The sequence below is a fragment of the Eleginops maclovinus genome, chromosome 12 (genome assembly GCF_036324505.1).
Source record: "Eleginops maclovinus isolate JMC-PN-2008 ecotype Puerto Natales chromosome 12, JC_Emac_rtc_rv5, whole genome shotgun sequence".
NCBI lineage: Eukaryota > Metazoa > Chordata > Actinopteri > Perciformes > Eleginopidae > Eleginops > Eleginops maclovinus.
Genome location: NC_086360.1, coordinates 4,854,893 through 4,908,297, shown reverse-complemented (window position 1 = coordinate 4,908,297; position 53,405 = coordinate 4,854,893). Strand labels below are relative to the sequence as shown.

General features: G+C 40.4%; 3 protein-coding genes and 1 long non-coding RNA gene across 7 annotated transcripts; 1 reads left to right on the top strand and 3 right to left on the bottom strand.

Annotated features, from left to right (window-relative positions):
- Positions 1-5,249: 5,249 nt before the first annotated feature.
- sncaip (synuclein, alpha interacting protein) lies at positions 5,250-33,538 on the bottom strand. Its single transcript, XM_063897536.1, has 12 exons — positions 33,314-33,538; positions 28,209-28,296; positions 22,253-22,325; positions 20,080-20,627; positions 19,314-19,482; positions 18,722-19,008; positions 18,265-18,444; positions 17,229-17,342; positions 14,827-14,952; positions 13,146-13,315; positions 12,065-12,154; positions 5,250-9,194 (listed from the first exon to the last, which is right to left on the bottom strand). Exons 2-12 carry the CDS (start codon positions 28,263-28,265, stop codon positions 8,225-8,227), a joined length of 2,784 nt encoding a protein of 927 aa, XP_063753606.1. The 5' UTR covers positions 28,266-28,296; positions 33,314-33,538; the 3' UTR covers positions 5,250-8,224.
- LOC134874087 (uncharacterized) lies at positions 23,100-27,819 on the bottom strand. The gene is made up of 2 exons (XM_063898088.1): positions 25,690-27,819; positions 23,100-25,331 (listed from the first exon to the last, which is right to left on the bottom strand). Exons 1-2 carry the CDS (start codon positions 26,084-26,086, stop codon positions 23,251-23,253), a joined length of 2,478 nt encoding a protein of 825 aa, XP_063754158.1. The 5' UTR covers positions 26,087-27,819; the 3' UTR covers positions 23,100-23,250.
- Positions 33,539-35,550: 2,012 nt separating the features above from the next.
- LOC134873732 (uncharacterized) lies at positions 35,551-37,381 on the top strand. Its single transcript, XR_010166979.1, has 4 exons — positions 35,551-35,633; positions 36,539-36,631; positions 36,891-36,954; positions 37,066-37,381. It is a non-coding gene; the product is annotated as an uncharacterized LOC134873732 (long non-coding RNA).
- Positions 37,382-37,624: 243 nt separating this feature from the next.
- On the bottom strand, positions 37,625-45,925 carry LOC134873730 (uncharacterized). Of its 4 annotated transcripts, XM_063897537.1 has the most exons (9): positions 43,315-45,925; positions 42,609-42,660; positions 40,424-40,601; positions 40,018-40,110; positions 39,706-39,810; positions 39,445-39,537; positions 39,044-39,092; positions 38,675-38,774; positions 37,625-38,209 (listed from the first exon to the last, which is right to left on the bottom strand). In XM_063897537.1, the coding sequence occupies exons 2-8, from the start codon at positions 42,647-42,649 to the stop codon at positions 38,686-38,688; spliced, it is 648 nt and encodes a 215-aa protein (XP_063753607.1). In that variant the 5' UTR covers positions 42,650-42,660; positions 43,315-45,925; the 3' UTR covers positions 37,625-38,209; positions 38,675-38,685. The 4 variants fall into 4 exon arrangements, with proteins under 4 accessions (XP_063753607.1, XP_063753609.1, XP_063753608.1 ...); XM_063897539.1 differs by lacking the exon at positions 39,706-39,810; XM_063897540.1 differs by lacking the exons at positions 37,625-38,209; positions 38,675-38,774 and having other exon boundaries at positions 39,059-39,099.
- Positions 45,926-53,405: the final 7,480 nt, after the last annotated feature.

Here is a 53,405-nt window from a genome sequence, read left to right as displayed (position 1 = left end):
TTTGAATATGTGTGTTTTTCATGTTGTACGGTGGCCGACAGTTGCAAACGCGCTACAAAGGCCCAAAAAACTTCCTTTAGGAGAAACATTTCGTTCAGCATTTAGAGTTTAATAAAAGTGCTGCATTAACAAAACACTCCAAATACAAAACACTGAAATTGCTAGGTTTACATTTCGGCCAATTTTATAATCCCTGAATGTCCACAAGTGCTCTGGTCCCGGCTGTGTGTGCTCTTTGTGTCCCCTGGCTTTTCTAAATGCTTCTCTTGTGATCTAAAGTTCTCTTGCATGTGTTTTGGCACATTTGGCGTTCTTTATATTTGCATCGTTTTTTAAACTGCAGCGTGTTAAGGAACTGTATTTGAAAGTGGGCCAGAAAAAAACGACGCAGAAAAGGAGTCCCTGCCTTAAAGTAGATTTTCCGGGACATTTCAACCATCGTAGTATAAATAAATGTGCTAAATTTAGAAAAGTCCCGTCAGCCAAAACGAGCCAAATGCACTGTAATTCATAATATTTCATTCTTTAACTATATGAAAACGCTAATAAAACCTAGATTGTGTCCATATGGAGGAGACGTTTCAATGTTTTACATCACTAACAACAAAACACATCCCTCACTAATGAAGGAAACTATAGATTTTCAAATGTGACTATATACGATGTTAACATTTGCTTACTTCAGGTCTGTATGAGGAGAGACAATCAGGAGTTTATTAAAGAAAACCTGCTGTTCACAAACAACAACTTTCGAAGAGATTGGGGAGAATAAAAATCAATCATCTCTTTGAGTTTAACGCTGGCGTGTTTCTGACATTTTCCAGAACATCATCAACAACGGTCCTTGTCTCCGGGGTCACAAACGGCCTCTGCGCTCACAAAGAAATTGAGCCCACTGTCAATTACAGAGGCAAATTAAAATAAGACACCAGTTTACTGCAGGTTATTCATGATATGTGCTCCCAGTGAGTCGGTCCTCCGGGGACAAACAGTCTGAAGGCCAAACAAACACTTTAACAAGGTACCGCTGCTGTTTTCATGCTCGGAATCAACAAAATCGACTGCGTGACAGAAGAGCTAAATGCCAAACGGCTGCTGAAGAGCACAAGTGTTGCTGCTGGAGGACTGTTGGTTTCTGCTGCTGGAGGTTAACAACTGCAATGCTGCCCCCGGCTGCCCCTGCAGGGGAACTGCAGACCAGCACACAGCAGCAACATCTCAGTTTAGTTTATCAGGAAACCTTTAATGCAAACACTGATGTCGCAGCAGAGGGGTGACGATAAGTCATTTTTTTATTTGTATATTTATTTACAATATGTCTTATATCAATGAAATTGGTAATCAGCTCTTCTTAACTATTAATTTGACTTTTGAAAAGTAGTGCTGTTAACTAAAGTAAAAAAAAAAAATGCAAGGGTAAAAGAAAATGCAAGCCATTAAAACATTGAAGCAGCTGACTTGTGCAGTACACTGAAATGGAACATTACGTTTAAAATATAGGTTAAAATGATGAGATATCTTTGTATATTGTGCATATGCTATCATTTAAAAAGAACACTTGTGAATGAGGTGTAAAATAAAACTGGGTTAAATGATTCAAACTTTCACAATCTTTATTCTAAGTGGTCCTTAATCACATTATGTCCTTTACTTAAAATAATGTGTCATCATTTCACAGAAAGAAATATATTGACGTTTTGAAGTAGAGGTGTTCTCACTACTTTTCTTATTAAATATCAAAGTTATGATATCCTGTTTGGTCCTGACCCAAAACCTATTGCCATTCAGAACACGCTTGGTATTTTGGTAGATTACTGTGCAGTAAAGCTTCATTACAATCGACGTGGGGTTTGTTTCACTTACAGCAAGCTGGAGGTTAGAATATAAAATGACTGAAATGTGGATGATGGAAAAGTGATCAGAAAGCTCTAAAAATCAAATAAAATGGACTGTCTTTTATAATCACATGCAACATATAGCAGTGAAACTGATATCTGTCCAGCTGCCAATATTTATGATACCGATTATAAGGAGGGTATTTCCTTTCAGACAGAGAAAATTCATGTTAGCATAGCCTGTTGTGTTCAGGTCCGGGTTGAAAGGTCCTGTGGCACCAAGCGTGTTTTTAATTTGTATGTAATTTGTATGATTATGCAAAAAAATGTTTCTTGCTCATCAGCATCAATGTGCTCCATGTGTTGCAGCGCAAAGCCCAGAGGAAAGAGAACATTTGAGGAATAACATATCAAAGCCTTCTTATTTTTCAAACCCCTCTGTATTCTCTTCTGTGAGTTTCAGCAACATCCTTCTCTGTGTGTTCACCATTTGTTGTGGATATTTGAAGAAAGATAGTTCAAGACTCAACATGGCCAACGGATGGCACAGTGAGGCATAAAATACTCCTCTGGTCTCGGGTCGTACTCAGACTTAAAGTTTTGGCACTGCCAGTTGGGTTCAGTTGGGTTATACGTGGGTTCAGAACTCTAGCTTAGGTTCTTGCTCCAGGATAACAGAGGGCCTTCTGAATGACGAGTACAGGCTGATCTGTTACTTCACCACCCAGATTTATATCACAAAATAAAATCTATTCAAACATCTCGTTACTTGACTGGACGCTCATGGTCAGTAACACACACTATGCCAACATGTTCCCATGTTGACGAACATGAGAGAACACGGACAGCGACTGACGAATGCATGGAAGAGGGGAAGTTCTTGGTCCTCTTTCCTCATCGAAAGTCAAGTTTGGCTCTTTGTTTGAAAACAAACTGTCCGTTGTTTTGTTGTCGAGGCCAGGATGCAAATGGTGTTTGATCTGCATGTTAACGATGAGCCTGGAACCTCTCGTCCGTCTGAAGGCCTCCAAAGAAGACGAATGGTGTTTATCAGCCGCTCTGGAATCACACAGGATTCCATGTAATTAACTTTTTTCTTAAAGGTTGTATTTATTAGTATCCATCATCGCTCTTGTTTCATCAATTAATGCTGTTGACGGGCTGAAGAATTGTCACCCATGCCCCCCACCCCTTACCCTCACCCCCCCTTCCATCCTTCACAGGCAGAAGAACCTCCTCTCCTCTCTCTAGCTATAAAAGCCTGTCAGCCCAGCATGCCGCGGGGCCTACAGCCCCAGCCCAGCGGTGTCAATTAAATTTGATTGACTGAGTAAAAGAAGCACACAAATAAGCCAAAACAACAGACACAAAAATCTATACATGACTCCCCCCCCCTCCACTCCTCCGCACTGCCTGTCAAATCAAGCACTTGTCTCGTCCATTTTCATGGCGTGTGCCACGGACGTCCGCTGCCACACAACCACTTCTGTGTATGTGTGTGAGCATCAGCGGCCAAATGCACCGCTTGGCCCGCCCACCCCCTTAAACACCCCCCCCTTCCATCCACACACAGAGAACCAATTAGCGGCTCTAGAGCCTCGACCATGCTGCAGAGCAGAGGCCCCTGGGTATCGACTCAAACTGTTGTCCAATAAATGAGGTCTAATTTATCAGTTTAACTTCACCCCCCCTACCCCCATGAAATAAAGGGAGGAAAAAGAAGGGGAGCGGGTGTGAAAAAAAGAAAACAAATTGGTCTTGTTTTTCGTTACATGGAGCGGCACTTCCTGATAAATCTGGGTTCTTCACATTTCACATCCTCGTTTCTCTCCGTGTTCTTCTGCTAATTGTGAGCCGGGGAGCTCATGTTTCATATTCGCAGCGATGATTGAGGGACGCTATTAGAAGCAAACCCCATTAGTCTCCGTGGGGAAGCAGCCGACCCTGCGTGGGAACCATCAAAGGCCAATTTGCTATCCAAACACCATAAATCCTGCCCCGTTAAGTGACTGTTTTTGATGCCGCTGAAGCACACAGAAATAAATGCACGCTCGGTTATGTATCGTCCTTTAAATTACCAGAGAGCACAATTCGAACATGACATCAATCTTGTTCAGCTGTGGTCAAAAGTGGGGTCCAGGGACCAGCAGAGGGCATCTGACTGTTAGAGGAGGTCTGAGTGAAAGTTAAGAAAGCTTCACCCAAAGAACTCACAAAGCATGCCTTTGAACTTTGTCATCAATGTCTGGTTTATGTGTTGATTAGTCATTTAGGATTGATCTGTACCTGAAGATAATATGAACCCACATCAGATGTTTTTCTGAAAAAATATTTAAATAAATATTATGCAGGTCACAAGTAAGTCTCAAGTGTTTGCACATTATTCCCGAGTCAAGTCACTAATCAAATCCCAAATTAAGTTCCAAGTCAACTTCCTAATCAGGTTCCAAGTCAGGTCCCAGGAAAAATACCAAGTGAAGTCCCAAGTCAAATTACAATGCTAGTTCAGGTGCTAACAATATGAGTTTGGAGTTATAGCGCATCTATCACTAAATGTAATGGCATTTTCAACCCGCATGTTTTAATACTGCAATTTGTTTTGTTGTCTCTCACTGCAAACCAACAAATTATTCTTCGGTATATTTTTTCCAACCAGTGTTTAGTAACCTTGCTAAGTTCCTCAACGTTCTGTCCTGCAACTTGATTGGATACTGTCAGATAACGTATGGTTTAGTTTATAGTCCTGGTATTTTTAAGTCAATTGGCTATGGTCCAAGTGTATTTTAAATGTATTTTAATTTCACATTTGTGTCAATCTAGTCTGTCTCGAGCACAATTCATGTGACTTAAGTCCATACCTCGACTCTATGACACTAACAAAAAAAGGTTCAGTCGTTGCAGCAACACTGACATCCGTCTTTAACCCTGTTGGTTGAATACAAGTCTTTAACACCAACTCCTCAAGCTGAACCAAGTTTAGGCTGCTGAATGTTTAGTGTCATTAACACTTCTCAAATGAGGACTACTTAGCTGTTAGATTAAATCAACAACAAGTTACTATTTGGTTACACCACAGATAAAAGGAAAACAATCATATGTGACCATTCTCTATAGGATTGGTTTTTTGCTTGCACTTAACTTAGAAATGGTTTGACGCAGCAAGAGACCTTCTGTATCAAGTCGATCTAATGTTTTTTTACTCATTAGCTACCGAAGTGAGGGAACTGAGTTCATGACTGACTTGTGGTATGGCAGCAGACAGGAGTTTCAGGTCTTTGCTGGTTGGTTCTCAAAGAAATGAACTACAGACCAATGGCTTCCTGGAAAAAAGGAAAGTGATATTAAGCAAACACTCGTACAATGATTGAGAGGCAAAAAGTAGAATGAAGTCATGCAAAGGAAGAGCTCCGCTGAAAAGATGCAAAAACACCTGTGGTGCTTTAATGTCAAATAACAAATGTCCGTCATTCTGTACAAAAAGAAACCTCTGTGGATGGTCAAGAAAAGTCCATGTGATTACAAATCTTAATTCCAATGTTCTTGAAACATTGTCCCAGCTCCTTTTTTGACTTCTTAGGAGCATACATAAGTTCACAGAGGACCGTATCCTCGGACATTCACTGATATTGTGTCTCATTTTGTTCCGTAAGAATGCAGCACCACAAGTTTATATTACAAAGAAAACAGAGAGGAAGAGTTAAGTTTTTCTCCTCCGTTTGACTGATGCAGAGATGCTTTCCTCCTCCTGAAGGAACGCTTGAAATAAAGACACTTTGAATAAAGATAAACTGCATTTTAAAAACAAGCACACAGACACGATCAACCCACAGACAACACTTGTTATTTTGGCAACAAACTTGATTTCGAGGCAATGGAGTCTGGAAAAATTCCACACATACTTTTGGCAAATTAAGTTATTTTAGCTAGCTATGTTGAGATAAAAATAACATGTTGAAAGGATCCATTTAAAAACAAATTAAATATTGAGTCATATTATTAAATATGGAAATATATTATGTATTATTTGCTAGCCCTAAGACTAATACAACACATTTTTTGTTGGATAAAAGTCAGCTATTCATTGGAATTGAATCACTGGATGCATCCTTTGGAAGGCAACAAATAATCGTTATTTCCAGGAAACTTCAAAGGACCTCACATGTAACCAACTAACAAAACCTAAGTTTAAACCGAAAAAGAAATCCCACGTTTTGATTTTCACTTAGTCAATAAAATGAACAGATGTAGTACTAATCCTTTTATGTTGGACTGTACTTTTAACAAGTCAGAACAGGTCAATCCTCCGAGAATCAACCGCCTCAAAAATATCCACCATCGTAACCACAACAGCCAAAGAAGGTGTGTAAACTTAGAAATAAAAAACACACCAGAGTCTCTCGGATCTGAACAATGACAAGTAGTCTGCTGTGTTGGAACCAGAACCAGTATTTGCATCAACCTAAACGTGGAAAATAAACATAACAGATGTGATCCAGGTTATACCAAAGCTACATAGAGAGCTAAGCCTGAATTCTGTATGTGTATCGTTTATAAATTGTAATAAACTTGTGACTTAATGAGACAACGCAACGTCATCACGCCAAACATTAGCCGCCTTTAGCTTAGCGGTGGTTACGTGAAGTAATGCGACTGTGATGTAGCCTAACATTAGCTTCTTAGTTCTGTCTATACATGGAGATTATCCTGCTGAACAGAACAGTTCTGTCCTACCCTGGTAAACTTTCAGGTGGCTCTTGAAGCTAGGTAGTAAAGAAAGGTTTAAGAGTCTCAATCTCATAGCAGAAAATAGGATCAAAAACGGTTTTTATACCAACACATTTTGTTCAGCAGGATAATCTGAACATATTAACATCACCACTTTAAAATAGCTGAAGCGTCAATGCAATAGCCAAGTAAAAATCTTACTCTGCGACACACTTGTCATGTCATCACCGTTAAGCAAAAGACGGCTAACGTTCATTGACGGTAATGAGTCTCGGTTAGCCACTTGTTAGCAAGCGCATTTTTCAAGTCATGTAAAAGCGTAATGAATGATGTATTTTATGTCGTAGGACAAAACGTGAACATTTTCTCAAGCTTGTGACGTATTCAACCAAAAATTATTTCATAATGCATTGACTTCGATATAAGGAAGCCTGGAAGTCCTAAAACGCTAACTTAGCACATGTTTTTGTTACTCACAAGGAATCTCCTAATTCAACTACCACGCATTACCACACTGAATGAGCCCCAGTTGATTGATTTTAAGCTTCTGGAAAGATTGTCAGGAGTTTAAAATCTCTGGAGTTTAAACCGCATCGACTCCAGTCTCTTAAGTTCATAAGGTCCGCCGTTTGTTCGCTGCTGCATCCTTAAACCTCCCCGTCTCAAACATGACACAACTAAAGTCCACTTCATGCCAAAAATACTGCATAGATAATATAGAAACAAAATGTTGAATATGATGCAAAGAACAATTAAATACTACTTTATATACAGTGGTTTTAAAACTATTTGTGCTGGTGCACGGTAACCACGTGCGCGATTATAACCACATTCTTTCAAATCATACATGTGCATAAACATAAATACTAATACTTCATCTTTAGTGTAGTTCAGAGTACAGTCACAGGATGCCAGAGAAACTTTGCTCGGTTAGAGAACTATTGTCACCTTTTAGTTGGAGCAGACCAATGTAATGTGTAACCTTGATAAAAACCAAAAATGTATGCAAGTATTTTTTTTGCTGATGTGAGATGTCTACAGGACGCTGATTAATACTCAAACATTGTGCAGTCCTTCAATAAAAGCAATTGCTTCAGTATCGTTAAACCACATTATAACACAGGTTGTTGTTATTCACTTAGTAGTGATTCCCGTCCCTGAATCACACCATTAAACACAAGTGAACAAGAAAACCAACAGCTTTGTTTGTCTTAAAGTCCTTCAACTCTACAAAAGTCAAAACATCCGAAGCAAAGAACACGAGAAACATATGGTGAGCAAACTTCAAAAATCCCTTTAAACTGTTCGTAAGAATGTGAAGTTAAATAATCCTAACTGGAGTGACAAACAAAGATGAAAGCTTGTGGGTGGTCCTTGAAAATAAAGTTGCCTTTTATGGAAGTGTTTAGTATATAGTCTGTTTGACTATTTGACTTAACACGTGTAGTATGCAGGGGGGTTTACTAGGAAGCGAGTTCAACAAAGCCAGGGTTTCTTTGACTCAGCTGGCTCGATAAATCTGAAGCTGAAGAAAAATAAAGAAAAATGATACCCTTTTTTTCAGTTACTCACTATACATTTCTCATGTAGGCTTCTTTTTCTGTTTGCTCTGTGCTGTGTTTTTTTTCCTACGTGCTCTCTGTCCTTCAGGAGACCTTAGTTGGTTAAATATTACTGGTTTTGCTCTTCCCCCGGGCGCCCCCTCCTCCTGCTGGGCTGCCTTTACTCTCTGACTTCCTGCCGGGTGAGTTCTGACAGGTGGAGCCCAACTGAACGCCACTGTTGTTGTTGTGGTTTGTGTTTCCGCTCAGTGTCTCCATGATGGAGCGGAAAGCCCCGAACGACCGCTTGCTTTCAGAGCTTCCTGTTGTAGTCCTCTCCTTCCCATGATGCCCTTTGGTCTGCTCTGCATCCTGATTGGTGCTCTTGTGCACCTGCTCGTCGAAGGTGACCCTCAGTTTGAGGTTTTGAGACGTCTTCCTGCGAGATGAGGGCGACTTCAGGGCGCTCTTGGGGCTGGTGGCAACTTTCTGGCCATTAGCACCGTCGTGAAGGTCAGCGGAAGCGTCTGGAGTTTTACCCTCTGCCGCCTCGGGGTCGCTGGAGGTGGGGGAGGGGTTGAAACCGACGCTATCCGCCGACTTTGACCCGCTGAGAGAAAACGCTTGCTTCCTCTCAGCTGTGGAAGAGAAGGACGAGGAGGAGATGGAGGAAGGGAGGTGCTTCCTATTCGTCAGGTTAAGTTGGGTTGGCGCTGGCTCCTCCTCTGTGATTGGCAGGTGAGATGGCCTATCAGGTCGCAGTGTGTTGGAGGCAGAAGCATCTTGACTTTTACCTTCCTCTGGTGGGTAACCGTCTGAATCAGATTCACTCAGAGAGCGCTGCATGATCTGCTTGAGTCTCGCTAGTTTGAGCTCTCTCCTCTCCACCAGCCCTGGCCTGCGGGCCCCAGGGGCCACGGGGCCCCCCGCCGGAGGCAGCCTCTCCCTGGGACCCAGCGTTTCCTTCCCCAGAAGCTGACGCAGCACGGGGTCTGGGCCTACCCCTCCTTGACGAACCAGCCAGCCGTCACCTGGAGTCCCCTCTGCTGTCAGCATCATCTCCGGCCACACCTCCACTGAGGGCTGATGGGAGCTGGAGTCGAGAGAGGGAGTCAAATACATCAGATATACAATTATTTCGTAAGTTTAAGTTAATACCTTTGATCCTTATTATTATAATTCAAATTAATACTAACAACAAAACCCCCAATTCTACTTGTATTATTATTACTAACTAATAATAATACTGAATTTCTACCATAACACTTTTGCCACTACTGCAGCTCTTTTTAGGAGGGGTCGTATTATTTATATAGCATATTTCATTAACAAACGCAGTTCAAGGTGCTTTAAGCATTAACACACAAGAAAAAACAAAATAAATAAACCTAAATGAAAAATAGACACATTCATAATTCCTCAAATGACATTGCTACACCCGCTGCTAATACTACGCCTGGTTGTGGCTGAGGATGTAGACCGGAGGCAAAGCCAAGGGTGTGTGAGTGAGCATTACATTAGACACATGGTATGAATCTGTATGAATGGGTAAATATTGGGATGTGAGAAGAATAGAAAGGCAATATAAAAATGCAAATCCACATTTTCATTCATTAACTGTGCAATATATATACCTGGCTGCTTTATCTCAGATCTGTTACAGGATGTGCATTTTGTAAATTGTGTAATTTCTTCTTTTTTATCTTTAATATTTGTAATGCATGCTTCTTGGGTATTATTAAGCTATTTTCTTGCTGTAACAAATACACATTTCCCCTCTGTGGGACAAATAAATCCTGATCCTGAATGTATGAAGTTCGCTACTATTACCAGTCAAAACTAAGTCTGTAAATTAAACACATTAAGGTAATTAAAATTCATCTAAATCTACCATAATAGTAACCAGCAATACATAGTAGTCCGGAAATGCCACCATACTCTTGGCCTGCTTGTTTTCCACCTGCATCAAGCCCTATTGCAGGTGGTGTATTTAAGCTCTTCACCTTAAAAAAAAAACTGTTAATGTTGCGATTATTTGTTTTTAATCCCAAACTCTGAGTAGAAGTTCTTGCGTCGTGACTCCCCAGTCTCTGCTGTGCTTACTAGTCCTTCTATTGACACCAGTACGGTGTAGTAGAGGATGTTGGATCCATTTCCGACACTTTCAGGATACAAAAATTCAGTCTAAACAGGAAGTTGCCATGTTGGTACGCTCTGTGGGCTGCCATTTTTTAACCAAATATTGTCAGAAATTGATTCAACATCCTCAATAACCTCTGAAACCACACGGAAATTGTCCAAATCGTCCAACTTTTTTGCTATCGTCCACATATCATTAGGGTTGGGAACCGAAACTCAGTTCCAAATGAGAACCTATAACAAAATGCTGGGTACCGGGTACCCATAAAAAAAATATCATTTTGGGTCTGCTTAACGGTTCTTAAACGCGGTAACCCGTTAGTATTACAAAGAAAGGCTACATATATGCACGGACCTAGGCTATCTGACAGGACCTGTATACTTAACGTGACTACGTCATGCATCAACGCAACGTTTGTTTAGATACCAGCATGCAGCATGGCCCAGTCACAACAACACTATCAAAGATGGAACGCGGTAAACGCGCTCAAAGTGTGGCTTCACTACGCTAAAAAAGACAACGACCAGGCAGTGCAATGCCTGTGGGAAGTTAATTAGCTGTTCGTCAGGTTGCACTTCGAATTTGAGCAAACATTTAAGACAGCACGACATCGATATCAAAGAATGTACCGTCTTTGATGTCTTGCGGTCTCCGAGCCCGAGTATGCTATCAACAGCTAGCACTAGTAGCACCCCACTATGTCCAGTAGAGACAGGTAGAGCTGACCGCGACACACCGTTCTCTTTAGCATTAAAAGGAAAGCTGACCAAAGAAAAAAGGAGGAGTGTCACAGAGCGGTAACGGCGTTTGTAGTAAAAGGGCTTCATCCCTTCTCTGTGGTCGAATCTCCGTTGTTTAGGTATGCAAGGTTAAAAACTAATGTTTGTGGGATTGTAGGGTACTTGTACAATAACAGATACTGTTGTTGAATTGTTTTTTGCAGGGAAATGACCAAGGCCCTAAATCCGAAGTACACGCCTCCCTCCAGAGAGAGCTTAATCAATGAGTTGATTCCTGCCTGGTATATATCCTTTGCTATCAGAGGTGGCCTTTCCGTATTTGTGCGTGCAGGCTTCCTCAACCCCTAGCGAGAGGGTTTTTCTCCACTGCTGGAGACACTATTTGCCCAGAAAGATCACGCATACTACCAGAAAAGGCTGATATGCTGATTTTTCTTAACAAGAACTGTTGAGTTGCATACATCTTTAACATACCCTCTGTTTTATTGACTTTGTTTATTTGGTTGCAGGCAGCTAGGTGCTGTGCACTGAATGCACTTTAGTTCTAGCATTTGGCCCCTATTGCTGCTCGGACGGACTTTTATTTTTCTCGAATGTGACTTGTATGATTTATGTCAGTAGGTTTCCTATAAACACACAACATGCAGCTCAAAACATTATTATCCATAAATGGTTCAACCGCTTCTGCTTTCCATTGTGTTGTCCACATTTGCATTATATGCATTTAGTATATACTGTTTAGTTTGTGAAATTTTCAGTTCACGCTTAAAAGAATAAAGATATTTTTGTTATCTAAACACTTTTTTTACCATTTTGGAATCGAAACGGGGAATCAGTAAGAACCGGAATCGATAAGCAGAATCGGAATTGGAATTGATACATTTCAAACGATACCCAACCCTACATATCATCCAAGTGTTTGTATACATAATAATTAATGCAACCTATGCACATTTTGCTAATTGCCTAACATTTGCAAGTTAGCATCCAGCAGTCTGTATGTGCTGGGGACACCTATTATACATATCTAAATAATGTTGGTGTGTGTGTGTGTGTGTGTGTGTGCATGTAGGTGTGTGTTACCTGGGTGATCTTGAAGGTGTCCCCTCTGCGTTGTTGGGGTCCATCAGTCTCTGCAGTTGTTTCTGTAGAGCCATCCTGTCTGTTGCCTGTCTGCATGACAAACACAAACAAACAAGCGTCGCTCGCACGCACACACACACACACACACACACACACACACACACACACACACACACACACACACACACACACACACACACACACACACACACACACACACACACACACACACACACACACACACACACACACACACACACACACACACACACACACACACACACACACACACACACACACACACACACACACACACACACACACACACACACACACACACACACACACACACACACAACGATTAACGCTGAGAAAATGATATGATACCACATACTCCTTTAATCAACTTTAAAGCAGAAATAAAATGTTTGCACCTGTTTTTATAATGTTCATGTTTAAAGGTAACGCATGCTTTAAGTGACAGGTGCAGTAGCTGCTCCTGTTGAACCACCCAGGCACGCCTCAACCAACGTTGCCCATTTTTGGATTAACCAGGAAGTAAACAGTGATGTCTCTTCCAAGATGGGGACAGCCGGATTGGCCCACTTAGAGCTTTACTACAGTTTTTCAGAAACACATTGTTGAAGCGTTCTTTTTGTCTCGGTTTGGAATGAGCTTGATGCCTGCTCAGCTAGTTTTTATGAAATCAAACCAGAACATCAAACAACCTAACTTTCTTTGTGGATTTAAAAGTTATTTGGTTTGAAAATGGGTCTTGAAATGGCTGAGAATAGACACAGAAGTAAGCCATGTTGTTTGAAGAAGTTTATCTTCTTGGTGTTTCTGACAATGTGCTGCAAACTAAATAAAAGTGTAAGGAGTCATGTCATTGGTTACAAACAAAGTCTGCATTAATCCATTCAAATGCATTCAAATTGATCCAAACCAGCTTTATAAAGTATAAAAACCTACCCTTTAGGTAAATACAGGTTAACCAAATGGCAGATATGAGGAGAATGTTGAAACAACTATAGAGTTGAATAGTGTAAAAATAACCCAAACTTAAGAAGCGATCTCTTACTCATTGAGCTGTTTGGTGAGCTTAACGACCTGCGAGGCCAATGACATGCATGTTTCCACGACGACCAGGTACCGAGCACAGGTGGTGTGTCCCTGCCGCTCGGCACTCTGGGAGGCCCGCTCTCCCTGCTGGTTCTGGAACGTGACGTTGGAGCCATACTCCACCAGAGTCTAAACACACACACACACACACAGATACAAAAATGTACTTGGCAATACTACAGACGTTATGTCAGGATTTAAATAAGAAACATTAATTACATTTTCAGTTCTTTTATTATTCTGCAGTTGTATAGTATACAACTCCCACAGGACTGATGTACTTGCCTCTGCTGACAAAAAGCAGCTATTTTATCAAACAGATCATTAACTATCAGTGTTTTGATTGTCGGCCCGGCTAGCCAACAGGAAGCAGACACGACTGATAACATCCGCCTACAGCAGGGCGAGTAAAAACACTGAGCTGTGCATTTGTAAAACACGTTAAATAATACACATGTTAGGTCATTAGTCGGAGCGGAGCCAGGAAAAATCAAGATTTAAACATAAAGTGTTAAAATGTAACACTACATTGTAAAACAGTCCAGCACTCAAAATTGTACTCAATGAGGTACACCAGTATTGGTATCAAAATATACTTAAAGTAAAAGTACTCATCTTCCAGTAAATTCAATACCAGATTAAAAAACATTACAATATTGTATCATAATTACTATTAATGCAAATGCTCACTTGGTAAAGGTGGGAAGTCTTGATATACTGTTGTGTGGCTTAACCGTATAATAATACAGAATGATTTATTAGTTGATTTAGATTCCGTATTATAAATCCATACCTGCAAAGTAGCTGGTAGCTACATTTGTTAAATAAAGATAGTTAAGGAAAAAGTTAAAAAATGACTCCTAAATGTAGTAAAGTAAAAGTATAAAGTAGCATAATGTGAAATTACTCAAGTAAAGTACCTCAAAATTGTAACAGTACTTGAGTAAATGTACTTTCCATCAGTGACTTTACAGCACAGTAACCTATCTTTTGTCTTTTCTTGAGGGGAACATTTCCCCCAATGTGTGATGTCATACGTACAGCACAACATGATCAATAATACAAAAATAAGCATTTAGAAAATAAACTAAACTAAACCAAAGTAAAGTTAAGTGAGTCTCACTTTTTAAATTTTTTTTAAAATATATTTTTGGGGGCTTTTTGCCTTTAATCGGATAGGACAGTGGAGAGTGTCAGGAAAGTGCGAGAGAGAGTCGGGGTGGGATCTGGAAAGGACCACGGGTCGGGAATCGAGCCCGGGTTGCCAGCTTGCGGTGCAGGTGTCCCAGCCAGTCGCGCCACGTGGCATACTGTACTTAATGTACATGACTATAATAAATAAAAGTGTACTTCACTTTAGTATTTCCATACTAACCCTTAAATCAGAGTAAATTTACCAGCTCTGAGAACACTTTAATGATCAATAATTATAAAACATATCAGAGATATTATTCTGAAATGGACCAATCAAACAATCACTACTTTTACTGTCGCTACTTTAAGTACATTTAGATGAGAGTACTTTCTACTTTTACTGGAGGAACATTTTGAAGGCAGGACTTTTACTTGTATTGAGTATTCCTCGTCTCTGGAACTTCTACTTTTACTTGAGTACTAGATACTGGGGTCTGCAGCAGTACCTGTATACAGGTGAGGTGTCCGTATTGCGCTGCCACGTGGACCGCACTGTTCCCGTTCTGGTCCACTTCGTCCAGAGAGATGGCCTGCTCCTGCATGAACTGAAGCAGCCACAACAAGACTTTCTCCTGGAGATACAGAAGCAGAGAAAGAAATGGAGACGTATTACTCTGAGGTCAACAAACCACACTCATATCCACCAAATCAAATGTTTCTAAATGCCAACATTAACACAATATTGCACTTTTCCGTTTGACATCACTGGATTAATATGTGTGATCACTCACAGTCATGTTTCTACTCTTCCCTTTACTTTAAACTATGGCTGTCAACTTGAATGCTTAAAATTATCAGAAAATAAACAACATAAATTACTACACGGCTTAATTAAAACCCGATTCTGATTGGTCAATTCGGACATTTCAGGGGTTATTGATTCTAGATAACACACGACTGCCAAGCAAAATAATGATCGAGCGTTAGATCTAAGAGAAAAAACCAGAAAAAGACAGACAGGGAGTAAACACTAAAGGGAACAAGGTATGGGCTCTGCATTGTTTAAGGACTTGTTGAAAATAAACTCAACAGACTTGGGCATTTACAGAACACCTGATCAGTGCTGCCGTTCATTTTAAGTTACGTTGCTGTTGCCACAGTCCCTCAGAAAAATTGTAAGTGGAAGCAACACGCTAATTTTGAAGTCATTAAAATAATTTCGGGGAATAATAGGAATCGAGTCACCTTGTTATTAGGGGCTTCGTGTAGGGCGTTGGGACTTTCCCGAAATGATGTGTTTATTTACCCCCTATCTTGTGTCACCATTTTCAACTGAAGCCTTTATATCGTGATCAACCAACAGTAATTAGACTAATAAAGTACATCTGGGGCTATTTAGAACCCCTACAAACATGGTCAATGTAAACACACCACAGGAACAGCGTAGACTCAAGCTGCTACTGTTGCATTTGGAAAGTCCAGTCACACAGTGTCTTCATGTCTCAAAGCTGCTGAGTCATATATTGCACCTCAAACAACAAACACATCCAGAGTTTCGGTTTCTTTACTTCCTCTACAGAAAAAAGGAGAGTAAAAGATACTAATTCAGAAATCTCAGTTTCAGTGTGAGCCTGCTGCCTGCCACTCGTCCACCGGCAGACCCACCGGACATCCATCCCCTATTTATCCTCCGTAACAACAAAGCTGTCTCTGCCGTCTGACCAGACATTTGACACCATTTTTATGTTTTTGGAGTAATTATGCATAGGCGGAATTTGCGGGGGGGGCATAAGTGGCTGAGATATGTTACGGCTTTACGTCTAAAGATCTGTAGTTGAAAGCCCAGTTGAATACTGATCATACAATAAAGCCATCCAACATAATATGATACAGTGCAGTACAAGTAGTTCTTCTGAGAGCTTGGCTCTGTGTCTGTGTGTGGCATGGGCATATTTTGTGTGAGCGAGTGTGCGAGCGAGAGAGAGCCGGGGAACGTTGGTGTTAGCATCTGGTGCTAGCTAGTATGCACTAACGAATATAAGGAGCTGTTTCTAGAACAAAGTGGAGGAGAGTCCTCTCCTGTCAGACTGAGAGGCTTCGATAACTACAGCTCAGGTGAGGTAAAGGACTCTGAGGTTTTGCATAGTTAACTTTAGTCTAAGTTATCTCAGTGGGTCTCACAGTGTTTGGTTACGATTTGTGTAAACAAGTATTTCCAAGGCACAACTTTATATGATCATTATAGTCAGAAAATAAATGAAAAACAGGTAAGAAATAATTCAAATTCATAATATAGCACAGTAAAACAAAAATACATTTTAAAAGGGGAGTATCTGGACCCCTTACTGGAGTTAATTGTGCCCCTCAAAGTTTACCAGATTGGCGTATTTAACTTCAAAGTGGTGCGCTACGGTACTTACGGTAAAAAGCACTATACCCCTGTGTACCAGACTTTATGGTTGCCATAAGTAAAAGTCAGAAACTGCTTCGATGCGCTGTGTTGTTTGGCTTTACTGCAAGCTTTGCACTATCGTCTTCCGTTACTGTATCCATAGCACCCCACGTATTAGTTGAAACTGTGTACTGACGTGAGTAAAAAAGGTTTGCCCCCCCAAGTGCAAATGTCAAACTCCGCCTATGCAATTATGCCGTTTTTGAGTAACCAAAATATTGTTTTCTGGCATCAGTTTAACATTTTATGGGGAATATCTGCATTTTGGTTTGAGGGCGCACGCCCACAGTAAAAGGGTGCAACGTTACCCGGTTTAGACTAAACCCTGATATTGAATTGAATTCATGCTAAATATGAATGCTAAACAAATAGCAGTTATAACAACAGCGCTGCTTTGAAAGCAGCCACAGACTCACAGTGTGTGTGTGTATTCATGTGGATGTGTATTTCTGTTACCTGTCCGTATCGAGCAGCGTAGTGGATCAGACTGGGATGTTCTCTGGTGCAGCTCAGCTCTGCGATGGCCTCGGTCTCACTCACCATCCACCTCACACACTCCAGATGACCGTTCTGACACACACAAACACACACGTAATGGTAACATTTTTCAGTGAGGGCCAGGTGGTTTTAAATCCATTTTCACATTAATCTGAATAAACAAGCCACTTGTTGATAAGAGCTGTTCAGGGCTCAGCTGCCAGCTTGTCTCCAGATAGCACACTTCCTTTCTGGCAGCCAATCAAAAAGCCTGTTTCCACAGGAGGGCAAACAAAACAGGACATGCTCAGGAGGAATGGTGTTCTTTCCAGAGACAGTGTCAACTTTCTAAGTCGATGTTAAAGTTGTTTTGTTTTTTTAATCAAAATCCTTTACCATTACCAGAAAGTGGGGACAATTAGTCAGATGTTTGTCTATATTTTGTATTTATGGTGGGCATGTGGAATAGGGTTTAACAAAAATTAAAATGAGGCAATTTTTTTTTTTAAACTTGTATTTTTTTAATCAAATCAGACAATAATGCTTGACACAACTTTAATGTGTAAGATGGCTGTCCATCAGTCGTTTCATTTGGCTTCTATTATAATAGAGAGAAAGTTTTAAATGTTTTATTCTACTATTACAATATTAATACAGACAATTTTTGACAAAATCACTAGCTTCGGTGAGGTATCTCCCTGTTGGAGCATAATAAAGTATGTCTTCTTCTTCTTGTTATCCACAGACCTTATTTCAGGCTCCCAACCCAAAAGAAACGTTGACTTCAGGACAAGGGAACAGGAGGTATTACAATGTTATTTCCGGCTTTACCCATTATTGTTATTGAGCTAATCCATCTGAATAGCTGATAAAACCTTCAGACAGCTTTGTTTCTTCTGAAAGAACGACACCATAACAAATTATATAACTACAGAGCACTGCATCTTAGACCTAATGCGTGTATTTGTGAGTAAACACACACTTTTAAATCTGATTTCCCCGCACACACACTGACCTTGACTCCCAGACCAGCAGGGGTGAGCTGCTGGTTGTTGCGCTCGTTGAGGCTGTCCTCCCCCATCAGAGAGGTGAGATGCTGCAGACAGTCAGCGTGACCCTGGCAGGCGGAGACGTGCAGCAGGTTGTTCCCGTCCTCGTCGCGGATCAGCTCCAGGTTGTCCGCCGCCAGGTGAGGCTGCAGGAGGAGGAGGAGGAGGAGGAGGAGAAAGGGGGATAAGAATGTGACTTTCAAATGTTAGATGTGTTGTTGAGGCGAAAATCGGAACATTAAAACAGAAAATTAAAACCGCCTTCAAAATAAAAGCATAAAACAACTACTAAAATGAACCTAAATTACACAAGAATAAAAAGATACAATACACAAAAACATCAACAAAATAAATGTTTAACTTATAAATAATATAAATCTATATAAAGCTCCAACATTTATTTTAGTAGGAGCACCCACTCACCAGCAGGGACATCTGCCCCTCTCTGACGATGTTGATGATGTTCTGGTTCTTCTTGGTCTCCTCGTCCAACTCCCCCCCTGCTCCTCCACTTCCTCCGAACCCCCTCGGCCCGCCGCTGCCACCCCCTCCTCCCCCTCCCGATCCAGGAGTCCAAGGCAAAGAAGCGTCCTGCCGGCCCACGCTGCACCCTGGCATGGGGAACATCATCCCTGGGCCCCCACCTGGAGGATCAACAGCCGGTCTCTGGCTCTGGGAGTCTGGGTAGACTCGCGCAGACAACAGTTTATCTGGAAAAGATTGTTCAAATGTCAAATGATTTTATTGAAACAGGAAAAGCTTCATTGAGTAGCAAGTTTCCTTTAAATCAAATACTTATTTCTGAAAAAAAACATCAGCTTCATTGGTTGCTGAATATGGTTAGAAGTCCTCAAATAAAGATACCGACTCAATAACATGGCCTTGAAACATGATAATAAATGAGGTGGTCAGTGTCACCGGGGATTACTTTCCACATCACTATGGTGTTTTTGTTCATTCAATGCAGGGTGAATCAGGAAGCAGACAAAAGGTTGATGGTATGTTTAGGTCGTACCTGCGTCGGAGAAGGAAGACAGTGAGGCGGAGCAGCTGAGGAGTCCAGAGGAGAGCAGCTCCGACTGGTAGCCTCCTCCAGCGGGGGGGCGGTGGAGGTGGTGGAGGTCTGGATCCATCGACTTGGACTTCCTGAGGTCGGACCACTTCACCGGGGACAGGACACAATACTGCAGCAAACACGTGAAGATGAACATCACAGCTGATTACATCAGATATTCATAAAGCCCGCATTACCTTCTGAAGCAGAGTCCTTTAAAAGAAAGCTGGTTTATTAGATAAAAAAGGTTCAAGCAGTACGATTTACATTTGGTGTTACTCACCAAATCACTTTTTTTTTTAACTGTATATCTAAGGTGCAATTTTCTTTTAAAAATGAAATCGTTTTCCTGCCTTTCAGAGTTGCTGGTAGCATATTTTAGCTTGATTTGGTTAATCTTGTTAAAATCTTGATCACAGCGACTAACTACCTGTTATTCATCTCATCATACACCAAGCAAAAAAGAAGAGAAAGACTCTTCTATTTCTGTCTTTTTTACGTGTCGTTCTGCTCCAGAAAGAACTCGGATCGAACACTGGATGTCTTCTTTAACAAACCCTGATGTTTTTCTTTACTATGTTCCTGCGCGGGGTTTTGTGAACTCCAGGTTTCCTCAAATTGAAGAACCCAACATGCCATAATTTGAGACTCAAGTGCAGGTGAGCATAGGATAGTATTTGTACGAAATGGGAAGCATGAAAAGTATGAAAGTTTAATGTAGAAGTACCGGAGTCTGTGAGCTGCTGCTGCCCAGGCTCAGAGGCTCGTTGTGGGGTAAAATGGAGCTCTTCAGCCCCCCTCCCCTGGTCCTCTCCAGGGTGCCTCCGCCCAGGTTGCTGCCTGTCACCGAGCGCTTATCGTGGGGGACGCGAGGTAGCGTGGACATCTGCTGACTGGACTTGATGTACGGCACGTCCAGGATCTCGTCCATGTCCAAGTCGTAGTGCTCCAGCTCCCCGAACAGAGCCTGGGGGTTGTTCCCTCCCACCACACCACCGCTGCCGGCTTTCGCCTTCCCCCCCGGACCATCAGAGGAGGTGGAGGCGTGGGTCGGTTTGTCAGAGTTGGCGTCATCCTTACTGGCCTCCCCCGCCTCGCCCGGACCCTGGCCCTGGTCTTTCTCCTCTGAGTCGCAGTCAGTGGTCTCTGGTTGGTGTTTGAGAGGAGAGACCCTCTTCACCGGCCGGAACTTACTGTGGACCTCAGCGAGCCCCGTGGGTTTGATTCCCCCGCTGCTGTGGGAGGAAACGCTGCGACTCCAGTTGATGGCTGGAGCTACAGGAGGAGGAAACATGATAAGAGATCAGTGGAATATACTTCCAACATAGGCTTACTGTCATGCATTTACCATCAGGAATTTCGACTACTGTAACGGTGTCTTTACAGGTCTCGCTCAAAAATCGAATAGACAGCCGGAGCTGATTCAGAACGCTGCGGCTTGAGTCCTCACTAACACTAAGAGAGTGGATCACATCACTCCAGTTCTGAAGTCTTTACACTGAGAGAGTGGATCACATCACTCCAGTTCTGAAGTCTTTACACTGAGAGAGTGGATCACATCACTCCAGTTCTGAGGTCTTTACACTGAGAGAGTGGATCACATCACTCCAGTTCTGAAGTCTTTACACTGAGAGAGTGGATCACATCACTCCAGTTCTGAGGTCTTTACACTGAGAGAGTGGATCACATCACTCCAGTTCTGAAGTCTTTACACTGAGAGAGTGGATCACATCACTCCAGTTCTGAGGTCTTTACACTGAGAGAGTGGATCACATCAGTCCAGTTCTGAAGTCTTTACACTGAGAGAGTTGATCACATCACTCCAGTTCTGAGGTCTTTACACTGAGAGAGTGGATCACATCACTCCAGTTCTGAGGTCTTTACACTGAGAGAGTGGATCACATCACTCCAGTTCTGAGGTCTTTACACTGGCTTCCTGTCTGTCAAAGTTTATAAAACATTGAATGGTTTAGGCCCAAAATACATTTGTGATCTGCTGCTACATTATGAACCATCGAGAACTCTCAGGTCTTCTGGGACGGGTCTGCTTTCTGTCCCCAGAGTCAGAACTAAACATGTAGAAGCGTTCAGTTACTATGCTCCAAATATCTGGAACAAACTCCCAGAACCCTGCAGGTCGGCTACAAATCGTACTACTTTTAAATCCAGGCTGAAAACATTTCTTGTTGCCGCTGCTTTTTTTTTTACTGTAAATTTTATTCATGTATTTTATATATTAGCTTGTTTTATGTTTATTTTATTCTCTTTGCTTTTTAATTACGTAATCGCGTTGCACTATTTTCTAAGGCTCTTAATGTTTTGCATTCTTGTGAAGCATTTTGAATTGCCTTGTGTTGAAAGGTGCTGTATAAATAAACATGCCTTACTGGGGCCTTATAGCAACGTAAATCAAAATGACTGATTCATAACATTATTTATTTGATGATTCAAGATCCCGCCACATGTCTTTTTTGTATTAATGACCGCGACACTGCACATTCTCCCTTGGATAATAGATCCCCTGAAGGTAGTTATGAAGGCTCCTGAAGGCTGTACTTCGTATATTTTTTCCTGTGGCCCTCATCAAAAAAATATTTAAACACCACTGGACTAATGCAGAAGTGGACGTGGTTGAATCTAAACTGGGTTGAAAAGCGATGGACGACGTCAGGACCACGTTAGGTCTGCAGCAGAAGTTGCCATGGTGACCTAGCCGGGTTAAAAGAGGGCCTCCTTCACAACACGGAAAACTCTAATCCTGCTCTGTACTGCAACCCCTCAGGTATTACATTTAAAGAAAATTCACCAACAGTAGATGCAATTCCACAACAGAGTTTCAGTTAAAAGACGGTCAAACTAAACTAAGCTGGGCCTTTACAATAGTAATACTGTGTACAGACCTGGTCTCTCCTCGGCCGGGCCATCACTCCTTCTGGATAACTCTGGGATGCTCTTCAGGGACGTCACGGAATACTGAAGGAGCAGAAATAAAAAACTATTTCAGAGAAAAACAACAACCGGCTGACTGTTTGAATGGGTAAATGAACAGGTTTATATTATCACTGCCCCCCCAAACTAAGACACGAGTGGATGTAATTACAGTGTTCCGTCAACCTAATGTGTTGTTTTAAATATAATTTCTGCATACAGTATGTTGCACGGCCAGCTATGGCTCAAGAAGCTGACACATAAGGAAATGTATGAAATAATATGAAGTGATTTAAATGATAAGTGCGACACATACGTACGCAACGCTCTGAGTTACTTTGCTCCGGTTACTCATGTTGTGGCAGTTATTTAAGTAAGCTTGCTTGCTGTAAATGTAATAATAGTGTAATTGCTCTGAAGATGGGAAGCAGAGCTGCCAACATTGTGTTTTAGAAAATAGTAGCAAGCCGAGCGGAGCGAGGCAAATTTTTTTTCAAAGCCGGGGGTCCGAGGTCCGCCGAAGCCCCCTGAATGCCCCCTTATTTCATTTTTACTTTACTTATTTCTATTTATCTTTTGTATTCAACTGTTATTATTTTACTGTAAATTGTATGTATATATAGTTCCCTATTCCTTTTCCTATCACCCTGCTGCTATAACATGTGCAATTCCCTTACAGGATTAATAAAAGTTATCTTATCTTATCAGAAGCCAGAGACTTTACATGCTCTGAGATGCAATCTAGGTCATATTAGGACATGTTTTTCGTGTATAATTTCTCCTTTTCCCTGTACTGTTGCACAGAATTAAACACCAACATACACAAAAAAATATTTTTATTAACCGAACAGAATTCATCATGAAACAATACTGAACAATAACACATGAAAAACCTTTACACAGCCTTTTTTTAGAACAGAGTTCAACTCAAGGGAACCTTTGGCTGTGACATGACCATCTCATCAACCTCTCACTTTAGATGGTCATAGGTTGCTGACTTGGCCTTGGCAAGAGTTGTCTTGGAGTACGCCTGCTTGTAGCAGACAGACCCCTTTGCCACCATGAATTGTTTGTGGGTAATGAGGTTACTCAGGGTCTCCATTCCCATACTAGGTCTGAACTCCGTTCTGTTTTTTGTGACAAGACTGAAGATGCGTTCGCAGTCTGCATTGGAATGGAAGATGCAGAGGATAGCCAGCATTACCTTGCAGAGTAAAGGGTACTTGAGATGGCCATTTCCATCCTTCAGCTGACTCATCAGGTGCCACTGTGTGTCTGGTCTGTCACAGCTGGTGATGCTTTCTGGCAGAGCATCGGTTTGGTAGGTCATGAATTGACCCTCAAGCTTGTCCATCTCCTCAGCACTCATCTTCAAGCAGGGGAATCTGCCTGTGAAGTACCTCACAGAATTGAAGTCTGCGCTGTCCCGTGCAGACATGTCAGCCACAGAAGCATTCCTTATCACTGGGTCATCATAGGGAAACTTCTTCACCATGTACTCAACAGCCTTCATGTAGAATGCCCGCACAGCGCTGAAGACCTGGGCAAGCTGCAGCTCCTCAAGCTCAGGGTGATCTCTTATGAAGTCTCTGGTGTTTTGCCCAATGAACAAGGTCTCATTGCTCTTCTGGTTGCTTGGTTCCCTGAATGGTACCTGGTGAACCTTAGCAGCTGCATTGATCACCTGAGGCTTCACAAATCGGTTCAAGAGATTCTTCAGCTGTGTGGTCAAAGTCCTGTGTAGTATTTGTATGCAGGGTTTGTCTAGCTGCAGCAGAGTGTTGGCCTCATCAAATATCGGCAGGACCGCACTTAGAAAGTAGCAGTAAAGATGGAATGTTGGGTCCTGCAGATGTTGACATGCCCTCTGCACTCTCTGTTGTGCCCCTGTCTTGGGCTGAGTGGTTCCAGTGCTAGATGTATTGGGCTGAGTGGGTGCAGTGCTAGATGTCTTGGGCTGAGTGGGTGCAGTGCTAGATGTTTTGGGCTGAGTGGGTGTAGTGGTAGATGTCTTGGGCTGAGTGTGTGCAGTGCTAGATGTCTTGGGCTGAGTGGGTGCAGTGCTAGATGTCTTGGGCCGAGTGGGTGCAGCGCTAGATGTGTTGGGCTTTGCCGTTGCAGTCTTGGGCTGTGTGGTTGCAGCTGCTGGTGTTTTCTTTCCCTGACAGAATTTGGCTAGGTTTTGTTGGCGAAAGAGATAGCCTGCCAAATCAAACTGAGAATTGTCCTTGCTGCCGCTACTGTGGGTTGATGTGTCCTTGCTAACACTGTGGGTGGACTTGTCCTTGCTGCTGCTCTGCGTGGTCTTGTCCTTGCTGCTGCTCTGCGTGGTCTTGTCCTTGCTGCTGCTCTGCGTGGTCTTGTCCTTGCTGCTGTGCCCAGACTGTTCTGACTCAAAGTATTGCAGCAATGCAGGCCACTGCTGCAACAACCTGGCGATGCATTTATCTAAAGAGAGCCACCTCGTACTTACATGTTTAACAATCTTTCTCATTTCCACTCCACACAGATCCTGAAATTTCTTCAGTCCCTGTTTCCTCTTGCTGGATTTGTCTAGGTAGAAGTATATGTCCACCAGCAGCTCTTCAATGGACACTGGAAGCTGAGCAGCAGCTTTTTCTGCAGCTAGATGAATTAGATGGCACGGGCATCCCAGCACATATACTGCACTGTTTTTTTTGTTGATGTAGCCTGCCGTGCCAGCTTTGAGTCCCTGCATCACCATGGCATTATCTGCCCCAAAACTCATGCAGTTGTCCCAGGATATGCTACGTTTCTCAAGTTCATTGTCAATGAGTTTGAATATGTTCTGCCCAGTAGATGCCTCATGACACTCTGGCAAAGATAGGAGTACTGTCAGAACACGCCCAAGTCCTCGATCAAAGTACTTCACAACAAGAGGATACAGCTTACAGTCTCCATAGTCAGTGCTCCCATCCGTGGCTAGGGAGTATGGAGCTGTCCTCATTGCCTCCGTGATCACAGACGCATCCTCCTTGGCAAGAGCTCCAACAATGGCGCTGCTCTTTGTGCGACCAGACCCATACTTTCCTGCAATTGCAATCACAAAAATATTGCATTGTATTATCATGATTATACTCTAGATTACACAGAATTGCAGAATTACAATCATGATATTAATCCTCTGTAGAGTAAGTTGGCCTAGGCTATTTTTTTTTCACCTTTACATAAAATGAAAAATGTTTATTAGAATGATACAGTATCAGTAGGCTATAAATTAGCAATGATTAATTTGCAAGATTTAAATCAGATTATCAACCAGGGCAGTACTGTAACTGTTTTATATAGTCTGTACAGATTGTAGAGTGTATTGTGACAGTATACAGATATAAATCTATGCCTATGAATGCTTGAGATGAATTGAGGCTATTTGTCATTTGAGCCTTACCAGCGATTTTCGAGTCCGGAAACATCTTTTTCACCAGTGGCCCGATGTGGTCGGCCACCGCGATCGGGATGTTGTGTTCCACCAGAAAGTCCACAGCGAGCACTTCGGCATTTATGACACTGGTGTCACTGTCAACCGTAAAGAAGCCCGCGATGGGCCTTGTAGCTTCCACTGCCGCCTTGTATGACGTGTGTTTAGCAGTCCTGATGTGCTTTTCAACGTCGTGTCGGCCCCCATGCCTCACGCTAAAATCTGTCTTACACAACATACAGTAAGCGTGGAAGTCGTCCAGCTTCGACCGGGTGATGGTCGGCCATTCTGCGTTATATTCTAGCTTGAAGCGCTGTTCAGAAATTCGCCGCTTTTTCAGCGGAGGACAAGTACGTTCACCATCCATTTTTGATAGACTTCAACTGACAGCTTGCTCCGCGATTTCGCGGGCATAGTGTATTCACGAATTATCATTGGTCCATTAGAAATTAAGATAATAAAAACACAACACATATGTTAAATTATATAATGAAAAAAACCCAGATATTAATATGTTGTAGTGACTGTAATACACATAATTCACCTCCTTCTAAAGTGTGGTTCTACACACTGTTGTTTCATGCCTGTAAGTATGACCGTTGGTTTATGCTTGAAAGTACAACTGTAAAAAGGGATCGTGGTCCCTTTAATTAATCTGTGTTTACGATGACGTGGAGCCCCATGCTTGTTGGTCAGGACAGCGCCATCTTGTTTTGTTAACTTTGACTGTGATTAAACGAGACACGCATTCGTGTGCTGAACTGTAATGAACGTCTCCTGCGTTTCATTACGATCTCCACAATGTTCTACTTATCTGTGCTATAAATGTAATTTTTGTATGATTCCAATGATCTTAAATAATTTTATAACCAAAATAGCTGAATTTGCTCGTGACCTGAGCAGAGGAGACAAGCGGGGTAAGGCAAAGAGCGGCGCCTCACGTCAGATTGAGCAATCCCTCACAAAGCGGAGCTAGTGAGAAATTAGCACCTCCTGTATAATGCCTCCCTGCTCTGTAACAAAGATGCAAGTGAGGAAATATTCCCTCCTGTATAATGCCTCCCTGCTGTGTTACAAAGATGCTTGATGGATTTTACCCCGATATATATATGTAACAGTATGTAACCATAATGATTTACCCCGATGAATCTGCCACAAAATACAACAATGCAAATGCAGACGAATGGAAAGCCACCAGTACGTTTAATTATTAGCCAAGATTACATTGATATCCGAGTGTTTCCGAGGGGATTGTTTAATGTCTGTCATCCATTTAACATCATACAACGTCGTTGTGATCACTTTGAACCCAACGATCTTTTTTTTTAATGTATTGGTGAGCTGAGTTTGAGAAATTAAACTGTGCAGCTAAAGTTGTGTTTTTTGGTTGCTATAGTTATCTAGTTGCTATGCTAGCTAGCTCAAGAGACTTAAATAACCTAAACGATTTAAATGGAAGCGTTCAATTCGCATGTAATGATAGCTAGTTATCGAGCTGATGTTATAGTTTCCCCGATTTAACTCATTGTATTTCAATGGGTAAAGGTAAAAATCCTCAGGGTGCCTGTGCATCTTCGCATGAAATAATATATTAGCCTACCAGTTATTAACACGAGTTCTCTAGCTACCAACTGCCAACTCGTTGTACCTATCATAGGTGTGTGTGAAGAATGCTGAGATAAAATATGAAAAACAACCAGTAGTCAATGTGCAAGCTGCCAATTGAATTATGTTTTAATAAACTCTATTGACTTCACATATTTTTCACCGCACGGCACTGGTCTACATGAATATAATTCTTCATCAACAGCGGGAGCCAAAACAGCATAGCATCCTGGTAACAGTAGTGAGGGTATTACAAAAAAGAAGTACAGCCGATCCTATTGGCTCTTTGTCAACGCAAGGGACGAATCATAAAACGGCTTATATGTGAGCTTTAGGGCTGGTTGGATGTCAACACAGGCACGAGGCTGCCAGCTACACGATTCATTTTTCGATTTGTTGGGTAATGCGTAGGATATTCAAGTCAAGCGTAGCGGCGTAATTAGGGCCTGGAAATCGTATCTGCTACGCCAAAATCGTGTATGTTGGCAGCTCTGGGGAAGGGATTTCTATACATTTTCATGTTCACAAAGTCAGCGATTTTTTGCCGGCCGTCTTTCCTGCATACGGCAGTTCAAACTGTGTTTCCTTTATCCTGTAATATGGCTCCATAGCTTTACACTCAGCACACAGAGCTCTGATTGGTCAACAGGACGTGCTCCGGGGCAGGTTGCGTGTTCAGCATAAGTTACCATGGTTACTTTCTACCCCCCCAGGTAAGAAGTGAACCAGTGGTTAACCCTGAAGCTACCTCGCTAACCACAAATCCTGCTTGGTCTTACAGGCCTCAGGTAGGAGGTTTAGGTTGTTGTTTGTTAGAAATGTTGACACCTTTTTATGAGACTGTATTATCAGTAGGGCAGTTAGAGTATTTACATCCTACTCACCACTGAATCATCAGAGAAGTCGATCTCATCCAGGTCCAGGTATTCAGGATCCTCCATCTTCACACCTCATCATCAGCCTCACCACCAGCTGCAGACAAACACACACGTTATCCTACATTATAGAGCCTTCTTCCATTGTTTTACATTTAAAAAATCTAAATATTCTCATGTTAGTCAGAGAGAGTTCTTGTTTTTTTCTGCAGATATTTGAAGTTTGCGACTTGAAAACATTTTCTTTAATGACTGACGATACAACATCAGTCATTGTGTGTGTGTTCCATGGAGAAGCATCCTCTGCATAAATATGATCAAGTTAAACACTTTTGGGTTTGGTGTCGCAGTGATACAATCAGCAGGAATAAAATACGGGAAGTTGAGGCAGGAAACTGAGAACAGTCCCGAGGAAAACTCAGAAAGGTTTCTTTTTTTACTGAGATGAATAAACAGGAAACTGTGGGAAAAAACTAATCCAACTTTTATTCTAAAAGGGGGAATTACAAAGTAGCAAAAGGCTGGAAATAAAACAAGCTGTTTGATTTTAAACTCAAATCCTTTTTCAGTAATACCACAGGTTTTAAACTGTCAACTGCACAATCGTCCTGAGCTGTTGCGATCAAAGGAAACAAACAGCGGATAATCAGCACTAATCAGAGAGCAGCGTGACTCACAGAGAGCTCTGAGATTTAAGATGCCACACACTGCCGGAACCAACACGGGAGTAGAGGAGCTATGGGACAACATCGAAAGCAAGGGATTGTTTGATTTTTAAATTTCACGTCATTTGTAGCGGACCTAACTTACAGAAATCAACCTTACTTCAGAGTTAGTTCACTTCCAGACAAGCTATCAATGTGGTTCAAATGTACAGATTTGTTTGATCTTCTAGTTTTATATATCCTACTGAAGGTCTTTACTGTAGCTTAAGAAATTAGCTCACTACAGCATTTTGAAGACAGGAAAGTGGTTTTGGGCTGTCACCAAAAACTGCCTAGCTTTGGAGGACTTTAAATGCACTTTTAGATAAGCTAGAGCTTTGAAAGTAATGGGTTTGTTTGAGTTTGTAATTTTACTTCCATTTCAAAAGGTTGAATACTTTTCAGGTTCATATCAGTGTAGTGTCTCTACTGGGACATGTCTCCATGCTTTAATGTTCAAAAAGCTCTTTATGTTTCTCATACTGCCTGTGCTGCAGCACCTCTGTTCACCCTCTGTCTGAAACCAGAGCCCAGCCTGCTGTGATTGGTTAGTGCATTTAAATAGTCTGCAAAAGATAAACCCCCCCCCTTGCCTGAAACTCTGCCATTGGAGTCCTTTGTTTACTTCTGTAACATAGTGACATCGCTAAGTAACACTCATGCTTCTATTGGTTAGCGCTGTAAGAAATTGTACGTGATAAGCTTAGGGGCGGGACATCACAATCACAACAGAGCCGGCCAGCGAACCAATCAGAGCAGACTGGGCTCTGGTTTCAGACAGAGGGTGAAAAGAGGTGCTGCAGCTCAGGCAGTATGAGAAACATAAAGAGCTTTTTGAACATTAAAGCGTGGAGACATGTCCCAGGAGAGGCACAAAGTACTAATATGAAGCTGAAAATGAACATTTTAAAATACAGATCGTTGTGCTGCAGTTGGTTTCAGAGGTGTTAATGGTTATGTTTTAGTGTCGAACACAGGCTCTTTTATTATTTTCTGCACAATTATCAATTTTAAAGCGGTTTCTTTAGTTTTTAAAATGAGCAGATTTCCATTCACAGGATGTTCATAAAGCTACAAGAGAACGTTCATGTAAGCGAGGAGTTGTTTTCAGACTGTGTGGGAGCGCCCGCAGAACTAAACTGGTCAAAATAAAACCTCTGATTGTAGCTTTGAGAAACAGTCGAGCCCAACATCCTTGATAACAACAGTTTAGCCCTGAAAGCCAACATCAAAAATAAGACAGAATCAAAAAAGAAAAAGGAAAGAGTGTTTATGTGAACAGCTGATGGATTTGAACCCTTCCAGGCTGCGGGAAACAAAAACAGCCCGAGAGATGAAACACAGTTTTGGAGTCAAGTCAAGGGTGGGAGTATTCAGGAGGAATTTCAAAGTGAAACTCGATATGGGTTTCCTCACATTTCCCTCAGAGGTCAGGTGTAACCGAAAGCTGAGTGGATAGTAGAAATGTAAACAAGGTATTATTATAGTTTTAGCAGCAGTTAAAGTTGGAGCTATTTGTTGACGGACAATCTTTGGAAGCATTGTCTGCACACAGCATTCTGAAATTGGGTTGCCAGGTTTTTTTTTTCTCCTTGTCACTACTCAATCCCGAGCCAGAAACCGGATTTGTTCTGCACATGTGCAAAAATGTCAAAGCAATGTGTGGCAGTTTTCTGGGATTTAAATACTTTTATTTTATCTTTGTTTTGACCATAGAAATTCAAATGTTTGCTTATTGAATAAATACTTTTTTCGGTAAAGAATGACATAAATAGGGAGCTCATTTCTTCATTCTTTAACAAAGAAAAGCTGAACAAATGCATTGCTTAAATAAAGTAAAGTCATTCAACAGATTTAATATAATGTATACTTATGGCACATTTAAACCGAAGATATATTTTTGAATCAAATTGAAGTGGCAGGTTTTGGTCTTGTTGTATATATCACATTAAACATGTTTTATTAATATGTATTTCTAAAGATACGTTTCAATTCAAGCTTTCCTCCACACGTTTCTGCATTTAAGATTTCTTTATTCTATTCATTTATCTTTCTTTGGTTTTTGTCTTTCTTGCCCTCAGTTCAAAATTATATTTTGTGAATGTCTTTTATTTGTTTGGGCCTGTTCCAATTAATTCTTTATTTATTTCTCAAAGATGTTTGGGGATATTGTTAAATTAAACAACGATGTAAAACAAAAATCCAGGTATGGATCAGGCAGTCCTAACTCCACTGTGGATTTCTGACTTGTTCCTTAGCGCACAAGATCAAACATGTAACCTGCATCTGTCGGTTTTCTAAGCCAGTTTAGATACAACCACAGCCACATCCGCATTACCGTAGATATGCGTGACTGCGTCATGGACGAATAAAGAGAACTCATGACATGCTGAACACCGTCATTGCTTTTCAACATAATTCAGCCTATATACTATTAGACAGGTAGCCTACAGATTTGAAAACAATGTCAACTGGATTTTTGTGTCTAAAAGAGCTTGACTTTCCGAGTTAGTTGTTTCAAAATAAGACCAGGTTTTCATCAAAAAGGACGCTAAGAACATGGTCGATCAGCCTTCAGTTGTTGTTATTATGATGTTTTTTCTACAACTGCTTTACAGTAAATTATTAAAGACTTTGTTGAATACGCCATTGGTCAATTACGGCATTATTTTATGAAGTCTTTACGGCAGCTTGCTGCAGACAGTTTTTAAAGGATGCAGTATATGGAGAAGGCAATACAACATTTATTTAAATCATTACAATTATTTTTAACTTTGTTTAATTATTTTACAATCCATATTGTATGTCAAATTATTGTTTTAAATATTATAAAAATGAAATATTGTCAAATATAAAAAACTTAAAGAGATTACAAATCAATATTTTCAGGGATGGTAGTGACCTGCTGTACATTATCCTTAGGCTTAAGTCAGTTAAAAAAAACAGCAGTGTTTTTACACAAGCAGTATGCACATAGTTACAGAAACATCACCACTTCACCTGTGCTTTACAAAAAGGACCATAAATACTGAGGCACATAAAATACAATTAAAAAAAAAACTTCAACTTTCATTTAAAACATCTCTCTGTGTCTATTTTGAGCCTCCTCCACCTCCTCAAACATGTCCACTGTCCCTCTCAGCAGAAGACGGTGGAGGCTGTAATTGAGGCGACAGGACTGATTACAGGCATTAAGAGCTGCAGGCTGGACGCAGGCCAGGCTAAATCTCATTAGTGCTGCTCACAGTGCTTTGGGTTCACTCACTTATTTCACTGTCGGTTGGGACTATAGTTATGTGGGGCTGCACATTAAATCGAAATGTTATCGAATTTGCAGTATGGACTATTGCAATAGTGAAATCTCAGGAAGCTTAATATTTGGGTAAGGCCAAATATGTGTAAAACATGTGTTCAATTATTGATGTTTTTTTAGTACATGTTGCTCAAAGATTGCCATCATTATTGAATTAAAGCTTTTGTATATTGAATTTCTATTTCCTATATATTATTCTGAAATGGACCAATCAAACAATGACTACTTTTACTGTAGCTACTTTAAGTACATTTTGATGAGAATACTTTCTACTCTTACTTGAGATAAGATTTCCCTCGTTAATCCAACTATTTCCTCTTAATGAGTTCATGGTGTTTTATCATTTTACTAAATTGTGTCGTCCAACTGTATATTTCAAAGCTAAGCGTATTCTAAAACTGACAAAATGAGCTTCTGAATGTTGGTTTTTGTACTTTTGATAAATCATTTACTGCATTTAGCATTTAGTTTTACTTCATGTGTCATTAGGTATATTGTTGGTACCATGTTGGTATTTAAGCGAGAGCTTGAAAATTAAGAGCTTTGCAGTGTAAGTAATCAAGTTAAGATTATGGAAATGTACAGATTCAAGATGATTTATTAGTGATGAAGGAAAGCAATAATCATCATAACCCAAGAACAGTCTAAAAGCGGTTAATTTCAGGAATATATACTAGACTAGACCATAAACTGTTTTTGACACTTTGTTTTTGACATTTTGAGAAAGAAAAATGCTTGCACAATAATAGTTACCAGGTAATAATTAGTATAAATGTGACTTATTGTAGGCATAATAAAGCAAGCAAAATGTCAGTTTTACAAAGTGAGACAAAGAAAGTGAAGTGAGTTAAGGTTGTGTGTCCTCTCTTTAGTAAGAACAGCTAATGTAATCCGCAGATACCTGTTTATGAAGCAGCAGGAGGCTAATTAGCTAGCTCGCTAATCAGCATCCAGGGAAGCTAATGTGGAAGCTAACTGACTAGCCGGGCAGCCAGTTGGAAATTTAGGTCAAAACAGAAAGCTCAGGTAAAAACGACACTGGCACGGGATAAAGAGCGGTTTTCTCCCGGTCAACGAATCGTTTTGAGATACGGTACCTTAGGGAAGTCAGGCAGCCGAGGAGAAAGAGCTAGCTTGATGGGGTGATACAGCTAGCCGAGTCGCTAGCAGCACTGATCCTTGGATCCAGCTGTTTTTTTCCCCTCTGTCGCCTCGCTGTCTTGAAAAGCACAAAGACTTTGACATATGGGCAGCACAGAGGGTAGGAACTAGGAAGAGGGCCCACTCCAAACGCGTTTCTGAGAACCATTGCAGTGTGAAAGAAGGGAAGAACGACACTTTTACATTTACGAAAGCACAGCGTTACTGTATGTGTGTTATTGGCTCTGCTGTATGTGAATGTGCATTATGGTATGGTTCATTAGCAGAGACGATAGAAGTACTCTGAACCTTTAAGAGTAGACATATAACCGTGAAAAAATGTTACTAGAAAAAGTCCTGGATTTAAAATGGAGTATAAATATAAAGTATCAAGTAATTAAAATACTCAAGTAAAATACAAGTATGTCAAACATTGTACAGTAGACCTAGTACAAAAGTAAATGTACTTAGTTAGTTACATTCACTCTTACACAGTGCTCTACTTCCAAGTTTCCTTCTACTCAAAGGTTTTCCTTTTTTAGTTTTTTGAACGGCCTATAGACTTATAGGCTGTTGCAATAGAAGATCTTTGCAGAGGGCAGCCGCTCAGACGGAGGAAGTGGAGCCGTTACATAGCTCCGTTATCCTTAGAATAAAAAAACTACAACAGAAAGGTGTGCTTGGAGGGTTAATTCCTTCACTTCTGTTTATATTATACCATGCATGTATCCTGAACTTAATGGATTAATGGAATGGTTTAATTTTGATTTAAAATATATATAGTTAAGATCTCTTATTTTGAACAACAATTACTGACCATAACAATAAGGATGAGACAAATATTTCTAATCATATTTTGTTTGTCTTACCACTCATTGTAAAGCACTTTTTAAAACTATGGCTTTATTTTACTTTACTAAATATAATTAAATCTTTTTGCTTTGTGTTTGAAAACTATTTATTTGACTGTATTTATATCTAAACATGAGATTACGTGTCAGCATGCTTCATTCATCCTTCAAAATCAGACATGGGACATCATTTATGCATTCATTTACATAATGTTTTGTCTGTCCTAGAGAAACTCATGGTAGCTTCACCACAGACGAGTATAAATGACCTTAGTTTCCATAATAACATAATAACAGCCTTGGAGCTCTGCTGTGGTCTACTGCCGGCAGTGGCTCAGGAAGTAGGGACTTTGATTGGGAGCCATATGGGTCGCCGGTTCAAGTCCCTTAACAGACCTAAAAATATGGAGTGTGGACTGGTACTTGGAGAGTTCCTAATTCACCCCATGGGCCCTGCCGTGGTGCCCTTGAGACACCCTGTGCTTTAACCATAGACTGTATATGGCTTTAACACGCTCAGTTTGAGCTCACTAGAGCCATCTAGTGGTTCATCCTGGAACTTTCACTGCTTGAAAGAGACACAATTTGCTTTCGGGGTTTTTTCCTTTTCTGTAGTCACAGTGTGGTGTGTTGGACAGTTTTTTGTGCATGTAAATGGTCGGCAAAGGCTAAAATCCCTGTCCAGAGGGAGTTTCTCTCCCCCACACCTGAAACACCTCCATTGGACTCCTTTGTTTACTTGATAATGACATCACTATGTAACACAATTGGCTAGGGTTGGATAAATGTAGCTTTCTTCTGGTTCCCCTTGTGTTATCCTTCAGACAATACGAGACTAAAAAATGGTTTTAAAGAAAATCTATAATAAAATAATAATAAAAACTGTACTTTCAAAAGATACATCTTAATCAACATAGCACATTTATTTACAGCGACTTAAGCATTTACAGTGACTTAAGCATGGGCCTAACTTATTCACATACCTTTTAGCAACACACTCAATCATCAAGTGATGAAAGAATGCACAGTACACTGAAAAAAATGATTTTGTGGTTTAGTAATATTTATTAGGTTAATTGTCACAATTTTTATTTTCTAATTCTAAGTATCAGTGAGAACTGGAATTATTCAAGTAAAACTATATATATCATTCATGTAATAAATAAACAGTGTGGGAAGACTAAGTTTTATTATGTATTTTCACATAATAGTCAAAGGTTTCATAGACATTGCACATGAACCTAAAAATATCAAGTAAGTTACAAACTTTGCGTGTTTTCAATCCGCGCATGCGCCTTGTGACGGCATACAGGACGCATGCGCTACGTTGTCCGCCAAAACACGAAGATAAGAAGACGAAGACGACGGTCAATTTGAATGGAAAACAAAGTTTAATGGAGGCAGGAGCGGCTAATTCATATTGAAGGTAAGTCATTCAGGGGTTTCCTTGCATATATAACGGGGTTATTGCGGTAATTTGAACGCTGTACAATACAGCGCGATTTAGCACATTTAGCGGCCCAGCGCGACATGTCCATGCGCCGGTGTTGGTGTGGGTGTAATCCACCCAGCACGCGAGAGAGACCGCAGGAGGATAGTATGCTAGGTGTCCAGCTAACCTATTACAGTGTGTGTGTGTGTGTGTGTGTGTGTGTGTGTGTGTGTGTGTGTGTGTGTGTGTGTGTGTGTGTGTGTGTGTGTGTGTGTGTGGTGTGTGTGTGTGTGTGTGTGTGTGTGTGTGTGTGTGTGTGTGTGTGTGTGTGTGTGTGTGTGTGTGTGTGTGAATCGGGACTGAGACTACACAACCGCTACACATAGAAGCCGGGAGGGGCGGAGAAAATATACGCGGGCTGACGAGCTTCACAGCAGCCTCTGCCACACCTCACCAACGACCATCACCGTATTTGGAGGCCTTTATTTCTAACTCCCTTGTCTATATTTTGCTCATAATTTGATATGAATATAATTGACATTCTGATTCCATTTACACTGTTTAAATTTAGATTCTGAATTATTCTTGATACATATGACACACCTCTCTCTACTGCTTTTTTGAGTAGAGGAACAGAATCACTGCGGCAAAAACGCAGGATTTTCTTGGTTTAAGATTCAACATATGTGGAAATGGTTCTGATTCTGTATGAAAGATGTGTATATTTTTTAGATCACAGCAATATTTTAAAAATATTTTGACAGCATATCAAAAACTAATTGGTTTGACAGTGGTACAGTTTATTTTGGTTACATGATTCTGTAGTTTGAAATGTAGTATTTCTAGTAGTATTGTGCAGTTGTAATGTATTGTTTTGTCTTTGTGTTTTTGTCCTTAAGCCCAAAGCAACAACTTTCTGCAGTTGACACAGTGCCCTTTCAAGCAGCAACTACAGCAAGCTGTGTCAAAGGGAAAGCCATCTGTCTATTCAGGTACAAATTGTGTAGTGCTTTGCTCTTCATAAGTCGTAATAGGTTTACCATTATTACAGAATATATATTTTGAATTTTGAAGTTATGTGTAGCGCCGCATAAAATGTAATGTAAACAAAAGTTGAAAGGACAATCTGATGTTACATCTATTCTAGTGATATGAATATAGCCCAATAAATGCTGCTTCTCCATCTCCATCCCTGGCTTTAAAGTCACTAAGTATGATGCATTAAAGATAACATTTCTTTGTATTTTACAGGCTCCAACGGGGAAGTTCTCCTGCTTCTCCCTCTGCAGTATTTGATTTGAACGGCTAATGTAAGGTAAATCTAAAACCCTAGGTACCTCTCATTCTTAGTTTTAATTTGACTTTCATACTGATATGAAAGTCTAGTTTAGATGAGGTTTGATTTATTTCTGTCTCTAATTTTCAGATTCCAAAAAGATGAAATGGTCTTCTAAAACATGTCAATTTGAGGCTGACACACGTACAGAACTGTTGAAACACTACAGGCTAAGACATGGAATGGTTAGCCGTGGCCAGACAGTGCCTTGCCTTTATAAGGATTGCCCTTGTTCATTTAAGACGTTCAATGCACTTAATATTAATTTATCCAGGCACACTCACAGAAATATTTAACCCTAATTTATAGGATTTATGTAATTGAATTACATGACAAAGTTCCATTTAATTTTTTGAACATAAACCTACCTAATAAACTTTACATGATGCATATACATCAGTGTAATCAAGCCTATTCATTTAAATGCATATTCATCAGATTATGTATTCAGAATACATTAAGTATATTTGTTTGAATTACATAGTAATTAAGTTACTTATTCAAGATGAATAATGTGTATGTGTTTGAAATGCATAACAATTAAGCTTAAATTCAATTAAAATGCATTAGATTTATGTATTTTTGTGATTAATATCTAATTAATTTTTCTATTCAACAATATCTCAATGATGCATACAATCAGACCACCTTGTTGATTCAACAAATGTATTAACATTAAAGCACACCTCTTCTTTTCACACATGGCAGACACAGTACTCTGCAGGTAGTGTAGCTCTTCAACTTAGTCATCTACTGCTGCAGATGGAACATGTCAAATGTTTTCCAACTTTGATAGAACAGAGGCAAGTTAGGAAGGCTAAACAAAGTTTTAACTCATCACCTGACAGGAACGTAGTTAACTGAGCACCTGCCGTTTCTAACTTTCTGTGTGTTCGTTATGTGTGAATCACAAAAGCAATTTGAGTTTGAGTGCTTGTACTTTGGGGGAAAGCTTGGACGATTCCAGGTCCATCAGGATCTTCTGTTAAACTTCAAAAGTATTCTTCAAGCCTTTTGGATAGCTTAAATTAAGTGCGTAGATCAACCCATAAAGCATCACGCATGCATGGTTGATACTCTGGAGGTTGTGGAGAACTTCGACCCCTTCCAGGACCAAACCGACATCTGCAAAGCGTCCACCAGGACCATCAGGATCATCACTCTCAGCTTGAACGGTGTAGATTGCCATGGTCGTCCCTGCGACATCTGCCTCGGCCTCACGGCATTCGATGTACTGAAAGATGGAGGGAACAGAGAACAATGAGCTGTGTCACCCTAACCTTGACCTTTGACCACCACATTCTAAGCAGCTTATTATTGAGGCCAAGTGAGTGTTAATTTGAAGAAATTCCCTGAAGGCACTGTAGATATAGCATTCATGAGAATGAGATGGACACAAGTTCAAGGTCACAACGACCTCAAGATCTTTGACTCCCTAATAGCCTGAAACAAAACAAAAAGTCCAAAAGTTACATTACGTATAAATGGAGTTGTACATTCAATGATCATCAACTATTTAAATATGATTAAAAAGTGGTCACAATGAGGGTTGCGTTAAAGAATTTCAATACCATTTTTACCGTGTTTGTGGGTCTGTGCCATAATGAACAGCATGTCACATTGCATAAAAGTAATGCTCTTAATCCTTTAATTTTGTGAATTGTTTATGGTGCAAATGAAACATAAGATAGTAACTTACATGTTCATAGGTTAGTCCTCCTCTGAGGGTAAGTTTCCGAGCTTCTTTAGGATGTAAGGATTTCCGGGGAGACTGCACTTTATCTGATGAAGCCTTTGACCTGCCACAATAAAAATTGAGTCAACAAATCATCCCAACTTAAAATGTAAAAAAAGGAAAAATACAGGACCAGGAACCCATTTTATTCAGAGATATGTGAACTCATTGAAAACATTCTCATCAGTAACTAATATCTGAAAGAGCCAAATAAGAAACTGTTCTTTGATACAATGTAGGGGAGAAAGGACAGTAGGACAGAGGCAAACCTCTTCTGTCCATCCCCTGCTCCCTCACTCCTATCCTACTGAGTATCCTTACTACTACACTTACCTCTTGACATCCGGCTTGGCTTTACTGACTGCCTCAGATCCTCAGCTGCCTGTTGACAGAGAAAATCAATAATTATCTCATTATTTCTCTCCACTGACATAATGCGCAAACACATAGTTCAAATATCTGTGTTTTTTTAGGGAATATTCGAATGTCATTTTTGAGCAATTTTGACAGCCCTAATGGATATCAGCCCTAAATACACTACAAGGTAGGGTAAAGGAGGAATACAGGAATGGCATTATCTTTGTAAACTACGGGCCAATCACAGAAAGAGGGAGGGAGAGAGACAGAAAGGAGAGAGTAGGGGGAGAGAGACAAAGTGTGATAGGATAGAGAGAGAGAGAGACCAGTTGATCAGTCTTGTGCTGGTTAGAGTTCCAGTCAACATGTCCACTTACTGGCAATAACTTCAAGGAAGACAAGAAAGCTTCCCTCTCTCTGATGTTCTCAAGGCCTTTGAGTTCGTAAGCAGACAGTCCACAACATGCATCCTAGTGACACACACACACACACCCATAAGAATCAAGCTGTTCAGAATCAAGAATCAAAACCAACCTGACATAATCTGAAAGGCCTTTCTTACTAAATAACATTTCCAAAACAGGTGTCAATTACATAACTGCTACTTTATGAGAACTGTCAAGTTTCTGTGTCCTTACCTTCTTGTTTGGGGCAGAATTATCGTCACTGGCATATTGGAGACGCTTAGGTGCCAGGACCTGACCCTTAACCTCAAGCTCTTCCGGACCATGTGGATTTACTTCCTACAAGTCTCAGCAGTACCACCATTGCCTTGATGGAGTTTCTTTCTCAAAACAAACAACCCATTGGACTCAATGACAAACTATTGGTGGCCAAGGTCAATGTGACCTAATGTCCATCCCATTGTCATGAATGCCACATGTTATCAGGCACACCTGGAGGGAAATTAATTACATCTGGCACAAAGGACAGAAGGATGACATACTTACCACATATTCTTTGACCAGTGTGTCCAGGTCTTCATTGAGATAGATGCTCAGACAGCTCAGCACACAATCACGCCTCACGTTGATGTCTTCACTCTGAAACAAATGTTAGATGTGTCCGAGACGCATATGCTGAGGCCAGCCAAGCCACTGACATTTCCCACCTTGACCATTATTCTTTATTAGATAAAGAAAAATGAACTGTGCAAAGTAACCAGAAAACAGCTGAAGTGTCCAGTGCTGTGCATATTGAACTGTTGGGCTGTTTGAGCTGAGCTGGACAGGAAGTATAGTGCAAAAACATGACGGGTGAAAAGCTGTGATCATCATGTGATCATGTACATACTGGCCATGCTGTGAACAGAGTGAAATCATAGATAGGTAAGATACAAAGTATTGCACATTATACCTCAGTCAGTAGAGCCACCCTTTCCACCTCCAACCCGTCTCTTGTTTCACCACTAGGGATGTTTGGACAGAAATTGACATCTCCCTTCCTGGGCTTCTTGATGTGGGCCGCTGGAGTCTGCTGGCCACTTCGCTTGTTTTTTAGAGAGTTGATGGCAACCTCGGGGTGTCCAGCTCGGCTGAGGAGAATAATTATATTTTATTAGCAGCTTTCACTGACCAGGATCACAAATTGCTTCACAATTTAAACACAATGGGCTCTATTTTGGTTTTGTCCTAAACGCCATGTCTTTAATACACTATTCAACACTTCAGTAGAATCAAGTATCTGCTGCAACAATCGCAATAATGGGATACAGTGGGGCAAAAAAGTATTTAGTCAGCCACCAATTGTGCAAGTTCTCCCATTTAAAAAGATGAGAGAGGCCTGTAATTTTCATCATAGGTATACCTCAACTATGAGAGACAGAATGAGAAAAAAAAATCCAGAAAATCACATTGTCTGATTTTTAATGAATTCATTTTCAAATGATTGTGGAAAATAAGTATTTGGTCAATAACAAAAGTTCATCTCAATACTTTGTTATATACCCTTTGTTGGCAATGACAGAGGTCAAACGTTTTCTGTAAGTCTTCACAAGGTTTTCACACACTGTTGCTGGTATTTTGGCCCATTCCTCCATGCAGATCTCCTCTAAAGCAGTGATGTTTTGGGGCTGTCGCTGGGCAACACGGACTTTCAACTCCCTCCAAATATTTTCTATGGGGTTGAGATCTGGAGACTGGCTAGGCCACTCCAGGACCTTGAAATGCTTCTTACGAAGCCACTCCTTCGTTGCCCTGGCGGTGTGTTTGGGATCATTGTCATGCTGAAAGACCCAGCCACGCTTCATCTTCAGTGCCCTTGCTGATGGAAGGAGGTTTTCACTCAAAATCTCACGATACATGGCCCCATTCATTCTTTCCTTTACACGGATCAGTCGTCCTGGTCCCTTTGCAGAAAAACAGCCCCAAAGCATGATGTTTCCACCCCCATGCTTCACAGTAGGTATGGTGTTCTTTGGATGCAACTCTGCATTCTTTCTCCTCCAAACACGACGAGTTGAGTTTTTACCAAAAAGTTCTATTTTGGTTTCATGTGACCATATGACATTCTCCCAATCCTCTTCTGGATCATCCAAATGCCCTCTAGCAAACTTCAGACGGGCCTGGACATGTACTGGCTTAAGCAGGGGGACACGTCTGGAACTGCAGGATTTAAGTCCCTGGCGGCATAGTGTGTTACTGATGGTAGCCTCTGTTACTTTGGTCCCAGCTCTCTGCAGGTCATTCACTAGGTCCCCCCGTGTGGTTCTGGGATTTCTGCTCACCGTTCTTGTGATCATTTTGACCCCACGGGGTGAGATCTTGCGTGGAGCCCCAGATCGAGGGAGATTAGCAGTGGTCTTGTATGTCTTCCATTTTCTAATAATTGCTCCCACAGTTGATTTCTTCACACCAAGCTGCTTACCTATTGCAGATTCAGTTTTCCCAGCCTGGTGCAGGTCTACAATTTAGTCTCTGGTCTCCTTTGACAGCTCTTTGGTCTTGGCCATAGTGGAGTTTGGAGTATGACTGTTTGAGGTTGTGGACAGGTGTCTTTTATACTGATAACGAGTTCAAAAAGGTGCCATTAATACAGGTAACGAGTGGAGGACAGAGGAGCCTCTTAAAGAAGAAGTTACAGGTCTGTGAGAGCCAGAAATCTTGCTTGTTTGTAGGTGACCAAATACTTATTTTACCGAGGAATTTACCAATTAATTCATTAAAAATCCTACAATGTGATTTCCTGGATTGTTTCCCCCATTTTGTCTCTCATAGTTGAAGTGTACCTATGATAAAATTACAGGCCTCTCTCATCTTTTTAAATGGGAGAACTTGCACAATTGGTGGCTGACTAAATACTTTTTTGCCCCACTGTATATTGAAAGGACCTGCTCTTTTTTTGATCTAGAACAAACTCTACAGGCTCAACAACATTTAACACTTTTTTAAAGTATTCTTTTCTTTTATACGCTGTAGCAAGTGCACCATCTTTCCCCAGTGCATTCACCAAAGGATTAGATTTACACAGTAAATCAGCTAATTCATTAACAACACACCATCAACCTCAATGTCTCAGCCTAAAATGTTCTATCAACTCATACCTGGAAGATAGTGAACTGTCACACAATTTGCACGGCCACATTCACATAGCACCTGTGAATGAATACAAAGAACAATTGTCAGTTATGTTATTAACACACAAACAACAAGCTACAAAAACATCAGTTTTCAAAGTGCATGTATAATCTGCAACACTACTGAAAAACCCACACATAATCAGTCAACTTGGGCCAAAAGAAAAAAATGAAGGCCACTTAAACTGATGCAAAGAGATTACAAACTGAAAAAGTGCATTCCAGAAGTTTAAAAAAAACAAACTATATATATATAAAATGAATGCACTGACGCAAGTTAGATTCAAACATTTCTATTGAAACAAACAACAAAAGCACATCTTTCTATGATAAACCGTTTTGGAGATAATCACAGACATGTAAAACTTTAGACTTTTTGTCTAAATCTAAAAAAGGGTCTAAAGAAATGCACCCCTACCCGAAAAGCTTTGAATAAAATGCATTTAAATTTGCTAATCATTGATTATTTTCCTACTTAGCATAGGGCGCCAAGATTAGCGAATTGCTAGCTAACGTTAGCTAGCAATTCACTCCTAAATATAAAACTACTTACAATCATCACAACTACGTACATTTGATCATCAATTAATTGATATTAATATAATCTGATAAAAACTGCACGAATAATACACAGGTGGATGTAAGTAGACAATGGATGATTCGGATTACTCACCATTAAGCCTGATGTACCACATGGCAGATGATGGCATCCAGCAGAAAATAAGGATGTCATTTCCTGTGTCCCGATTTCACTTCCCCCGAGTTGTATGTAAACCAATCACATACATTTTAAATAGAAGAATCTTGTTTGTTTCACAGCTTTGATTATTTAAACCATGTACATATGTATAAAGTAATTACATTTAATATATTTCAGAATTGACAGAATTATACAGATCATATATAATTTCAATACATATATTTAAAACATATGAGTATTTAAATAAAATCAAATAGATTTATATGCTTAAAAATCAACTCTACCATGATTCATTTCTGTGAGTGCAGCATCCCCAGGCAGTGACATCAGAAGAGATTCTATCTTTTAGTTGTGTCCTGTGCAGTTCCGCTTGTTTTGATTCAGAGAGGCAGTATTTTGAACATCTTGGAACCCATTTGAGGAGATTTGAAGTAGTTTCATGTGTATTCAAAAACTGCACCTTCAGCTCAAACATATATTCATCCTTTGCCTCGCACAGACATAGGAAACATTCTCCACATGGCCATGAAGACTTTAAAGATGAAGTATTGAAAAAGTACTCGGATCCAGTGTTTGACACTGAGGAAGAGGATCCTCAACCTTTGATTGAGGAAGACATTGATCCATCTAGAATCATAAAGGAGAAGTTTGGCAGACTTTTTCTTAAGTTAGAGATCACCTTCAATGTGTCAAACAAGTGCATTGATGAAATTGTCAATGAGCTTCAATTCATATCATGCACAGCATCAGTTCCTGTTATAAGAGAGTTGATCGAGTCTACTTTAAGGGCCCATAGCTGTGAGTTGGACACCGCTGTAATCTCTGATTTGGTTAAGATTCTCAGCGAGGCACACCCAATAAGCTCAGCTTTGGCAAGCGATGGTCCCCTTTCAACATCCTACAAGAGAAGAACGTTCATGAAGGAACATTTTTCAGTAGTTGAACCAAAAGAGTATATACTCGATAGAAAAGAGGGCAAAACATTCCAGTATGTGCCAATATTGCAATCTCTATCACAGATTCTGAACAACAAACGCAATCAAGAAAAACTATTGGATACTGATAGAAATTCGGCAACAGCCTTACAGTACCAATCTTTTCATGATGGATCCAACTTCCAGAAGAATGATTTTTTCTCTGAAGAGGACAGACTTAGTATTATCCTGTATATTGGTGATTTTGAGGTATGCAATCCTTTGGGAACTTCAAGGAAAAAACACAAAGGCACAGCTGTGTATTGGATCTTGGGAAACATTCCAGCACAGTCTCAATCAGCATTAACATCCATTAATTTAGCCGTTTTGTGTAAGGCAGTGGACACCAAGACATTTGGATACCAGAAAGTGTTAGAGCCATTGCTTACGGATCTGAGGACTTTAGAAAGAGATGGCTTATTTATTGCAGGTCTGGGAAAAGTTGTCAAAGGAACTGTTATGTATGTGGTAGCAGACAATCTTGGAGCTCACTCAGTTGCAGGCTTTGTTGAAAGCTTTTCTGGTTGTTATGCTTGCCGTTTTTGTCTTGCTGAGCGATCTGAGTATCAGTCAAGAGAGGTGAGATCTGGTTTTTTTCAACAGAGAACTGAGGAGCAACATGCAGTACATGTTCAGATTGCTTTGTCCAGTCTGAATTATTCCCCGTGCTATGGTGTGAAAAACCAATGTGCACTGTCTGAAGAGCTTGAGCACTTTCATGTTACATCTGGGTACCCTCCAGATGTTTTACATGACCTTTTTGAAGGCATCATTCCATTGGAATTGGCATTGTCTTTTAATGTCCTCATCAAGAAGAAGTATTTTTCTCTCATTAAACTAAATGCTGTCATCCATCAGTTCCCTTACAAGTGGAGTGATAAGACAAATCGCCCTCATCTTGTCCCCAGCAACTTTTCAAACCGTAAATCAGTGGGAGGCAATGCTCATGAAAATTGGTGCCTGCTACGTCTGCTGCCTCTGATGATAGGTTTGAAAGTACCTGAAGATGAGCCTGCGTGGCAGATGCTAATGACTTTGAAAAGCATTGTGGAGCTTGTTATGTCACCAAGTCATACAGAGGAAAGCATTTGCTATCTTGACAGTTTAATATCTGAACATCGCAGCAGACTTCTTGAAGCTTTTCCTCAACAGAAGCTCTTCCCCAAGCACCATTTTCTTGAGCACTATCCCCAGCTTATCCGAGAAATTTGGTCCTGTATCTGCTCTTTGGACCATGAGATTTGAAGCAAAACACAGCTTCTTCAAGAGAGTTGTCAGACACACAGGATGTTTCAAGAATATCTTGCTTTCTCTTGCAAACAAGCATCAGCTCATGATTGCAAACCATCTCCACGAATCAAATGCAGTCAGAACATCACTCTTGGTTACAAAAACAACAGAGGTGTCTTTGGATGTTCTGAAGGATGACATTAAAGACGCATTGAAGTGCAGATTTCCAGGTGTCACAAGAGTACATATTGCCAACTCTGTGAACTGTTCAGGGACAAACTATGCTGCTGGAATGGTGGTGTGCCATGGTTCTACTACTGGATTGCCAGACTTTGCAGAGGTGCTACAAATTATGATAGTTCATAACAAATCAGTGTTTGTCATCAGACTAAAAATGGCATGGTACAATGAGCACCATAGGAGTTATGAGTTGGAGAACGATGAGCAAGTAATTGAGCAAAAGGATCTTCCAGATTTTGACAGTGGTCGAAGCCTTAATCGAAAAGTTCCCATGTCTCAGGGAACCAGGGTCTTCTAATGGCCTTTATGGGTGGCAGCAGAGGATGAAATGGAAAATGGGAAATTACCGTGCAAAATTGAGAGGCCGTGAACTTGCCTGTCCAGAGCTGGAAGTGAACTCGCTGAAAAGACAGAGGTCAAATGAGAATGGTTCAAGCAAAGGCATCAAAAAGGCCAAGAAAGCAGAGGTAAACTACCTGCCTCCACTGCCAATTGGGGACACGGAAGCAACTTTAGAGAAGGAGAGGGTAGACATGTTGCAAGAAATTAAGAAGAAAAACAATGAGAGGATAATATCTGAGAAAATGGAAAGATCTTTCTCCTTCCGAAGACAGGAAGTTGTGAAGCAGTGCCCTGCCATCCAAGATTTCCGGGATAGATGGCCTGCTCTTTTTTTCTGAAGCTCAGGTAAAACAAGTGTCTGTGTGTTGCATTTTTAAATCCATTAATAAAGAGTGTTAAAAAGTAAATAGCATAATCGTACTTCCTCTTTTCAGATCAAGGAGGAATTCAAAAGAATCACAACGGTTCCCTTGGAAAGAACTTTTCTCACTAAGCTGGACTTCTACACTCCAAAAATGCAGGAGATATTCAGCAGAAAAGGCGGAGTAGCTGGGACCAAAATACGACCACTTCTGGATTCATTCAGCCAGGTAAAGTAGGGGTTCCCAAACTTTGTCGGCTCAAGATCGTTTACAGAAATTAGATTTCTTGCTAGAACCCAGACCTGATATGTCTTTTCCACATGCACGCACTCGCACGCGCGCGCACACACACGCACACACACACACACAGGGAGAGAAAGAAAGGGGGTGGGAGAGAGAAAGAGGGAGAGAAATGGAGAGAGGGCAAAAAATAGAGGTAGAGACAGAGATGCACCGAGGCTGAACAGACAGTGAAAGATCTTGCGCTCTATCTGTTTTAATTTGGAAAAGGAATTCACAAAAATGACATTTTACTCTGCTAACTGGCAACCCAAGCAAAGTCGGTCAGAGACCCACTTTGGGTTCCGAGCCATAGTTTGGGAACGGCTGATGTAAAGTTTCAAAGGCGTACAGTTACTTTGAAGTGGATTAACCTACAGCAGTTAAGAGTAATGCCCTCAGAGGGTCAACCAATGCAGATCCAGGATATCTTAGTTTTGTATGAATGTTGATGTTGCTTCTATTGACAACATGTATAGATTTGTAAATTCATATGGTACTTCCTACACACGTATCTTCTGTCTGTCTGTTTACCACCACTGCTACTGTAAACATTTCATGATGACCGAGGGTCCAAGGACAGAAGGTGTTACTCCTTGTAAAGAGATTGTAAAGCCCTCTGAGGCAAAACATGTTTTGTGATTTTGGGTTATACAAATAAAATTTGATTTGATCTCGCTGTTAAAACAGCGACACGTTGAAGCGAGACGAGAGGCCATTATTCGTGCCCTGATGGAGTTCCTGGGGGAGTCAGGAGAACTCATCAAGGACTACAAGGTAAATTCAAACATTTTCAGATGATGAAGTTCACTTGAGTACATTATACTGAATTCGTATTCACTTCCCCTTTAAATACAACTGGCTTTAACCATCAAATAATTGTCAGAAAATTCAATTTTTTAAAATGGAGCCTTTATTGGTCTCTTTCTCTCTAAATTAACTCAATATCTCATAAGAGATAAATCTAAAATGTCAATGAATTAAATCATATTCCTGACATGAAAAACAGAGTGAAATTTGGGGTAATGATTATCTCTCTTACTTCTCTTTTCTCTCCTCCATTTTCTTGTGTTCTTTTCTCTCTCCTCCCCTCTCCTTTCTCCCCTTCCCTCCTCTTTCTTCCACTCTCCTATCTTTGATTCTCTCTTCTCCTCTCATTTTCTCTCTTCTCCTCTGTACTCTTTTCTCCCCCCTTCTCTCTTCCCCTCTCCTCTGTCCTCTCCTCTCAGCGTGCTACATGCACATCTGTATTATTCAGTGTTTCCAATAGTGAGATACAGGAAATAAAGTTTGGAAATCAGTAGAGTTGTGCATAAGGTCCATAAGGCCTGAATCACTACAGGTTGTTTGTGCATGTAAAAGCGAGTGCAAACCTCAGCTGTTATTGGTACTGTGGAACAAGAATATTTTCAGAATCAGAAAACATTTTTTAAACTGAATATTCACAAGACACCAAATTCCACAGCTGACAGTACACAGTACCACAACAGTTTGAAAATGGGTTGGAATAAGCAAAGCTTATACGTTTCCAGAACCTAACAACACAAATGCATACACAAAAGAGACAAATATCAACAACATCATTATCATAAGAGATACACTCTCTAGTTCCCTGCTACCCCCTATCCTCCTTTTAAAATGATTTCAACTGTTTAGAATTGATAGGTATTGAAATATTGATATTTTTTACACTAAAAAATGAAGCTGAAATATTGCACCTGAACATGGATTCACATATATTTTACAGGATATCAACAGAGAGGCAGCTCAAGAGGACCAGGCTGAGCAGGTCCTGAGGATCTGTGTCTTCCACACAAGTGAAGCAGATGAAGGTGCATCCAACGCTGCGTCGATTGTTGTTGAAGGGACTGAGGTACTTGACTGTGGAAATGTTGCAAAGGCCTGTCTCCTGCTGATGGGCATCATTTATGCCATGAACTTGAGTTACCCACCAAAAATGAAGTACACTTTTGAAGTGTTTCAAAAGGTTCTTCTAGAGCTTGATGTCCTCAAGCTGTCCCCAAAAAGCCTCTCTCTGCGAAACAAGCTTGTAGCTTGAGTGCACATGTTTGACCCAAGAGTTGTCCTTTCAAAGAGGGAACTGTTTATTTGTGTATTTTCTGCTTTTTCTCTTGTTTTAATGATATAATTATCATTTTAACTTGTTGCACTGTATTAACCCTTATGATGTCTCCGGGTCGAGGAAGGAAGGAAAGGAGAAAAGAAGGAAGGAAGGGAGGGAGAAAGAAAGGGAGGAAGGAAGGAAAGAAGGGAGGGAGGGAGGAAAGAAGGAAGGAAGAAAGAAAAGGAAGGAGGGAGAGAGAAAAGAAGGAAGGAAAGTTAGATCAGCATTTTGATGTTAAACCAGAGGTTCTCAACTGGTGGCTCGTAGGGGCCATTTTCAATGGGTCACGGATGTGAGTGTCGGCATGAAAAGACAGAGGAGAAATGTTGCACTTTTTAGTATCAAGATGCTCTGCATTTTTTTTTTTTAACTTTTTATTTTTCCAGACTGAAATAAACACACACACTGAACAAAATAAAACAAAAAACAAAATCACCTTAAGGTTGGGCTTCAGTCATCACATACGTTGGCTAGATACATGTATGTTAATGTTACATATGCAACACAGATGTCAGATTGACATTCTTAATTCAGGTAAGGAATGACAGGTGTCCATCTTCGTATAAATAAAGGTACTTTTAACTGAAGGATAGCAGTCATGTTTTCCATTGTATAGACCTGTCTGACTTTTTGTATCCACTGAGCTATTGTAGGGGGGCTTGGTTTCATCCAGTTAATCGTGATCATCTTTTTCGCAATCATCAGCAAGATATGCAACATATAGCACTGGTCCCTAGCAAACAAATCTTCTGGTGTTTTGTCCAGTAAAGAAATTTAGATTAGGTAAACCCAGTCCTCCCTTCTCTTTGCTCGCCATCAATATTTTCAGACAAATTCTAGGTCTCCTGTTTTGCCATATGAATTTAGATATATGCTTTTCAAGCATCTTAAATGTGGTTTGTGGAACTAGAATAGGTAGAGATTGAAATAAGAAAAGGATTCTTGTAGGATATTCATTCTCACTGACTCTATTCGACCGAAAAGTGACAGGGTCAACACATCCCATCTGGTAAGATCTTGATTGATCTCTTTAACTAGTCTGTTATAGTTTGCAGAATATAGTTGTGTTGGTTTAGGAGTGAGAGTAACACCCAAATACCTAAATCCTTGCTCAGATCTCTTGAGAGAGACCAAATCATCTAATTGTGAAGGCCATTCACCACTTATCATCATGGCTTCAGATTTGTTTGTATTGATCTTATATCCTGACACCGCACTGTATTCATTTAAGCTATTTAGAAGTGCAGGAATAGAGATACCGGGGCGTTCTAAGAATAACAGTGTCATCTGCAAATAAGGATAGTTTATGTTGAATCATTCCTTCGTCAGATATGCCCTGTATGAGGGGATTGGTTCTTATTAATTCTGCCAATGGCTCAATGCTCAATGCAAATAAAGAAGGCGACAGAGAATCTCCTTGTCGGGTACCACGCCCCAGGGGGAAGAAGTCGGAGCAATGACCATTCACTCTGACTTTGGATCTAGGGTTTTTATAAAATATACCAATCCATTTGACAAATGTATTATTAAATCCCATATATCTGAGGGTCTGCTGAAGAAAGGTCCAGTCAACCCTATCAAATGCCTTCTCAGCGTCTAAGCTGAGAAGCATTGACGGGGTATCCCTTTTGGCTGCACATGCTTGCAAATTTAGAGCTCTCCTGACATTATCAACACCCTGGCGATTATTAATGAAGCCGGTCTGATCTGGTTTCACAAGTTTCTGTATGTATTTTTGTATTCTCTTTGCTATAATTGAGGTAAGTATTTTAAAATCTACGAATAAGAGGCTGATTGGACGATAGGATGCACATTGGGTTGGGTCTTTATTATCCTTGTGGATAACACTTATTATTGCTTCTGACCACGACCCAGGCGGATCCCCCTTTGTTAGTGCATGGTTATACACTTCGCATAAAACTGGGGTCAGCTCATTCACATATGTTTTGTAGTACTCCCCTCCAAACCCATCGATCCCTGGCGATTTATTGTTTTTAAGATATTTTCTCTGATTTCTTCTTCTGTAATTGGCAAAGACAGCCTATTTGCCTCTTCTGGTGTTAATTTTGCCAGTTGAATTGATTCAAAAAATGACCCAATCTTCTCGTTTTTATGTGGGTCTGAATCCTCTTCATATAGCCTTCTATAGTATGTAGCAAAGGCCTCTGATATATATTTTGGTTGTGTTAATATCTTGCCACTACATGAGCCCTTTATTTTGTGTACTGTCCTGCTGGATTGAGCTTTCCGCAGCTGGAAAGCCAGTAAGCGGCTTGCTCTGTTTCCCATTTCATAGTATTTCCTATTTATGAATCGCAATGCTCCCTCTGTTTGGTAGGTTAATAGGTCATCCAGTTTTTGTCTAGTTTCTTTCAATGTTTGCAGTACTTCCTGCTTCTTACATTGTTGATGTTCTGTTTCTAATTTCTTAATGTCTCTCTCTAATTTATCCTGTTGAGCAAGTCTTTTCTTTTTCAGCCTGGAAGAAATGGCAATAATGTTACCCCTCATCACTGCTTTAGCCCCCTCCCATAAGATGGAGGGGGAAACAGTGCCATTATCATTTATATCAAAGTAACTTGTTAAATCTCTGTGTATTTCTTCTCTAGTTAGTTTGTCATTTAGCAATGAGACGTTGAGTCTCCAGTATTTGAATTGTTTATTAGGTCCTATACTTATCTTCATGGTGACTGGGGCATGATCTGAAATGGTGATTGGCTCTATTTTACAAACACTGGCCCTGTATAGATCTGATCCAGATATCAAGAACATATCCAGTCTAGAATAACTGCCATGCACCTGTGACATGAAAGTGAAGTCCTTCTCCCTAGGATGTAAATGGCGCCAAACATCTACCAAGCCCAGTTCACGCATCGTTGCCTGAAGAGTAGAGGACTTTCTAGATACAGAACCAACTTCTGCTGGAAGCCTATCCATACGTTGTCTCAGGATGCCGTTAAAATCCCCTCCTATTAATACAATCCCCTCTGCTTTGTCTGCTAGTAAAGTTGCTATATCCTTAAAGAAGCCTATACAGTCTTCGTTTGGGGCGTATAAATTCAGCAGTGTTATTTTAATACCATCAATAGTCGCTCTTACCATAACATATCTACCATCTTTATCACTAACTGTCTGTGTATGATTAAAGTATACTGACTTATTGAAAAGAATGGCCACTCCCCTTTTCCTCCCCTTCTCAAAAGAGGACCTGTATAACTGATCCACCCATTCTCTTTTTAATTTTTGATGTTCTTTTTCTGACAAATGAGTCTCTTGGATCATTGCTATTGAACAGTGTAATTTTTTAAGTTGACTAAATATTTTTGTCCGTTTTATTGGATTGCCCAAGCCCTTTACATTGTAACTAATGCAATTACAACTATTCATATCCTGCATATTGTGTAAATGATGTGTTAGTATCCCTATATGGCCAAACTTTGTTCTCCTTAACATAAACCAAACCAAAAAGCAAGTTGCATGGAATAGCAGCCCAACATTAATCTCAAGGTGAAAATAACAAACATGACATAAACAAGAAATAAAACAGTACCTAAGATGTTCTGCATTTTGAAGGATATTACTCAATCCTCAGGGAAAAACATGCACTAAAGGTTCCTTTTTTGAACGTTTAAGGCTAAAAAGGATCCAAAAGATAGGCTACGTACTGTATGCTTTATGCAAACAGTTCCTGAACTTGTTCTTGTGCCTTTTAACAAGTTACCTCAGACCCATTTTAGCCACCCTAAGATGACATTTCTGTCATCATCTACTCGCCCCGATGCTGATAGAAAGAGTGAAGTTTTCAACATGCATGGTCTTCTGGGAGTTTGCCGAGATGTTTGTTTCTCACAAAACTGCAGTGAATGGCAACTTGGCTTCAAACATCCCAAAAAATAATGTCATGAATCAAAAAATGTTATCCATACTGCTCATCTGAAGTAATCCAATTGTCCTGCAGCAACACCTTCCTAGGTGTTTAGAAAGAAAATCACAGAATTGTGTTTTGACTTTGATGTATTTTTGGATGTTTGAATCTAAGATACCGCTCACTGCAGTTGAGTGGAAAAAACGTCTCAGAAACTTATATAACAACATGGGTGTTAACAAAACTTCACCAATCCTATCGACAAAGGGGTGAGTAAATAATAACGAAAGTGTCATTTTAGGGCGAACTGTACCTTGTTGTCGTTTCACTTGAGAAAAATAAAGATGTTAAACAGTTGCCTTGTTTTTTTAAAGTCATTGTTTCTATAAACAAAAACATTAAGAACAAATTTAGGCAATTTAAACTGCAGAAATAATATGTAAAATGTTGTGTAAATGTTACTTAAATATAGTCCATAAAAGTTAGAACAAGTATTTAAAAATTACCTTGAAAAGCCATTGATTTTAGGTGAGAATTTTCAGTTTGAAGTAGTCGGAGTCAAAGTAAAACTTACAAAGAAGGAGACAGTAAAATTTAATGACCATATTAATAATCATTAGTAAATTACCTGAGATTTGCTAGTAGAA

Bases quoted from the DNA above. Each gene is read 5' to 3' on its own strand.
- LOC134874087 (XM_063898088.1), bottom strand. From the start codon at position 26,086: ATGGATGGTGAACGTACTTGTCCTCCGCTGAAAAAGCGGCGAATTTCT. The intron at 25,332-25,689 runs GTAAGGCTCAAA...TTGCAATTGCAG, and splicing joins TCCGGACTCGAAAATCGCTG to GAAAGTATGGGTCTGGTCGC.
- sncaip (XM_063897536.1), bottom strand. From the start codon at position 28,265: ATGGAGGATCCTGAATACCTGGACCTGGATGAGATCGACTTCTCTGAT. The intron at 19,009-19,313 runs GTACGACCTAAA...AATCTTTTCCAG, and splicing joins GTCTTCCTTCTCCGACGCAG to ATAAACTGTTGTCTGCGCGA. The intron at 12,155-13,145 runs GTAAGAGATCGC...TTTGTCATGCAG, and splicing joins CTCACCAAACAGCTCAATGA to ACAGGCAACAGACAGGATGG.
- LOC134873730 (XM_063897537.1), bottom strand. From the start codon at position 42,649: ATGTGGCCGTGCAAATTGTGTGACAGTTCACTATCTTCCAG. The intron at 39,811-40,017 runs GTAAGTATGTCA...TGAGACTTGTAG, and splicing joins CACTGGTCAAAGAATATGTG to GAAGTAAATCCACATGGTCC. The intron at 39,538-39,705 runs GTAAGGACACAG...GTGTGTCACTAG, and splicing joins ATTCTGCCCCAAACAAGAAG to GATGCATGTTGTGGACTGTC.